General features: G+C 39.8%; 1 protein-coding gene across 4 annotated transcripts; it reads left to right on the plus strand.

Moving 5' to 3' along the window:
• The first annotated feature begins 2,838 nt into the window (after nucleotides 1-2,838).
• On the plus strand, nucleotides 2,839-46,434 carry LOC108708135 (solute carrier family 41 member 1). Of its 4 annotated transcripts, none has more exons than XM_041581974.1 (11): nucleotides 2,839-2,975; nucleotides 7,296-8,032; nucleotides 24,327-24,434; nucleotides 30,251-30,322; nucleotides 31,309-31,453; nucleotides 32,813-32,959; nucleotides 33,602-33,749; nucleotides 37,923-38,002; nucleotides 43,296-43,430; nucleotides 43,769-43,917; nucleotides 44,177-46,434. In XM_041581974.1, exons 2-11 carry the CDS (start codon nucleotides 7,661-7,663, stop codon nucleotides 44,360-44,362), a joined length of 1,542 nt encoding a protein of 513 aa, XP_041437908.1. In that variant the 5' UTR covers nucleotides 2,839-2,975; nucleotides 7,296-7,660; the 3' UTR covers nucleotides 44,363-46,434. The 4 variants fall into 4 exon arrangements, with proteins under 4 accessions (XP_041437908.1, XP_041437909.1, XP_041437910.1 ...); XM_041581975.1 differs by lacking the exon at nucleotides 2,839-2,975 and adding an exon at nucleotides 4,076-6,100; XM_041581976.1 differs by lacking the exon at nucleotides 2,839-2,975 and adding an exon at nucleotides 6,649-6,782.
• Nucleotides 46,435-64,165: the final 17,731 nt, after the last annotated feature.

Here is a 64,165-nt window from a genome sequence, read left to right on the forward strand (position 1 = left end):
TGAGTATCAAGATAAATTACCCCAAATATGAAAGACTGGGGTCTTCTGAACAGTTTGATGCCCAAAATGTATAGGTGTACCTAAGCATGTGGCATATAGGGGCCCCAGAATAAAGACCCCCCCATATGGTCTGTCATTTCAGGTGCTGCAAAATCAACACAGAAAACCATATATTTTTGGAAAGTACACATTTCTCCGAATCCAAATTAGGTACGCATGTCTTTCTACTCCAAAGCACTAAGCTGCAAAACTTTCCTAAGTTTGCCAATTTTAGGGACATTTTCAAAAATAACCTCAAAACTTCCAACCTGCAGCATCGTATTTCCCACATACTTTTAGGTATCAAGACAAATCACCCCAAATATGAAAGCCTGGTGAACATTTTGATGTCCAATATGTATAGGTTTACCTAAGCACGTGGCATATAGGTGCCCCAAAATGGTCTGTCATTTCAGGTACTGCAAAATCAACACATTTACATAGTTTTGGGGGGGCAAAGGTAGAAAAAAGTACGTTGACCCCAGAAAACCATATATTTTCGGAAAGTACACATTCTCCTGAATCCAAATTGGATATACATGTCTTTCTACTCCAAAGCACAAAGCTGCAAAACTTTCCTTAATTTGGCAATAAAGGCAGCGTTTTTTACATTTCTGAAAACCTTGCAAAATTGGCCACATTTATCTCACCCAATTTCTTACATAGAATTGGAAAACACCCTAAATATTGATGCCAAGGGTCTACGGAACAGTTTGATGCCCAATATGCATCTATATACCAAAGCAGGTTGCATGTGCGGACCCCAAATAAAAATAGTACATCTGAATTTTCTCCGCTGCCGATTTGCTTTCTGTGAACAAAGACATGTGACTGCATATCATTTGCCACAAGACCCTCCTAACAGCAGAAAGACCCCCAAAACCATATATTTTTGGAAAGTACACATTCTGCCGAAATTAACAAAGATGGTGACATCTTTCTACACCAAACTGCAAAGCTTTTCTAAACGTAGAGGTTTTTACAACATAAAAATGTTGCAATTTGCCACATTTATCTCACCACAATGTTTTATGTACAAAGAAAAATCACACTAAATATGGACGTCAGAGGTGTACTGAATAGTTTGATGCCCAATATGCATAGATTTACCAAAGTATGTGGTATGTACAGAGCCCAAATGAAAAACATGCATATGAATTTTCACGCTGGCCAACTCAGCTGCTGAAAAGAGAGCCCCGACTGTTCGCTATGTGCGGTAAGACCCCCAAACTTTTAAAAAAAAACTAGAAAGCCATATATTTTTGGAAAGTTCATATTCTGATGGATCAAATAAAGTAAAATATATCTTTCTATACCAAAGCACAAAACAGAAAAACTATACTAAAGAAACATAAGCAAAACAGAACAGAATATTCAATAAAAAAAATCACAGAAAATGCGACAATGATAAAATGACAGCAAATAAATACACTTGCAAAGGTGTGTGTGTATATATGTGAGTATATGTGTGGGTATATGGGTGTACAAATATAGTGGGGGAAAGAAGTGAGAAATTGAAAAAAGTAAAAAAAAAAACAAACGTGCAATAAAGTAAATTTTGTACCTGGGGATAGCAAAGTCTCTCCCTCTCGAACACAACTGGAGGTTGGCAGCAGGAAGGCTCCCAGGAAGATCAGCACCAGCAGAGAAGAAGGGGGCGGTGCTGGGAGGCAGGATCTTTTACCCCAGAAGCAGCCACTTGTCAGCTGACAATGGCGCTGCTTGGGGTCACTTGGGGGGTGATTGGTGGGGCCAGCAGGCGACTGAGGACCCAGAGCTCGTTGCCTAGGGGGTTGCCAAGTGATCTGCGGCTGTTTCCATGCATTGCGAGCTGCAGATCACAGAAGAAACCAGGATATGCCAAACAAGGTACGTATTTGGCAGTCTGAGCCCTTGCCTGCCAGAACGTACAGCGTACCTGCTTGGCAGGCAAAGGGTTAATACAGATGGCTCATTTATTATTTATAAACACTGTGCCAATTCGTACATGGGCAGTAACCCATAGCAAACAATCATTGATTGGCTTTTTTTTCAGCCAGCAGCAGGTTTTTATGTAAGGAAGACATAAAAAACATTATAACAGCTGGCATTACAACCAATAATGCCTCTCTGTTTAAAGTTCTAGCAGAATAAATACAGAGAAGCTCAGACTATGATTTACAGTGTTTCATTGGTGCAGAAGTCACAGGTAGCAATGCCCCTATCCATATTGCACAATAATTTTAGGGCAAACATGCACATGATCCTGTTCAGTCTCTTTCACTCACACTGAAGCAGAACTACTTTCTTATAAACACAATGGGTCATTTACTAATGCTTATGAGGTAGTGCTAGAAGAACGAAGGGGCAAAAAAATGTTTAAACACATTATGGGGACCTTACTCTTGTCTTGCCCCTTACTGAGTGGTAATTACCATATGGTGCACGTGACCCCCCCCCCCCCAACACGAACACACACACCCCCTTTGAAAACATATGGCTAGAATGTTATAACAGATTGGCACCCCTAGTAACTGTGCCAAGTGCCATTCTTTCTCTTTTAAACCAGGGTTGCCTCCCTTTTCAAATGGACGCACATCTAACACGTATAAAGTAATTAAAATGCATTTTGCGCTGCCAAGCTGACCGCATGTGTTGCTAATGAGCCTTTCTAACTGACAACCCATTCAAGGCAAATTCTACAGACCTACTGTGTGGAGAGAAATCTCCGCCTTATATCACAGTAGCCTATTTTGATTGGAACTACTATTAGGTTAACGTGTCATGAAGTCCCGCCTTCTCAAATTCCACTCCAGCCAATAGACGCCATCTGTAATTTCCGGAGCTTGGCGTCCATTGGCTACCGTGGGTATGGGGCTTTGACATCATGGGGAAGTTAAAGTGTTGCTGATGAGAAGAAAGTGTTGCAGTGTGTGTAAGCTGCCGTCTGTAGAGAGGTTAGTGGCTTGGAATGATATGCCATTGATTTGCTGTTCGGGGTTGCTGGGAGTTGTAGTGCTGCATTTTTGGACATTGCTCAGCATAGGTATTCACGGGCAAAGGAAGTAGGAACAATATCCTCATATCTGATTGCGGCAACTGCTGATTCTCCTCTCCTGGTAGCATTGCAGTATGTTGCCTGCAGCTTAAAGAGATACTGACACCAGAAATTAAACAATTTTTACGTCTGTCATAGTATTGGCTTTGTTTGCTACTTATAAGTTTGCCATGAAGTATTTGCTCAAAGCTTTTACATTACCCATCTGACTCCCTGTGCTCGTCTATGAGGGGGCTGCCATTTTTGTGCAGCAGGAGTCTGTTATCGGTAGAAACCTTGACAGGCTGAGATGGGACAGTCAGGTTGGCAAAACAGTCAGGTTGGCAAAACAGTCAGGTTGGCAAAACAGTCCGGTTTAGGAACTTGAACAAAAAAATATTACAAAAACAGACCTCTGCAATAAATATCAACATGCCCTATAGGTAACTTTTAATGTACATTCATATTTTAAAAAGTATTTTTTTAGCATCAGTATAGCTTTAATGCATATTTTATTGTTCATTTTTATCCTAGGAAACCTGAGCTACTGCATGGTCACATGATGCCAGGTGTGAGAGAATGTGTGTTAGAAAGTAGTTCTGCTCCAGTGCTGGGTAGAGGCTCTTCTTGAATTTGAAAGAACTTTAAGAAAGTACTTTTTTATAGATTTTATGTAGTTTCATGTAAAGTCTGTTCTGTTTGGGGTCAGTCTCTCCAGTGATTGGCAGCTTTGTCCATAGATTTGCACTCCTGTTGGCCGCTACCAAACATATATAAAATAGCACTTTTTCGATATACTACAAATAATGGGCTTTATACGAGTTCAGCTATCTGAAAAAGCTCTCCTACTAAGAGCAGTGCTTTAGGGCAGGGGCACACGGGGAGATTTAGTCGCCTGGCGACTAATCACCTGTTCTTCAGGCCGACAATCTCCCCGAACTGCCTTCCGCCTGCTAAAATGAAAAATCGCCTGCAGCAATGCACTGGCGGTCATTCAATTTCCAAAGTCGCCCGAAGTTTTCATCGTGAGGCAACTTCAGGGGACTTCGTAAATCAAGCGACGCGAGTGCCATTGCACTGGCGTTTTCTCATTTATAGTAGGGGGAAGGCAGTTTGGGGCGATTGTCGCCCCAAAGAAGAGGTGATTAGTCGCCACGTTTCGCCCGAATCTGCCCGTGTGCCCCTGCCCTTAGTGCAACAGTGGGTGGATGGATTTATGCTGCATTGGGAGCCTTTTTCTAGATGGTATACTATGGAGGAAATGTTGGGTATACTTGTGCTGCATGCATATTTCATACATTTATTCTGCTTTTTGCCTGATTCCACCTGGAATTCATTCCCTTTCCAGAAGTTGTAGCTTAGTAAGAGGCAGAGTGGAGGCAATGTTCGGAGACCATGTTTCTGTACATTGTATGCTGTAGGTTAAATTTTCTTGCTCATTGAGTAACACCCCTTAGCTCTAACATTAGTGTCCTGGTGCAATAAGATGAGTTCCCAAAGACTTAGTACTGTTGTTGTACCAGGGCCCCCATGAATAACAAAACTGTAGCATAAGGATAGAGCCTTTTTCCCCAAATTATATGGCATAATGTTATAGGCAGTGTCACATGTTGTGGTTTCTCCTGCCAACAGAAATATAAGTGATCAGATGCCGTGGGCAGATCTCCTTGCAAAGATGCATACTTTCAGATAAATATCTTACCTGATTACATTTGTAAAGACAAGGCAGAAAGGAAAAGATCAGCTTGTTTTGTTCTTTTCTAGTCCTACTTGTCATGTAGCTATCTAGTTCTGTAATGTTTTTTTACAGATACTTTTCTTGGTCTGTTTATGTTACCAGATATATAGGTTTACCAGGTATACAGGTAATAGGTTTGAATGTAATATGTAGCATAAGAAAAAGGAACAGTGGTACAGTTTAAAGGGATTAACCTGAAATTTGTGGTTACCAAGGGCCTTCTTTAATATTACTTTTTTTTTGTCTGTAATAGCATGTTCCTATTTAATATGCACACCTTGTTTATTATCCTCATGAGCATATATATTGGACAGGGATTATGTGTATTTTTATGAAAGCATTGTCAATGTTTTTGAGCTAGCAGTTAAACTTTTTTCCCCCTAATATTGTCTTTAATGCTTGGCATGCACACAGATACGAAAATGTTGCAATGCTTTTGATGCTGTGAATGTTGTAACAGAATTCTTTTTCAATGCAGTATTTATGTAGTACATTTGTCATGTTAGCGGTCCATGTTGGTCATCCTTTTTCATATCAGCAGACACTGCAGAGAAGCGTATCAGAAAACTGCTGCTGTGTACTGTTCCTGCTATTACTGGCAAATTGTGTGGCTCATATATTATCATAGTGTGTAAGCAGCTCTAGGAATTCCTGTGGTGCTAGAGTTAACATTGCTTCTGTGCCTTAACACTACTGTCTTTGTGTCCTGTAATCTGTGCATGCGTTGTAGCAGTGACTGCAGTATCTGGCAGTTGTGTTATACTATAGTCCTGTGGCAGTAAATATCTGCAATTACAGACTGTCCATCAAAAGCATTTATAGCCATTGATCTAAGCTGTTAGGAGAGAAACCATCTGCTGTGCTGGATATCAGAATTGCTCCTGCACAGATCCCAGCCCACTTGCTTTTAATTTTATGTCCTGAATTGGTATACCCATAATTAACTCTGCAGAGGACCCTTTTAAAATTAAAAATCTAGGTTCATGTTAGCTTGTACTTTATGCACATGTAATACAGCATCTTTCTAGTCCAGAAGGGTCCTTTCAAATTCCAAATTACGATACTTCCTAAGCAAACGTTGGTGTGGCGGCTAAATGTTGCCACGTGTCACTGGGAGAAGGTTAGATCACCTTATACTGTTTTGTTAAAACTCTCTGAACTTGATCCTAACCCTGGAATGTATCCAAGTGGATTCTATGGTACTTTACTGAGCAGTTGTAGTAGACAAGGGTGCATTTTATTAGAGAAGCCACAACTAAAAGAAAGCACATGGCCCTCTGTAACCAGCTCTGCAGCTCTTTTAAAGGGTAAGTTCAGTTTTCGTATGTTGGCTATGTGTGTTTTAAAGTAAATAGAACCTTAAAAACAATATATATTTCTTATTGCAGATATGGTTGTGTTTTGATAAATCTGTAATGTTTTCCAAATGAAGTGAATACAAATATAGTCCTCATTCAAGATGTTCTTCAAATGTTATATCACTTCAAACCTAATTGGGGTTGGAACAATGAATAAGCTACAGAGCCATGTGCTGCAGGCACAGTGGAAGGGTTATAATTAAAGGAATGTGATTAGCAAGAGGAGGAAAACTGTGTGGAACAAGCAGCAGTTGCAGAAGGTGGGGAGGTTGAGTGAGCAAGGGGAGGTGGTGCTTGGACACCAACTTTTATTCCTACTCTTATTGAGTCCATACACGTAATATATTATCAAATTAAATTTTGTTGAGTTATAGGTACCGTATATACTCGAGTATAAGCCGAGTTTTTCAGCATCCAAAATGTGCTGAAAAACAATCAGAAAAATAGCAAGGTGGCCATGCTGTGTGTGACCCCTCATATTGACTGTTTCCTTTCAGCCCTTTGGCCCGTGTAAACTTCCAGCCAAGGAAAGGCAAGTTTACCAGCAATGTAATTCTGCATTGTTCCACCCCTGGCCTGCCTACTTTTGAACCTGATTGCTCCAATTTCCACTAAACCACCTTATGTCCAGGTTGGAGTTTTTATTTTTATTTTTTTTTAAAAAAGTTGCAAAACTAGTAGTTTTATGCCAAAGAAAATTTAAAAAAAAACCTCAATTTGCAAAATATTTATATATTTATATATAAACTGCAGCTTCATGCTGTTTATGAACATTTCCAAGAACCTCCAACAGCCAAAGCAAGGAGATCCAAGTAGCTGGTATTCAACAACATTTGGAGAGGGGCCGGTTAGCTCCTAAGTAGTAAGAGTTCACAAATGGTATTGTGAGATGAGCCCTGCCTTCCCTAAAAATATCCTTACTGGGGGGCTATTTAGGAAATGTAAACTCTGAGAACTTCCTGTCTCTGTAGTGTAAGAGTGTGCTGCTTAATGACATACCAACAAGAGTCTTATTGCTTTCATTCTCTCAAAATCTTGAAGGATGCCCACCATGACTATTTTTTTTTTCCCTCGTACATTCATTTATCTGTATTTGTACTGTTTGCTTCACTATAAATTCATTATCTTATTTTCTCATTCTAAGGAAGAAGATACCAGGAAGACACAGATGTTTTTGTTTTCTTTTTGGACATTCTTTCCTTTTGGACAGAGCTTCAATCTGTGATGTAATTTAAATCCTCTTCCTTCCTGCTGGTTTTATAGTCCCCAAATAATTACTCACAAGTCATTCATTGCTTGTGATGCCAACAGTTTGGTTTCTTGTATGAAAACCAGACGTGACAGCTTTAAAGATTGTTTTCCTTCCCTTTGGTCCTTAATGGGGAGCACGTTTGTCTCTTCAGTATTTATTTCCAGGTGGGGCACAGTTTTGGAGAGCTCTTCTTGGAGAGCCACAGGGTTCTGCCCTGTATTTACAGATATATTGAGTGTCCTAAGACTTTTTAAAACATGCTACCTGTAACAGAACCTGGGGAGGAATGTGAAGCCAATGGAGCTGGAAACAATTATTTGGAAAGCCAGCAAGAACTGGACGTTAATCGCAATACACGGATGGTGGCTCCTGGCTTCTTAGAGTCGGAGGAAAGTACAGTGGTAGTGATAGGATCTCGTGCCAACACAAAGGGTGTTCAAGAGGAAGATTCTCTGCTGGAAAATGGGAGCCAGAGTACAGAGAGCGATGACCCAAATACTGATGCTTGTCCTGAAGCTGGCATTTCTCTGAAAGAGACTTCCTTCTCTATAGGATTGCAGGTTCTTTTTCCATTCCTTCTGGCAGGGTTTGGCACTGTGGCTGCAGGAATGGTGCTAGATATTGTGCAGGTAAGAATGAACAATCTGTTGTACAATTTATTCCATGTGTCTACAAAGCGAGTCATGTTAGGGATGGTGTTTTAACCTCTCAGCTAATATTTCTTGCCACTTTATACTTCCTCTCTAAAGTGTAATGTTTAATGTCGGCAATTGTGCTTTCTATATAAAATTCATCCATGTTATGAGTGTCTCGTAGTGATACATCTAAAGATTAAGAATGTTATAAATGAATGTAAAGGTTACTATGAAACGGCCTTTTTGCATAATCTTAAAACTTTGCTCGTCTAGTTGCTTTAGACTACTATATTGTAATTGAAGGGATCCTGTAATCGGAAAACATGTTTTTTTCAAAACGCATCAGTTAATAGTGCTACTCCAGCAGACTTCTGCACTGAAATCCATTTCTCAAAAGAGCAAACAGATTTTTTTTTATATTCAATTTTGAAATCTGACATGGGGCTAGACATTTTGTCAATTTCCCAGCTGCCCCTGGTCATGTGACTTGTGCCTGCACTTTAGGAGAGAAATGCTTTCTGGCAGGCTGCTGTTTTTCCTTCTCAATGTAACTGAATGTGTCTCAGTGGGACATGGGTTTTTACTATTGAGTGTTGTTCTTAGATCTACCAGGCAGCTGTTGTCTTGTGTTAGGGAACTGCTATCTGGTTACCTTCCCATTGTTCTGTTGTTAGGCTGCTGGGGGGGAAGGGAAGGGGTGATATTACTCCAACTTGCAGTAAAGAGTGATTGAAGTTTATCATGGGGAAAAAATTTTTTTAATAGTGCTGCTCCAGCAGAATTCTTCACTGAAATCCGTTTCTCAAAAGAGCAAAAGGTTTTTTTATATTTAATTTTGAAATCTGACATAGGGCTAGACATATTGTCAGTTTCCCAGCTTCCCGAGTCATGTGACTGCTGTACTGCAAGTTAGAGTGATATCAACCCAGCTCCCTGACAAAAGATAACCGCTGCCTGGTAAACCTTAGTACAGCACTCAATAGTAAAAGCCAGGTCCCACTGCTTCACATTCAGTTACATTGAGTAGGAGAAACAACAGCCTGCCAGAAAGCAGTTCCATCCTAAAGTGCTGGCTCATTCTGAAAGCACATGACCAGGCAAAATGACCTGAGAGCACTGCCTACACACCAATATTACAACTTAAAAAAAATACACTTGCTGGTTCAGGAATCAAATTTTATATTGTAAAATATAAAAATATAAAATTATTTGCAGTGTAATTTAGAAATAAAAAATATATCCTAAAAATCATGACAGAATCACTTTAAGGCTAGTGCCACACGGAGGCTGAAATGAGCTTGCTGAAAATCAGCCCTCTAAAGCATTATCGTTTCTGTTGCTCATACCAATCAGATCTTTGCTTTTGTTTTTTAACTGTGTAAATCTAATTGCTGATTGGTTGCTGTGGGCAAAATCACCAGTAAGACTTCATTCCACTTTGTTGTAATATTTTTCCACTGCCTTTTAAAGGAGAACTAAAGCTTAACTAAAGATGTAGCTAGAAATAGTTGTGTTGGGCTTCTGTACCAACCCAAGGCAACCATAGCCCTTTAGCAGTAAAGATCTGTGTCTCCAAAGATGCCCCAGTAGCTCCCCCATCTTCTTTTCTACTGATTTGCTGCATATGCGCTGTGCTGCTGTCATTTACTGAGCTTAGGGACCCACTCACAATATTCAGTACACATAGAATAGAAATGTCACAATATAAGGCTGATTAGTAATGAATACAGATAGTTACTACATGGCAGCACAGAAGCCAGCGCAATTCGCATCAGAATAATCGGCCCTGTAGCATCAGCTTATATTACAGACCAACCTCATTTTCTGCTTGATAATTTGTGACGACTCCTAAGCGTAATTTCTCAACAGCTGCTTAGAGTGCACTGATCATGTGAGTGGCACTGACATTTTCCAAGATGGTGACCCCCTGTGACAAGTTTGAAGTCCTGGATCATTGTTGTTATTGAGAAGCTGAACTTTAACCTGGTGCAGTAAGTTCAGTATATACAGTAAAATATGGCATTTTTAGCCATATTCATATTTAGCGTTTAGTTCTCCTTTAAGCAACAGGTGTATGCTAAACACATCATGTCTTAAACCCACAGCTTGGAGTAACCCTGCACAAGGACCTACTGTATGTGAAGGGCTCAGTATTTAAAGGAGAACTAACACACCTACTCGGCTAGATTGTTAACTATTTGGGAGTCTGTACAGACCCCAAGCCCCAACCTGAATCACACCAAAACACTCCCATAGACAGCACTACTTCTTGTACCAGAGAGACCAGAACCTGTGTATCAGAGTTCTCTGGCTCTGATCACAAAGTAGGAGTGTGTACAATGGAAGCAGATCTCATTCTGGCTTCCACTGCCCAATTGGTGATCTGGGAGCCAGAAATAGCAACTGATGTAGGTAAAAATGGCAGTTGTCACCACCTAGCTGGTCATTTGTTAGTACAGTATGGGGGAGCAAGATTTTGTGATTTTGTTGCTGGTCCAGAAGTAGCAATGTGGGTGTGGATTTGCTCTTGGGTTGTCTTTTCCATGAGATTGACTCGGGGTGTTTATGCATTTTATAGGTAAATTTGCTGGAAAAACGCAGTAACACAGAAAAACATTATTAAGCAGGGGAGAGAAAAGGACTGAGCAGATGTAGGGCAGAAATAGGGGGAGGCAGAAGAGGAAAGCACCTGGAGCACAATGGTGGTGGTGGTGGGGCCTGGGCCTAAGCCACAAAGTTGGGGAAGAAAGCAGAAGATCCATATTGTATGTCCTTGGCCTTAAAGCTTGTGTGTTCCTGTTAACAGTGGCTTAACTATAGGGGAAGCAGACTTGGCCACCGCAGTGGGACCTGGTAAGCACCTGTGACCCTCCACGGCCCCTTCTCTGGCATGCATATCGCTCTATCCTTGTTTCAAAGTCTTTCCCACATTTACATCTAGTAGTGGAGCAAAGGGAATGTTTTGCCAAAAAAAAAAAAAAGTAAATAAACATAAGCTGCTTCAGGTGGAGCAGCTGAGAATATTTTTGATATATTTACGTTTTCAGTTAAGGCTTTTTTTGTTAGCAGAAATAAAGCAGCCTCCCCCTTTGCTTATAACAATGTCACAGTTACAATGTTCACCTATAGTTTTATCAAAGACCGCAAATAAATGCACATGCTAAACAACCTTCAGACAAGGCTTCAAGTTGAAGAGCAAATTCTTCAAGTAGCTATCAGCCATTCTCTCTTCTGCCACTGTTCTTTCGGAAACCATTGCTTTTAACACTGTTTAGCTGGAGTTAGTAAGTTTTTTCACAGTAAGGAGTGCCATAGGTAACCCATTGTTGGGCTGCCGTAGAGAAGACTAGTAAAACACGATCTCTGCATTTCCCGATATTCGTTCCGGGATGTTGTAGAGCATGTCCATGGATTTGTATTGCAAACCATTCAGAAATATCTGCTTAGACTATAGTATTAGCGTCTTCCTGTATCTCTATATTGCTTGTGAAAAAGAGTACATCTTGTATGCCTTAAAGGTGTGAAAGGGGATGCCCACGACCTGCCCAGAATTCAAAGTTGGCATAACCCTTTACACTCCATTCCAGAGGTACAATCTGTTCTTTTCTAGTGGAAATTCACAGCAACTAAACTCCACTGTTAAATTTCCTGGTATGACTAGCACAAGTGCCCAAAAGGTATATCACAATCTACTACAGGTATGGGATCCGTTATCCAGAAACTCGTTATGCAGACCGTTCCAAATTACAGAAAGGCCACCTCCCATAGACTGCATTTTCTTCAAATAAAGAAAATTTAAAAAAAATTGACTCCTTATTGGAAATGAAACCGGTCTATTGGGGTTATTTAATGTTTACATGATTTTTTAGTATGGAAAGATCTGTTATCTGTAAAACCCCAGGTCCTGAGCATTATGGATAACGGTCCCATACCAGTAGTGTAGTAGGTCCTAACTTGGTGACTAGTTCTCAGCAACCCATTACTGTACATAAACATCTCCACTCTTGGGCTACTTTAGACATTCAAGCATTCAAATTGGTTATTTAACCCAATGAAGCTATTTTTTATATCAGTCTCTTAACACTTAAAGTTTTAGACCCTTATTGTGCTACATTTACTAGAAATAGTTCCCATTTCCGTAAAGGCCAGGGTACCCGTGCTTTATTACCCTCCTGCCTACACCTGCACCCGCCAATCCAAGCAGGAATGGGTGGGCAAGAGATTTTAAATGGACATGCAGGCCATGGGGGGGGGGGTGCCACCACAGTAACATAGCTGCATGGCTTGTAAGGGGCACCTTCTTATTAATCCTTTTACTACGAAGGTGCTATGTTATTGGTTTCGGCTAATCTGATTTATCTTGCATGCCTTTCTGATCTTGGTCGTGGTCTTTTAATCTGTTTTTATTTCTGTAAGAATGTGGGAGGTTTTGCACTCTATTTAAGAGCACTATCTGTGACCCCTCATAAGTTTTCTATCCGTTTGGCCCCCGGACTGATCAGGCAGAGAGGGTATATGGTCAGCCCACTTGAGGTTTTAAGACCCTGCTAGTATTCTAGTCTGGATACAATTTCTTAGGCCTGAGCCAGTGGACCTAAATAACACAAGTATTATACTTTGCAAACCACAAAAAATTGTTTTAGGATTAATTAAGCCTCTTATTTTTCTTAACTATATGCATTGCACTGTAAGGCGTTTCTCCTATAAATAGTATATAGGCACAATTTTGGGTTCTAACTTATAGGTTATGAATCATTGTTATATATACTGTAATTCTTTTCCCCTGGTCACTATGGCAGCCTTCACACTAAGGGTATTCCCCACCTCTCAAGCCGATAGGACAGGTTAACATAAACTCTTCCCTACAAAAAACATACCGTAACCCTATATACACCCCTACTCCCCTCCCACTCTTGTCATTTTTCCTGTCCTCGAAGCAGATAGGATTTTTTTTTTTCTTTTGGGCTTTGGATGCTCTAGAAAAAAAAATATTTTATGGCTCCCCAGCAGGGCCGGACTGGGGGTAAAAAGCAGCCCGGGCAAAAAAATCAAAGCAGCCCACGTGAACACGCAATGTTCTTGTACTTATCCACTCATATATTGGGGTAAAACTGCAAACAATTATGTGCATAAAGAGCTGCCTTTCTCAAAGAGTAACAAATAAAAAAAAACAAATACAAAAAGTATTGTAGATATTATACCTATATTGTCTAACAATAAAAATACATTGCAAGCTTTTGGAGCACCAAGGCCTTGTTTTTTTATTTTGTTATTTTTGCTACTGCCTAGGCTAGAGAGCAGGGAGGGGGTCTATGTAGGGTAGGGGATTTTACTAAAAAGGGGTTGGTTCTCCTTTAAAGAATAAGTAATAAAAAAAATGAGTAACAAGTTTAAAGGACCAGTAATGCAAAAATAAAATTATGTAAAAAATCCCTTCTACCCACCTCCAATAACTCATTTGACCTTGACAGGGTTAGCAATCTTTAATTTTTTCCACCTAAATAATGACCGAAAATCCCTCTTTTGGTTGTACTGCTGAAGTTAGTTTCTCTGGCTTCACGGAGCCTGCACTGTTCTCCTTCCTTGCATTCCTGCCAGTTTGGGTTTGGAGAGTGTGTGGGTAGTTATATTTGCTCAGCCATGATTTATATGCAACAGTACAGGCTCAGTGAAGCTAGAGAAACTAACTTCAGCAGTAAGGGCAGCAGCCAGGCCAGCCATAAATCTTTCAAGGACTGCAGAAAGCCCCGAACAAAGTCAGTGCAAATGTACTCACTCCCTCACAGCTCGCAGAGTATTAGATACAGCAGCCTGTGCAGAAAGAAAAAAAGGCAGTTATCTCTGAGCAGCAGGTCTCCTACACGGTTTGCGCGTCTTTTACAGTGTCTGCGCGCTCCCAGGGAGAGAATGAATCCTCGCGCCTGCTTCCTCCTACACATTGTGATGTAGCTGTGTGAGGAGGCAACGCTGGGCTAAGGTGAGTGCAGAGCAGTTTCTAATTTGAATTATTGATAAGGAGCGGCCCAATTGAATAAAATAAAGAGCGGCCCGTCGGGCAAATGCCCGCACAGACAGATTGCCAGTCCGGGCCTGCTCCCCAGGACCCCACTAAGGGATCCCTTATCCTAGGGAGTTCTATGCCTCTCTCTCCCTAGAAAGGTTATGCAAGATGCTGCCTCACAGAGGAGCAAGCTAACCACAGCCCCATTATTAGGCAGCCCAGGGTTGTTTGCTGAAATAAAAGGTTTTACCTCCATGCTAAGTCAAAGAAAGTTTGCAAAAAGCACAAATCAAGGATTGCGAGCGGAAAATACCTGCGTTACACCAGGATGTGGGCAGCACCAGGGAACTCTCTCTCTCTCTATGCGGTAGAATAGGGAAAGCATTTCCAAATCACATGCCTGCCATTTGGATTAGCGACATCTCCTTGAGTATTCACAAAGATTTTGCAAGCTCTGATAGCAGAAATCAAAAGAAGAGACATTTTAATATACCATTATTTAGACGATATTTTATTGAATGCAAAAGATTCGAAGACCCTAGAAAATCATTTAAACATAGTGAGATTCTTCAGAGGGAGTCATGGATGGAAACTAAATATGGAGAAGAGTCAGCTTTTGCCTTTACAGGACCTGGTATATCTAGGGTTAAGGTTTTTGACAAATAAAGCTAGTAAAATTCCCAGAAGACAAAAAGATCAAGGTAAAGATGGTAATGACGCAATTCCTTTAGATGACAATTTGGTCAGCAAGGAAAATAGCCATTGTCTTAGGACTATTGAACTCAACAGTTCCGATGGTCAAGTGGGCAAAATGGCATATAAGACCACTGCAACAAAGTTTTATTCAGCAATGGAGAGGATCAAATCAGTTATGGAATCAAAATTTAGTGATTTCGGATCAAGTGTGGGAAGAGATGAAATGGTGGTTGTGCAGTGGCGGAACTACCGGTGGAGCAGGGGGTGCGAGCGGGCCAGGGCCCGCACCCCCTTTAGGGCCCCCCCGGCAGCTGGCGCACCACTAAAATGCAGTCTGAAAATTGCGTACGGTGGGGGGCCCGGGTGTGCGTCACATACCAGGGCCCGCCCCCTCTAGTTACGTTACTGGTGGTTGTCACAGGAATATCTGGTCAGAGGGAAATCGCTAGATGAGGTATTAACAATAAACTCAAGCCTGTGGGGCTGGGGAGCACACCTGAATTTATGTTCATTGTAGATGAAAGACAGAAGAGGTGCACCTATCGTCCAATATTTTGGAACTAAGAGCAGTTTGGAAGGCAATTTAAAGTCTAAATTAGCACGTGAAGGGAACTTCCTTAATGGTGAAAATAGATAATCTGGCGGCAGTGGCTGGAGGAGCTGGGCCTCATTATGAGATGGGCAGAGAGATACCTGCAGGATCTGTCAGCGTGCATATCCCAGGAAAACAGCCGCACAACAATCAACAAACACGAATGGAAACTAAATCAGGAAATATTCCTGAAAACAGTACAAAGATGGGGTTAACCAGTAGAAGATTTAATGGCAACTGTGAAGAATTGTAAGGTGAAACAGTTTTATGTGAGAACCCATTGTTACCAAGCACTAGCGACGGATGCTCTAACGCAAGATTGGAGTCAAGGACTGTTATACATCTTTCCCCCGTACCCCTTTAAAGGGGAACTGTCACCCAAAAATATTATTCAAAATCATATTTTGACATTAGTCAAGCAAAATGAACTTTAATTAGACTACATAAATTATTTGAATCTTGTTTCCTTCAGTCTGGGAATTCATAATTATAGCAAGCAGGCAGGAGCCATTTTGTGGACACTGTTATTAATTCAAGCCTTGCTTCATTTCAGAATCTTGTTAGTGTACCAGAATGGGGGACCCGATGTCCATCCCCATGCACTGGCTACACAATTAAATGGTGAAGAGAACGGGGGAATGTGTGCTGAGCAGTGACATCTAGGAAGTGCTGAATGGAAAGTGAAAGTAATTGTGTCCCCTGCCTCTATGCCTAATGCATAGAGATGGGGCAGACAATATTTGATTGACAGTTGAGATTTTTAAATGTGCTTACAACAGCTATGAATGCTTTAATAAAAAAATATAAATTAGATTTCATGTTTTAACTCGAAAAGGACTTTTATTATACAGATTTTTGTGTCTGGGTGACAGGTCCACTTTAATTGTGAGGGTGCTCAGGAAAATAAAGAGGAAGAAAGCCAATGTGATAGCAATTCTCCCAGACTGGTATGCGTTGTTAATATCCCGCAATCCATGGGCACTTCCGAAGAGAGCAGACCTTCTTCTACAAGGTCCAATAATATACCCAGGCCCACAGGAATTATGTCTGAAGGCTTGAAGATTGAAAGGAATAGGCTAAAAAAAGGATTTTCAAGTGCGGTAATTGAGACAGTGTTGGCTCAGAGAAAACCTTCAACAAATAAAATGTATCAGAGAGTATGGTAGGCAAAATTCCGGTAAGTGTGAAGTTAAATTTTCTTTTTTCCATCTCAACTGAACGAATTAGCTGAAAAAACACAGGGATATTTTGACTGTTTTAGTGTGTTAAAAAAGAAAAGACAACACTATTTCTCAACTCCCCATTTTTCCCCCTCACATTTTAGTATTTACCAACTGAAAACTGATTGTGTTTATACGTGATATAGGACTTTATAATTACAGTGGTGTGAAAAACTATTTGCCCTCTTCCTGATTTCTTATTCTTTTGCATGTTTGTCACACTTAAATGTTTCTGATCATCAAACACATTTAACTATTAGTCAAAGATAACACAAGTAAACACAAAATGCAGTTTTTAAATGAGTGTTTTAAATGGGTTTTTATTATTTAGGGAGAAAAGAAATCCAAACCTGTGTGAAAAAGTAATTGCCCCCTGAACCTAATAACTGGTTGGGCCACCCTTAGCAGCAATAACTGCAATCAAGTGTTTGCGATAACTTGCAACGAGTCTTTTACAGCGCTCTGGAGGAATTTTGGCCCACTCATCTTTGCAGAATTGTTGTAATTCAGCTTTATTTGAGGGTTTTCTAGCATGAACCGCCTTTTTAAGGTCATGCCACAACATCTCAATTGGATTCAGGTCAGGACTTTGACTAGGCCACTCCAAAGTCTTCATTTTGTTTTTCTTCAGCCATTCAGAGGTGGATTTGCTGGTGTGTTTTGGGTCATTGTCCTGCTGCAGCACCCAAGATCGCTTCAGCTTGAGTTGACGAACAGATGGCCGGACATTCTCCTTCAGGATTTTTTGGTAGACAGTAGAATTCATGGCTCCATCTATCACAGCAAGTCTTCCAGGTCCTGAAGCAGCAAAACAAGCCCAGACCATCACACTACCACCACCATATTTTACTGTTGGTATGATGTTCTTTTTCTGAAATGCTGTGTTACTTTTACGCCAGATGTAACTGGACGCGCACCTTCCAAAAAGTTCAACTTTTGTCTCGTCGATCCACAAGGTATTTTTCCAAAAGTCTTGGCAATCATTGAGATGTTTTTTAGCAAAATTGAGACAAGCCTTAATGTTCTTTTTGCTTAAAAGTGGTTTGCGCCTTGGAAATGTGCCATGCAGGCCGTTTTTGCCCAGTCTCTTTCTTATGGTGGAGTCGTGAACACTGACCTTAATTGAGGCAAGTGAGGCCTGCAGTTCTTTAGATGTTGTCCTGGGCTCTTTTGTGGCCTCTCGGATGAGTTGTCTCTGCGCTCTTGGGGTCATTTTGGTCGGCCGGCCACTCCTGGGAAGGTTCACCACTGTTCCATGTTTTTGCCATTTGTGGATAATGGCTCTCACTGTGGTTCGCTGGAGTCCCAAAGCTTTAGAAATGGCTTTATAACCTTTGAAATTGAACTCAGGTGTGATAAACCACAGTTAAGTTATTTTTTAACAAGGGGGGCAATCACTTTTTCACACAGGCCCATGTAGATTTGGAGTTTTTTTTCTCCCTTAATAACGTAAACCTTCATTTAAAAACTGCATTGTGTTCAATTATGTTATCTTTGACTAATAGTTAACGGTTTTTGATGAGCAGAAACATTTAAGTGTGACAAACATGCAAAAGAATAAGAAATCAGGAAGGGGGCAAATAGTTTTTCACACCACTGTATTTCTACCGGTTTCCCTCTGTGTTAGTGAAGCTGTACAGTTATTGGAATATTATTGGAACTTGTCCTGGCTTTCATGGCCTCTCACATTTGCGTCTGATGTAGGTGCTTTCTCCTCCTCCCACTCTCCTCTTCTCTAATAACCTCCTCTCCTTGGGATCTACCAAAGCATGAAATCCAAAACTTCCTTACAAATTTATGTGAAATGACAGACAGTTGGCTTGCTGTGATTTTGGAGACCCATGTAACTTTGAATTATTTAAAGGGGAAGTAGCCTAGTTTTGATGTATTTTCAAAGAGCTACATTTATGCAGATGTTTGTTTTTGTTTTTTTTTTAAAAGCTTCATAAAATTGTGAGCTGTCATTTTGCTTCTATTGCTGACCAGAAAGTGGTACTGCGATAAGATATATATGTAGTCTTCTTTAGCTGAGAAGTTTTTTGAGATTTACTACTGTGAATGCAAATCTGCCCTGAGAGAATTTTCTATGTGCTAAGAGAACACTGTGCCATATTGTATTTAAGGTAAATATCTAGAAGATAATATCTGCAATGTTTTATCTTCAATACATACAATACAAGTACCACTGACCTAAAAGAGTTTACTATAGATGTTAAAGGCCAAAATAGGTTAACAGGTTGCAGGCAGTGGTCCAAATAATAAGCCCTGCGGGTTTGTCTGTTTGTTTTGTTGATTGGACTTTGCAAATGTTCCACAACGTGGGGTGGGTTATGAACTATATACCAGAGTTTCTTGTGAAGAGCTAGGGGCTTCCAGGTCACGTCATTAATGACACGTGTTCGGCTTCCCTTGGGTAATATTATCCTAAAATATGCCAGAGCAGTTTGGACTGGTAGTCTGAGTCAACCTCCGTGCTGACCTTTTCCATTACATGTGTCCTGTCCTCTTCACTCATTTGTCATGTAAAGTTAAATGCAAGGAAGTTTTAAAGCCATTATCTACTGTCCTTTATGAAATCATTAGGAAACATCTGTAAATAATATGAACTCAAGTTCTCAATGAATTATGAACACTATGTACCTCATGGATTGCAGGCATCTAAAGGAAAAGTCTAATGCAGTAGATTAAAGTCGAACTCCACTTAATGAAAAAAAATTTAATTTTAAGCACCCTTTCATTAATTTAAATGTGTTGAATGGTTGCAAATATACTTTTTCTAGATTTGCCTATGTGTGCAGCAACTGGCTTGAATGTGCGTTTTTTAGTTCTTAAAGGGGATGTAATACCTAATGAAAAATACATTTATTAAAATGTTCCAGTACTTTAAAAGATTTGTAAAACAAAAAAATATTACTCTTTATTGTAATTAATGTCCCTTTCAGCACTGTTTGTGTTCTTGAAACAATGTAGCAGAAGTCCACTCTGCTGATTCTTCGCTGGTCTGGTGTCTGCTGCAGTGGATCAAAAGTCAGTCCCGGTAGCACAAAATAGGGTAAGGCAGATACTGCTTTTGATAGCAGTAATAAATACAAATTACTTTACAATCTGTAATTAAAGGGGTCCTCCACTGAATAGATGGTTTTGCATCATTAAAGGGTCATGGTATGCAGGCAGATTCAGGGAGATGAGTTGCCCGGCAACAAATCTCCTCTTCGGGGCGGCTAATCTCCCCAAACTGCCTCCCCTGCCTTCCCACCTGCTAAAATACAAATCGCCAGCGGGATGGCACTGGGCACGATTCTTTTTCTAAAGTGCCTGAAGTTGCCTCACGAGAAAATTTCGGAAAACGAATCACGCCAAGTGCCGTCCTGCCGGCGATTTACATTTTTAGCGGGCGGGAAGAAAAGGAAATTTGTCACCGGGCATCTAATCTCCCTGAATCTGCCTGTGTACTCTGACCCTAAGGAAAAAAAGTTTGTAGTTGTAGTTGAGAGCAGTGTTTGTTTATCCCTTTCTGTTCTCTGGATCTCTATTAAATATACCCACTTCAATGAATAAGATCTGATCATACACTTTATGTATTATGCAGGGGGATTATCTATTGTAAATATTTTCCCATTCTATTTATCTAGCTTGCAAGGACCAAATTTGAGAAGCATCATTTTGCTTGTTTGCCTGTTTACCTAAAGAATGAACAAAAACTGTTAATCTTTATTGATTCAAAACAATGGGCAAAAGGTGTGTTTGTCACAAGCCCTCTTCGTTGGATACATGTTCAAAAGGAAGTATACTGCCTTGTTGAAATTCCTAGAGGAGACCCATGAGTCTGGGGTTTTTATTTTTTATTAAATGGCTTAAATTGGTTTGTTTGCTACATTGTTTCAGAAATCAGAGCCAGGAGTGCAGAGAATTTAAGCAGATATATTGTTTTTAACATCAGTAACATTTAGGCTGACATGGGGGCCAAAACCACTAGCTGAAATCCACTAGATAATTTCTGCCCTACCACATGCGGTAGCCTCTTCTCTCTTCTGCATTGAATCGGCTCGGCGCAAACAAACTCTGTGGGTTTTAGTGGAGAATGGTGAGTCACTGCATTTTGAGCCCAAATCCACCAAAGTTTGTCTATGCCAATTCATTCCGGACAAGAGAGGGCTGGTAGGGCAGACAGCCAGCGGATTTCAGCTAGCGGTTTTTGGCCCCCATGTGGCTCTAGCCTTAGTGCTCTTAAACATGGGTGTTTTCTTGCTGCATTGCACTGCAGGGGAACGCAGGAAGAAACACAGCCTATCAGTCATAAGGTTGTGCTCAGGCACATGTAAGCTTTGCAATCCAACACATTGCACAGCTCCGCCTGTTACCTGGTTACCAATGAATTCATATGTGGGTTTGTTCTTGAGTGACCATGGCGGTAGCAGTATTGCAGGTCACAGCGAGCCCCCCATGCACATTTCAAAGGGGGCCGGGAAATTTTTTTTCATGTGGGGGCTGGCGCCTAAAAGTTAATGTTACGTGTTTCTGGACAAATGTATACTGTTTACGCTTTATCTGCCCTAACCATAAGAACCTAAAGTTATCCAGCTCATCTATGCTTTTCACTGCATTCTCATGACCAGTAGTGATGTGTAGGCTGGCAGGTTCGGGCTGCCTGCCACACATATTTCGCTGGTCAGGGGTGGGTTTAGATTGAGCTCTTTTTCTGCTTTCCCTACCTGTGACCTTACTCTGCCAGCTTTCTGCTCCGGCAACCTCCATTAATTGGCTAACTCGTGCCCCACCCCCTTACATGACATCTGAAAGGGTCGGTGTGGGTGTATACATGGAGTTGTTGGGAGAGGGTGGGTGTGGGTCGTATTTTTGTTGACCCGCACATCACTTATGGCCAGCATATGGCCTCATCCATTTTGACCCATAACTGTCATGAACACTTCCTCTCAGGAAGTCACTTTACACCTAATCAGGAATATTCAACCCCTCCAAACCAGCTTTGCTTTACTGTCTGCAAAAAATGCTCCACAGACACGATATTTCTGTACAGTCTGGCATAGATACATTTCATATAATATATATATATATATATATTACCCAGTACTGTTCTGGAATCTCATTCTGCCTAATGCTAAAAATCTTGAAGGGTCGGAGTTGTCTCTGATCACTCAAAGAAACTGTGAATATAAGTCATTTAAAGTTCATTTTACAATCACTTTTTTTCAGTTCAGTTGTTCTCCGATAATTCCCCAGAATTTTTCAATTACTTTCCAATATTTAATTTTTTTACTGTTTTTTCAAAATCTTAAGATTAAAGTTTGATGTTCCTGTCTCTTGTGTTTGAGTCTGTCGGCTCATTTCAGGTGCGGAATCTAAATTGTTACAGTTTTGCAACATTTAGTTGATACATTTTTCAGCAGCATCTCTGGAGCGTTAGCAACTATTGTATCAATTCCAACAGCTGCCTTTAATGAAACCCAGCGATTCTGCTGAGCAGCTACAAAGATAAGAAATGTATTAACTAAATTTATCAATTTAGAACAGTTCACAGGGTCCTCTTGACCTGTTTCTTTGTCCCAGCTATCATCTGTTGGGGTCAGCCTTTGGGGTCCCTACCAGTCAAACTCAGCCCAAAGTCAGCCCAAACAATGGCACAAAGAGAGAAATAATGAATGCTGTGTTTTTTCTGCTTATTAGCCAGGATAAAGGCCCTAATGTGGGCCGAAACATGATTCAATAAACCTACATCCTATTCCCATGCCACTTTCACACAATTCCTTCCGACACCCACATAACATGAATAACATGTATTTTCTTCACTATACTGCATACACTGCATTGACCACAACCTGTCATCAGCCCCTCGATGCTCCCATTTACCTTTCTGTCCGGGACTCCTGTATCCTGCACCCTGCTGCTCCCTGAAGAAAGCTGATTGGCTTTATCCACATCTGTGTGTTATGGCACTGACAGGCACAGCGTTGGCCTGAGTGCGGCTACACAGAATGGAGTGGAGAATCACCTAAAAAATTAGAGTATGCCTTTTCAGACCATTCGACCCCTGATGTAGCTGAGCTCATGCTGATGTTGTTTCAGTGCAGCTGCAGATAAAGTGGATTTTCTTTCCTCAGCCTGCTCCTTACCAAATGCGTGATGATAAAGGGGCCAGAAAATAGTCTGGCCCTTTAGATAGTAGTATATCTTCAGAATTTGTGTGTCCAATATAAAGACCTATCCCATGCATATTCACCTGTTGCCAAGGCAGCTGAATGTTAAAATAAAACTGAATATTGTAAGGGTGCACATTTAAACACATTCTGGCTGAGCAAGAGAAAAAGTAGTGCTTTACAGCTTAATAAGGACTCCCAATATTCTTTTCTTGCACAGAGGCAGGCCCTTAGAGCCATTATACCCCTATGCAGCTTAGCATACTGGCGACGTGTGCAATGCATAGAAAGATGAAAATATAGGGAGGCTGGGAATACACATCAGCAGAGAGGGGTTGCCACTAAATAGGAGTAGGTAAATTTAAAACAATGTGATATATGTGTAAGAGTTTCACTGGGAGCTTCACCATTTTAAATGGCATAAAAAATGTGTTTTGAATTTCCCATTCTTTACAATTTATTTTTCAAAATTACCCTGTATTGCCCTTTTATATTGCAAGTGAGACAGACGTGCCACTGTAAAGGTTGGCCTCTGGTGCGGTGATCCTCTTTATGGGTAAAAAGGTCCCCTGCTATTTGTCTATAATGTGCTCTAATATACTTGTAATATGTAATCATGTCCCCTCGCAAGCGCCTTATTTTCCTTATGACCCCAACCTTGACAGTCTACCCTCATAATTAAAGTCTTCCATCCTTCTAACCAGTTTTTTGCACTGCTCTGCACTCTCTCCAGCTCATTTATATCCCTCTTGGGGCAGAGACACACGTGGAGATTTGGGGAGATTAGTCGCCAGGCAACAAATTACCTCTTCTTCTGGTGACTAATCTCTGCGAAATGCCTTCTCGCCGGTTAGAATCTAAATTGCTGGCAGGATGGCCTGTGGCGTAACTAACGGGGGAGCAGGGGGTGCGATTGGGCCAGGGCCTGCACCCCCTCAGGGCCCATGGCAGGTCGTGCGCCACCGACTCTGCCGGACGTATGTAGGGGGGCAGGGGCCCGGCTGCACATCACGCACCAGGGCCCGCCCCCCTCTAGTTACATTACTGAGGATGGCACTCAGACCGGTTCACTTTCCGAAGCCGGCCGAAGTTGCCTCACGAGGAAAGAGTTTTTTCACCCGAAGAAGAGACGATTTGTCGCCCGGGGAATCTCCCCAAATCTCCACATGTGTCTCTGCCCCTAAGGACTGGAGTCCAAAACTGCACTGCATTCTCCAGGTGTGGCCTTACCAGGGACCTATAAAGAGGCAAAATTTATGTTTTCATCCCTTGAGTTAATGCCCTTTTTTTATGCAAGATGCGCGCTGGCACGTACTTTCGCGCATGCGTGATTGAGCACACACTAAGCCGGCGCCGTGGCTGGCCAGGTTGCCTAGGGCGCCTGGCCGGGTTGGCCCAGCTCTGCAGCTGCATGTGCCTTTCGAGAACTGGGCACTGGAGATTTTCACCACTTCTTTATCTCCCACGCAACCAGTTGCAGGTATAAGGTGGGTTTTCCCGTAGAATTTTTTTATTCATGATGCCTGGAGCTGTAAAGTTATGCCACCTGACTGTCCAAAATGTAATTACAGTTTCTTTTCATCAGGAGGTGTTGACTAATTTTCTTATTTTTTGCCATTTGCAGCACTGGCAGGTCTTTACAGAAGTCACAGAGGTCTTTATCTTGGTGCCTGCTCTACTGGGGTTGAAGGGGAACTTAGAAATGACATTAGCTTCTCGACTGTCAACTGCTGTAAGTAAATTACAGAATTTGTTTTTGTATATGTTTACCAGAAATAAAGACTTTTTCCAATTACTTTCCATTTTTTACTTTTTACCATTTTTCCAAAATCTAAGTTTAAAGGTGAATGTCTCTGGTGTTAAAGTTTGTCAAATCGGTAATTCAGGCGCAGGCTCTAAACTATTACAATTTTGCAACATTTAGTTGATACATTTCTCAGCAACATCTCTGGAGTATTAGCAACTATTGTATCAAGTCTTAACAGCTGCCCTGTAATGAAACCCAAAGATTCTGATCAGCAGGGACAAAGATAAGAAATGTATCAACTAAATGTATCCATTTAGAAAAGTTTACACGGTCGGCGACCCCCCCCCCCTCCCAGAGCTGCTTCAGAAGGTGAAGAATTACACTTTAATATTAGAAAAACAGTCACACATAGAAAATATACAGTCATTGGAAAAAGTCGTTATTTCTGGAGATCTACCTGAAAACAACTAGTTGTTTGAAGGTGAACCACCCCTTTAATGAAACTCATGGATTCTGCTCAGCAGTGACAAAGATAAGAAATATACCAAGCCACTTTACACTTCAATATTAGAAAATAGAAAGTAGTTAGAAAAAGTCTTTATTTCTTGTGAATTATCTGAAACCAACTGAACTGAAAAAATTGTTGGAAGGTGAACAACCCCTTTAAATTAAGTGTGTATATTGTCTAATCCATCACCATTATCAGTGGAAACATGCAAAGATGTTGTTGCCAGCTATTCCATGTTTTCCAAAGTACAGTTTGTGGTGCAACAGAGAGTGAAGTGAATTCCAGCATTGATTTTTAGAGTTAAAAAGTTATTGCAAAAGACACAGCTAATAAGTAATTTCTATGAATTATCAATTAGCTGTATTAATAAACCATATATCATTGTATTGTGAAATGAAGTATGGTCAATTGATGAGTTATATTTAATGTCCATTTTATGTTATTGGCAGTTAATTCACTAATATACTTTCATTCTCCTCCTTTGAGGCTCACTGCATGAGGCTCTTTTCTCCTGTTTCACTTTGCAACCGCACAATTTCTGGACAACTTTGCTGCCTGGCTTCCTTACTTTCTTTTATCTAACACCCCATCCATCATATTAGGTGACTTTAATATACCCGTTAACAACCCTTCTGTCTCTAAACTTCTTTCGCCAACATCCTTCCTAGGCTTATCTCTGTGCTCTGACTCCCCCTTACACTTCAATGCTAAAGCTCTGGATCTCATATTTACCAGACTCTGTTCAACCACCAAATTTACAAACTCACCATTTCCTCTCTCTGATCACAATATGCTCACATTTCAACTCTCACTAACTTCCCTCCTCACCCCCTGTTATTCCCCAAACACATACCTACCATGACTTGCAAGCTGTAGATGTCACATCTCTCTTCTCTCTCTCTCCTTTGACTCTCTTCACTCTAATATCTCGACCATCTCTTGTCCTAATGTGGCTACCTCTGTCTTAAACAGCACACTCACCACTACCCTTAATGAGCTTGCTCCTGCAAAAACTAAATGTGCTAGACCCAAACCACTTCAACCTTGGCATATTGCTCATACAAAAGTGTTTCAAAGACACTCAAGTGCACTTGAGCATCGCTGGTGCAAATCCCGCTTAGAATCAGACTTTTGAAGCTACAAATCTGCCTTACACTCCAATAACACCAGCCTTTCCCAAGCCAAACAAACATACTTCACTTCACTCTTTAACTCCCTTTCTAAAAAAAATCTGCACAACTTTTCTCCAACTTCTTTCCCCTTCTCCACCCCCTCCATGCCCATCTGTCTCTGCTCAAGATATTGCCGAGCACTTCAAAAACAAAATTGACTCTATCTGAAGTGACATTACACTACTCAACCCCCTTAGACTTTCAGCACCCTCCCTCCACACTCCTCAGTCTCTCCTGTGCTCCTTCACACCTGTGACTGATGAGGAAGTCTCAAAACTGTTGGCCTCTTCTCACCTTACCACCTGCCCGCTTGATCCTATTCCTTTAAAACTTCTCCACAATGCCAATTCCTGTCTAATCAAAGCCTTAACGCATCTATTTAATCTCTCGCTCTCAACTGCAATCTTTTCTTCTCTACTAAAACATGATCTTGTCACCCCCATCCTGAAAAAAACCCTCTCTTGATCCCTCCAATCTTGATAACATCCGACCTTTCTGCTACCTTTCATCTCTAAACTACTTGAGCGCCTAGTCTACAACAGACAATAACCCGCTGGACCCCCTACAATCTGGTTTTAAGCAACAACACTCCACTGAAACTGCCCTAACCCGACTAACGACCTTTTAACAGCTAAAGCCAACAATCACTTCTCACTACTTATACTGCATGATCTCTCCGCTGCATTTGACACTGTGGGCCATCCTCTTCTTCGTCAGTCCCTCTGTTCACTTGGCCTTTGTGACACGGCCCTGTCCTGGTTCTCTTCTTATCTCACTAATCCATTCCTTTGGTGTCTCCTACAATGGAGTAGCATATTTTCCTTTTTCTGTTGGGGTTCCTCAAGACCCTGTCCTGGGCCCCTTATTATTCTCCCTCTATACTTCCTCCCTCGGCAAACTAATCAACTCGTATGGTTTTCAATACCACCTCTATGGTGATGACACTCAGATCTATCTCTCCTCTCCTGATCTCAACCCAGAACTCCTAACTTGGTTCTCGTCCTGCCTGTCCACTATCTCTACTTGGATGTCGCAACCCTACCTTAAATTAAACCTTTCTAAAGCTGAAATGGTTCTCTTCCCTCCAACTAACACTATTAACATCCCAGAAGTATCCATCATAGCTAGCAATTCCACCATCTCCCAAGGCCCGGTGCCTTGGGGTTATCCTAGATTCTGCCCTGTCCTTCACTCCTCATGTCCAGTCACTTATTAAATCATTTCACTTCCACTTAAGGAACAAATACAAAATACGATCATTTATCACCCAAGATGCTGCCAAAATTCTTATTCTCTCTCTCGTCATATCACGTCTAAACTACTGTAATTGGCCTTCCCCTCCAGAGACTGTCATTCACCCAACAGCTTCCTCTACTGACCTGCTACTCAACTCTTCTCTCATTACCTCTTCACATGCTCGCATCCAAGACTTTGCAAGGGCTGCACCCCTCCTCTGGAATTCGCTCCCACGGTCTGTCCGACTTTCTCCCAACCTGTCTCCTTTCAAAAGAGACAGGTAAAACGCACTTCTTTAGAGAAGCCTACCCTCACTCTGCTTAACTACCAAATGCAATACCACATACAGTACTACATCTCTCACTCACTTAATTCTGAACCTGCCCACTCCCACAGCTTGTGTCTTATTTCCTTCCCTTTAGATTGTAAGCTCCTTTGCACGGGCCTTCCTCTCCTTTTGTACCAGTATTGGTTGTGATGTATGTAACACCATATGTTCTATGTATGTAATTAATATGATTTAGTTGTATAAACACATTTACTTTACAGCGCTGCAAAATATGCTGGCGCTATATAAATAAATGTTGATAATAATATATATCATTCCTCCCCAATTAGAATCACTAATAGACTATAGTCTTAGAGGCCTATTTATCAAAGGTTGGAGTTTAGTGGTTTTTGAAACCACTACTAAACTCGCTTTTTCTAAAACCACAAATGTCATGACATTTATTAAAACATCTGATGAAAAAAAGTACGAATGGAAAACAAAGCTGAACATTGTGCTAAAAAATACAATTACTTCTAAAACCTCTAAAAAACTACTAGCGAAAAAAATCTGTAACTGTAAGGGCCTATTTATTAAAGGACAATTTTTTTCTGGTTGAGTTTTCAAATGGGAAATCTAACCATTTATTATGCCCGAAAGCTGCTCCAAATCCAAAAATACTCCATCTAAAACCTGTCGAGGTCATGTAGAAGTCAATAGCAGATGTCCCCGAAGATGTTTCCTGACATTGTGATCTGCGCTAGTTTTTGTCTGATAATCAGGGCCGCTCCGGCCATGAGGCAAGGTGAGAATCTTGCCTCAGACGGCACGGAGCGGCCAGTTACCAGGGGCGGCAAAAAGCCGCCTCTGGTAACTTTAAGAGCCGAATTTCCGTTTTTTAAAACGGAAATTCGGCTCTTCTAGCGCAGCGAGCGCAATAGCGCTCACTGTACTAGCGATGCGGCCCCTCCTCCACCCGCTCCGACGCTGGTAGTTAGAAGAGCGGAGCAGGAGGAGGGGCGGCATTGGGGCTGCTGCCTCAGGCGGCAGCAGCCCCTGAAACGTGCCTGCTGATAATTGTGGCAACAATCCGACAAGTCAAAGTTTTCGGCGCATCAATTCAAAAAAGTTGTACGATTCAAACTGACGCACGATTTTGTCGCTAAGTTTTTTTGCACTGACTTTTTCTAGAAGAATTATTGATAAAGGAGTTACATTTGTGGATGAGAGTTAGGTCAACTCTTTTTTTTTTTAATAAAAACAAACCGCGAGTTTTAGTAAATACCCCTCTAAAAGTCTGACTTGATTTAAAACTGTCCAATAGGATCAGCAGCTACATTGACTTCTTTAGGACCTTGACAACATCTTCCTGGCAAATTTTGTAATCGTGGTTTTCGCACTTAATAAATCTCGAGGTTTTTTTTTGTTTTTTTTAAATAGGAAAACCACAAATTTGTAGAGATTCAGAATGAATTTTGATTGTTAATAAATGGATCTCATATTTAAAAATTTACCTCACCTCTCGGACTATTTTTGTTAGTCCTTTCACCTAACACAATTCACTAGGAGGTAATAAAAATTGTTGTCAATATTTTGACATATATACACTGTATATATATGTGTGTGTGTGTGTGTGTGTATATATATATATATATATATATATATATATATATATATGTATGTATGTATGTGTATGTATATATATATATATATATATATATATATATATATATATATATATATATATATATATATATTCATACCATACTGTTAAATCCCTCTGTTTGATGACGCTAGCTCTGGCTACTTTATTCTGTAAGTACATGCTGTATTTACTTGTGTAATCTTCTATGATTGATCAGAGTGACCTGGTGATTCGACCCAAACAAGAACAAGGTGACATAAAATCATTTAATGGCACACAAATTAAACTAGTCATGGGATAATGCTGCTGTGTAGATTGTCAAAGAAAAGGAACATGTTCTGTTATGTACAATGTATCAAGTAAATGGATAATATTACTATCACTATGTAGTGTACAGTGATTTGTCAGTGTGTGATTATTTGTTATCCTAGCAAAACGTGATAGTATGATGTGTGCCAAGCATGAGCAAGGGGAGTTATTGAGAAAGATAAGGCTAGTCCATAGGTGTATAATCTCTGCCTGTGGAGGAACACAGGCCAAGAATCTGCTCCTCTGTTGCTGACCATCTGCATAATGCGCATACACCCAGAAACATTACCTCCACTCAGGTGCATGCAGACACAGCGGATTTCAGTATGAAACGCAAAATCTCTTGTTTCGTTGCTGCAATCCATCACTTCTGGCTGCACCTGAATGGAGGTCATGTTTCCAGGTGCTGGCGCGTCAGGCAGAAGGGCAGCAGTGGAGGAGCGCATTCTCGGCCTACATACGAGTAGTCTGGCGCTACTCCAAGTGTGTAGAGATGTTACCAAGGAAAAAAGGATGGTCCACATTAGATCACTATAGTTCATAATTAAACATTATCGCTTAGCCCTTTGTTGAGAATTCCCATTTATTTACATATTTCTTTATAAGCACACTTACTGGATGTATCACTTGTGTAGGAAGGAGCTAATATGTCTTGTCTTGCAGGCAAACATTGGACAAATGGAAACTGCCAAGGAGAAGTGGTCAATGATCACTGGAAACATAGCTCTGATACAGGTAGGTACAGATCCTGGGGTATAGCATAGATGTTTCTACACATTGGAAACAAGAATGTTTTAGAAAAGTTCTGTTATTGATTCTGTGGCCTTGTTTGTTTTTTAGGAGAGAGGGGTTAGAATACCCCAGTATCATGTATTGTGAGAAAGTGTACTGACCAGCATATTCTAGATATAGTGAATAAAGTACCCCCTATTGTAAAATATAAGGATATTATAAGTTACTGAGGAGTTCCATGACCATATAAAAGGGTGAGTGTTTTTATACAAGTCATGAAACTCCAAGGTGACTTCTAATATACTCATATTTTGCAACATGTGACAGAAATTACATCACTAACCTTCGATTATAACCAATGATCTGACTAAGCACGGTTTATGAGGATATATTACACATATATTCATGGCGCGCGTGTGTGTATGTATGTATGTGTGTGTGTGTATATGTGTGTGTATATATATATATATATATATATATATATATATATATATATATATATATATATATATATATATATATATATATATATATATATATATATATATATATATATATATATATATATATATAGTGAATAAAGTACCCCCTCTTGTAAAATATAAGGATATTATTAGTTACCGAGGAGTTTCATGACCATATAAAAACACGAGGCCGAAGGCCGAGTGTTTTTATACAGGTCATGGAACTCCGAGGTAACTTATAATATCCTCATATTTTGCAACTGGGGGTACTTTATTTATTATAATACACAAATTTCAATGAGTCATGTGACAGAAATGACATCAGAACTCACCGTTTATAACTGATGACATCAGAACTCACCGTTTATAAGGATATAATTTACAGGATATTCATGGCTTTTGTGTATTATATATATATATAGTGTGTGGAAGGGAATAGCATAATATAAGGCGCAAGGGTTTAGTTCACTGTAAGCTCAAGTATAGTATTCAGATCTGAAAGCTTTATTATTAATGTTCCACCAGGTTCAGGCTACCGTTGTGGGTTTCTTGGCTTCCATGGCAGCTGTAATTTTTGGCTGGATCCCTGATGGCCACTTCCTCATGGACCATGCAGTCTTGTTGTGTGCAAGCAGTGTCTCCACAGCTTTTATCGCCTCCATGGTGCTGGGTGAGAACACATCAAAAGCATAATTGTAAACTTGAAATAGGTTTACAACAATTGGCTTATGCCTGTGTCACTTACAAAAGCATTTAACTGCGCATTTTTCCTTTTCTGGAAACAAAAAACCTGAAATCTTCCCATATTGTTGTCAAACAGTGGTGGGTATTGAGCTAGCAGGGTTTGAATTTGTGCCATGTTTGTAGGCGAAAAATTAAAAGCATTCTTAGAAATGCATTCTCTGCAATTATTATATAATGGAAATGCTCTTTGGCTCTTTTTAGCCCTACTTATGCTAAATTCTCTGGTCCTGAGTTGGCAGAATATTACAGGCAAACTGTCAAAGACAATCTCCCAGTATACCACAGGACTTAAATTTTAGTTCTTGTCTAATTTTTGTCTGCAATTCTTCTTAACTCACTGGCGTAAATAATACAATGTCATTTGTCTATAAAGACACTTTAAGGGGCCCATTTATTAAACCTCAAATTTATCTTGTCGAGGTTTTAAAGGTGAAAACCCAAGTTTTTTGTGTGGGGAAAAAAACCTAGAATTTTTAGAGATTTATTATATCTCAGAGATGCTAATATCTGAATCTGAAAATACTCCATCTCAAGCCTGTCGAGGTCATGTAGAAGTCAATGGCAGATGTACCTGAAGTTGTTTCTTGAAATCATGATCTGCGCTAGATAATCCGATAGTCTTGGTTTTCATCCAATAATCCAAAGGAAGTCGAGTTTTCGGAGCGTCAATCGTACAATATGAATTCACGCTCGATTTTGTCATGACATTTTGTAGCTACAACTTTTTTGAGACATTTTTTTTATAAATGAGTTAAATTTGTGGAAGGGAGTTTGTTCGACTGTTTTAAATAAAACATTTTTAATTAATTTTTAGTTTTAGTAAACAAACCCCCTAAAATGCAGTCTCTATAATAAATGCTCAGCCAGAGCATGAAAGTATGCAATTTTATTTTTGAAATTGTACCTCTTGTCACATAATTTCACGGTCACTTTAGGTAACTTGGCAGAAAAAAAAATAAAACACAAAAATAAAGCAATAAATTAAGGGGCAGATTTATCAAAATGTGAGTTTAGGGCTTAATAAATAAAAACTCACCCACGTTCTATTCATTCCTATGGGATTTTTGAGAGTTGTATTTATTAATGGGTGAAGTTGGAACTTGCCATTTGATAAATATGGTTCTAAAAATCCCACAGGAATTTTTATTTATTAAACTCTAAACTTACATTTTGATAAATCTGCCCCTAGGTCATTCTTAAACTACATGTGCATATTTAGAGTATGTCTTTATAAATATCTGCAGGTGTTAAAAAGAGGCTCAACTCTTGTATTTCCTTCTCTTAGGTCTTATAATGATTGGGGTAATTTTTGGCTCCAAAAAGCTGGGCATTAATCCTGATAATGTGGCAACCCCCATTGCTGCTAGTCTAGGGGACCTTGTTACATTGGCACTTCTTTCCGGCATCAGCCATGGACTTTACAAGGAGATGAGTAAGCAATCTGAAAGTTTGTAAATGGCATTAATCTGGGGACGTTAACTACTCATTTTAAGTGGTCTGGAAGTCTACTATGGCAAACTTGTTAAACGCGAAACAAACCCTTAATAAAAAAAAAAAAAAAACCTACCCCCCTACCCTACATAGGCCCCCCAGCCTAGCTGCTACCCCAGGCACCTAACTCTTTACTTACCCCTCTGTCCAGATTCTGTCCAGCGGAGTTCATGGCAGCCATCTTCAGCCGCTTTGGTTATCTTCAGAATTAAACCTGCGCTTCGGCAATTTTCGTGAGTATAGGCGCATGCGCAGTTGTCGCAACACAGAAAATTGCTCCAACTGCGCATGCGCCACTACTCTGTTCTCATTCAGAAGATTACCGAAGAGAAGAAGATGGTTGCCGTGAATTCCACTGGACAGAATCTGCACGGAGGGGTAAGTAAAGAGTTAGGGGCATTGGCCCAGGGTAGCAGCTAGGCTGGAGGGAGGGGGGTTTATGTAGGGTAAGGGGGTTAGGGTTTTTCTTATTAAGGGTTTGTGTCCTTTAAGGACTGTATGTTTTTAGAAGTAACTGATTATTATAGTTGATGCATTGCTAAACCTTGTTAAGAAATAACAAGCTTTCTATATTCTATATCAGAAAATAATGTCTATGTTAATCCAGTCGTGTGCATACTATTTCTGGCTCTGCTGCCCATCTGGTTTGTTATTGCAAGGAGGAACCCTGCAACTCGAGAGGTGTTGTCATCTGGATGGGAGCCAGTCATAATTGCTATGGCTATTAGCAGGTGTGTATTTGCAGTGTCTGTAAAGGGCCGTTATACCCCTTGTTTAATATGAGTTAATTGAATATTAAATAACTGAACATACCTTTTTCCCATTTGTTTTAATCATGAAAAGTCTTTTTTTTTTTTTTTTTTTTTAATATTTCTTGTGCAAAACAGGGAAACTAAAGCTTGGTTTATGTTGAACATGGGCATATACTGCCCCTTGAAACACATTACAGTTATATAGAATAAAGCACATTAGAAGTCACTGTGACTTTCTTTAATGATCCTGTTGATGTATAATCGGTAAGCAAAATTCTAAAAAAGGTTCCTCCTAGTATTTTTTTTAGTTTTTACAGCTATGCGTAAAATGTACAATATACATTGTACAGCAAATGACAAATGACATGCTATTTCCACTGAAGCGCTTAAACTATACCACAACCAGTATTTACTCAATAACACTGCATGTGTAAATGACGCACCATTTATAGGAAGCACTTAAATTGTATTCATTTCCCTTGGCTTGTTAATGGTATTCATCAAAAAATTTGCCTTTTCTTGAAATAAAGAAGTCTTTTGTTCCCCTATTAATATACACCCTAGGTCAGGGGTGTCCAAACTTTTTACAACGAGGGCCAGATTTGGTGAGGTGAAAATGTGTGGGGGCCGACCATTCTAATTGTTCCATTATCTGGGAGCACAAAAGAAAGGGAGGCCCCAAAATGGACAGGGCAACTCTAATGTACAATAGTTTGTTTCAGCTTATACTTGAGGGGATAATAAATAATTATTTACCACACAAATCAGCCCTGACAAGCTTCCTGCATCTGCACCAGAACGATTACATAACACTGTGCCTAACCATAATGCTCATACAGGCCTGGACTGGCAATCTGTGTACAGGCTACTTGCCTGGGACTGGCAACCTTCCCCCCTTTCTCCTCCACCCCTCTGTAGCTCACTCTGACAGCCAGAGAGAGAAGTTGTGGAGGAGTGTGCTGTGTGAGTGCAGAAGAACAGAAGTCTCCTGCACAGACTGACTCTGACTGAGGTTTACCTCATAGTCATGGTGAATGGCAGCACACTGCAGCAGGCAGCCTCTCTCAGAGTCTCCTGAGACGTCCACACGCTGTCTCCCCAGTCCCCACCCAGTTTCCACAGAGGGCAGGCTCACAGTCTGACTCCAGCCAGTCAGAGTGAAGCCGTGGGAAGGGGGGCGTGTCTGGGTAGCACAGCTCTAGTGAAGTCCACACTCTCACACACCCAGTCTCCTCACAGGCCAGCCAGCGAAGCGGGGGGCGGGGCATGCCGGCACAGCAGCAGCAGCAGCAGCAGCAGTCTCTCTCCTCTCCAGGGAGCTGCACTGTAATCAGAGGGAATGAGGTGCCTGCCGTGCAGGACGTGGTGACGTTTACAGCGCTGCGCCGCCTCCCAGTTAGTTAGTTGGTCTGTGGCCGCTGGGAGATTAGGTCTTGGCTTGCTTCCTGTTCTTCTTAAAGTATCTTTTAGGAATTTGATGCGGGCCAATTTAAAATGGATCGCGGGCCGCAGTTGGCCCGCGGGCCGTAGTTTGGACACCCCTGCCCTAGGTGAAAACGGCTTTCCTATAAAACTGTTTTTTGTGATATTCACAAAATATATTTGGCACACAGTAATATCCGATCTTCCTGGGTACGGTAAGCTTCACAAAAGTGCTAAATGGTGTGTAACGGGGGAAAATACCTATTGTTAACCCCTGATGTGGGGAAACCCTTGAAGCACACCAGGCAGAGAGTTGTAGTTTAATCACATTCTCTTTATTTGTCACGGCCTTCAGTGGAACAGCAGCACATTTACAGGGCTCAGTCTCCCAGCCTTTTGCAGACCATTGCCTGTAACCACACACTGCCAGAGTGGACACACGCTCGCAGGCAGCATTCTTGGGCCCTGGCCAGTTCAATTTGGATCTAGCCTTTCCTCTTAAGCCCTGGCTGGTTGGATTCCTGCTGGGAACACAATGCCCACTAATTCCTAGTTGGGGCCATAGCTTCCCATGCTAGTTACCTCTCTATAACTTACACTCCCTAGAGTGTACTATTACACCACTAAGCCTCACACTACCTAGGCTCAGTACCTCTTCCAGGAGATTACTCTACTGCTGCAGTAACAGGTTCCAAGTAGGGAAGAAGCACACCAGTTCAGCCAGGCAATGACACACATTTATTTGCAGAAGTATTAGAAGAACTAGTGTTAAAGGCATTGCCTGGCTGAGCTGGTGTGCTTCTTCCCTACTTGGAACCTGTTACTGTGTTGGGCTTGGAAGCAGCCTGGGATATGGATGCACCCAGCAACAAGAAGTAAGTGGTGTGCTGCAAATCAAAAGGTGTAGTTGAACTTTAATCTACTGCTGCAGTGCCCTCTGCTCATCTTTCTTCCCATTACACATGTCTAAAATCACTTGAACCTTCCTTTATATAACCTCCTATTCTCCACCTACTAGGGCCTTTCCCTTACAACAATGTATTAACCATTACTTAAACATTTATATTTAACCATTAACATTTTACCCTATTACATCTCACCATCCTGAAAACCAGACACATCCTTGTGTCTGCCAATTTAACTATTACTCTACATCTTCACAGCTGTGTTGGGGTTATTATATTTAATTTCAGAAATACTGGATTTCAGGTTCTTTGAGGCTTAGCGTATTGCTATGAAGCACCCCAAAAAAGTTGTCATGGGCATAACCAGGGTCGGACTAGGTAGGAAGTACACTGGGGAAAAAAACCCGGTGGAATGCTAGGAAAAAACCTGGTGAGCCCCATCGTCCCAGACCCAATCCCCCACGCTTTGCTGTTGCCATCACCCTTCCTGTATTTTTGCTTCCCCGCAGCCCTGCCTCCCCCGACCGTTACAAAAACAGTATAACAGGAAGGGGCAGGGACTGGCAGTGGGTGTGCAAGCAGGCCCCTGGGGTAACGGCCCTGGTGGGCCTCTCACACCCCAGTCCAACCCTGTGTATAACTCAGTATAACTAAATTAAATTGTATACTGTAACTAAATCAATTGGATAAAAAAGTAATTATATACTGTGAAATCTGGTCAAAATACCCAATCCACTAGTTACATATATTTGATATAGATCAAATTATTAGCAAAGTTTGTGTGTATGTGTAGTAAAATATGTATTAGCCTCTACTGGTATGCATCTAAAATGTATGTAATATAGTAAATGATTTTGGATAAAATCTTTTCTGTTGATATATATTGTAAAACATCAAAGCTTTTAAACATTTGTTACAGACACTAACATTTTCCCCAGGAAACTGAATAAAAGGATCTCCATTTCTGTACCTAGAAGCTTTATATCCACCATTATGTAACCCTATGTCTATCACGGTAAAAATAGTGGCACACTAGTTCAGAGAAAAAGTTAAATTTTTGGCTTTTGGATCGGTGCTCTTAGCAGGCAGATATTTGTATGAAAATGTATATTTTTGCATTAGTGTGCCAAAACCCTACCCACATGAGCGTTGACCAATGACTTATGCATATAGAACATGGAGTGGAAAAAAATACTTTTCTAGGCAGGCAGAATGTCAAATGTTCCTAACCTGAACATATACGTTCCTTCTGTGTTGTATCCTGTCCCTGGAACAGAACAATTAATATATACTTTATTTTTTCTATAAAACATAGCAGGTCTGAATATTAACAATACACCAAATTATGACATGACGGGGAAAAGTATAAGAAAGCATAAAATAAATAGCAACAGCATAAAACTGGAGACTGGAAAAGCCCTGAACCCACTTATGGCAGCTTTTTATATGTATTGGCTGCTTCAATAGATTCATGCAACAATCCCATCACATGAGATCTAAAAACCTGGCTCTTAAATGTTGTCTAGGTAGGGCATGAATCCAAAAGTAAAACACGTAGTGCTTACTGCATAATACATGATATACAGAGGCACTGTTAAACTTGTTTCAGGAATTTTTCATGCATGTTCAAAAATAGTATAAGCTTTAGTTACCCCTTTAGGGTAACCTATATCCATAAAGGTTATATATCTTACACTGGGGGCCACAGCACACATGGCATTATGATTTTGGCATCACTTGTTAATTTATAGAAGACAAATATACATTAAAATGCCCCACCATTACACAGTTAACAATTTTTTTCTTTGTATGTTTTCTTTGTCAGTGTGGGCGGACTTATATTGGATAAAACTGTCTCAAATCCAAACTTTGCAGGAATTGCTGTCTTTACACCAGTTATAAATGGTAAGAACAGAAATCTGTTTTGCCCAATTATTTCTCTTTTAGGGAATGTATATACAGGCTTTTGGACCAATTATCTGTCAGATGGGTCTGGATATAAGCTACCACTACTGGTTCCAGATACATGAATCACAAGTTCAAAGTTAATTTGGAATAATGGGAAGTGATGTTTAGAATATGGCCAAAATGCACTCACCCAAAGGCACAAAACCTAATCCAATTCTAATGGTCATTTATGTAAGTAACTACTTTATTGGACTACAGCATGTAAGGAATTAAAAGCTAAATTTTTGTGGGCTTCCCATAGGGCTTTCTGACAGATGTTTGTTCAAAAAATCGTTTGAATATTGATCAGGCAGGTTTGCAAATTCAAAATGGGCGAAGATGGCAATGACATGTTGATGTTTTTCTGCTCAACGGGTAACCATAGGCCACAGCTTTTGCATAGTAATGTAGAATGATCAGATCGTTACAATTTGGCCACTTGTATGTTTATGGCCACTTGGTCAGCTTTAATCTCTATGGAAAATATGTAGAATTTTGTTGTTGATTAGGTGTGATAAGGGAGACGTGACCTTTACTATGCAAAAATAAATATAGGCCTATGAAAATATGTTGTGAAATCCATGAAAATGTAACACCAGGGAAGTTCAAAAAAAAAGTGGGGAAATTAAGGGTATTCACTATAGTTTTCCAATTGAGGCTTTTGACACTTTGCCTCAAAGGAAAAAAAAGCAATATCACCAAAATATGTTTTGTTCTTCCATCAAAAGGACCGTACACTGCCTTTTATATATAGGAAGATGCAGCCCAAGCTTAGTGAATCAAGTGGCATCACTAATAGAAAAGGAAATAACAACATTAATTAAAAACACAGGGAGCATTAATGGAAGTTTGTGGTTTTACCTAAATATGCTCTTGTCTATGATGGATTTCATACTGCCTGGTAATCTCCTAATAACAGTCTGTGCAGCAAGGCTGAATTATATGGAGGCTACTAATATAGTTGTGCATTAGCACTGGATTTCATACTGCCTGGTAATTGTTCTTAAGTGAGGAATTTTATAAAGGCAAATTGTGGGATTTAATAGTGATGCGTAACAAATCTGTACATTTTGTGTCAACAGCCTGGTTATGTAAAGCATTGCATAAGTCTTTCATTTAATAAAACATGGTAACATTAAAAAACACAATAGATTTCTCATTTTAACACATGCAGCAAATTTACTTACCTCCGAAGTTGTGCCAGCGTTGGCTTCGCCGCACTTCGCCAGGTGTAGATTCGCCAGGGATGCGCAAATTCACAAAGATCCGAAGTTGTGCACAAGTTACCGATCGTTTGCAAAGGCAAATTTGCATACGGCGTGCAGTTAAAGTACAATGGTATGATATGCAGCAGCAAATACATTACACTACACAAGGCCAGGGAACCTTAATAAATGTATTCTAATGCCCTACACATGTGCCCAAAGTATAGTTTAGGTGCCATATGTTATCAAATGTAGGGGGGAAGGAGGGTACCCTAAAAAAAAATTTGATCTTTTTCACCTTATCACCCTATAAAATGTAAAAGACGCCAGCGTTTTTTTGGGACTTAAATTTAAACTTTTTTTTGAACCATCCCTATCTACTCTATTGCACTTCGCCTGTTCTGAGGTCTGGCGCAAGCAGTAACCTTGACAAAAATCCACAAGTTAGTGAATTAGCGCAGTTACGTCCCTTCAAGATAGGGTGTGAAGTAGCACTAGAGTAGGTCCACTTCGCTAGCGAATTTAGGCCAGCGCCCTTTAGTAAATCAGTGAAGTGGCAAAATGCCGTCACGCTGGCGAATTTTTGCTAGTGTTAGCCACTTCGCCCTTTAGTAAATTTGCCCCAATGGTTATTATAGAGGCCACATCTGAAAAAAACCTACATAAAAAGCTTTAGAAAAGCAATATTAATATTAAGACATATTCATCGGGATGCCTGCATATAATCAGTTTGTGTTTGCAATCATCTTTAGTTTTCCTTAAAGCTATTTGAGAATACTGTAATGTTTTTTTTTTTTATGGAAACCAAAATGTACTAGTCCTACCCTGGACCAGTGTCATGTGGGAATTGAAATGGTGTGATTGAATGTGATTGAAATGGGATGGGTACTCCACACAAAATGTTTCCACTGGAAACATAGTAACATAGTAAGTTAGGTTGAAAAAAGACCAACAAATCCATCAAGTTCAACCATTTAAGTCTATAAACCTGTATAACGTGCCTAATTGCTAGTTGATCAAGATGAAGGCAAGCCCTTCAACAATTTGCCTCAGAGGGGGGAAAAAATTCCTTCCTGATTCCAAAATGGCAATTGGAGCAGTCCCTGGATCAACTTGTACTATGAGCTATCTTCCATAACTCTGTATTCCCTTGCTTGCTAAAAAGCCTTCCAACCCCTTCTTAAAGCTATCTAATGTATCAGCCTGTACCACTGATTCAGGGAGAGAATTCCACATCTTCACAGCTGTCATTGTAAAAAAAACCCTTCCGAATATTTAGGCGGAACCTCTTTTCTTCTAATCGGAATGGGTGACCTTGTGTCAGCTGGAAAGACCTACTGGTAAATAAAGCATTAGAGAGATTATTATATGATCCCCTTATATATTTATACATAGTTATCATATCATCCCTCATGTGCCTCTTCTCCAGCGTGAACAACCCAAACTTGGCCAGTCTTTCCTCATAGCTGAAATTTTTCATACCTTTTACCAGCTTAGTTGCCCTTCTCTGTACCCTCTATAATTCAATAATGTCCTGTTTGAGCGCAGGAGACCAAAACTGTACGGCATATTCTAGATAGGGCCTTACCAGCACTCTATACAGTGCTGCTGCAAGCATGCAGCATTAAACCCTAGTTAAAGGAACAGTTCAGTGTGAAAATAAAAACTGGGTAAATAGGCTGTGCAGAAAAAAAAAATGTTTCTAATATAGTTAGTTAGCCAAAAATGTAATGTATAAAGTCTGGAGTGATTGGATGTCTAACATAATAGTCAGAACACTACTTCCTGCTTTTCATCTCTCTAACTCTGAGCTAGTCAGCGATTTGAAGGGGAGTTTGCAATTAATCCTCAGCATTCAGCTCAGATTCAAAAGCAACAGTTATGACCAATGTGGCCCCCCTCAAGTCTCTGGTTACTGCCTGGTAACCAGTCAGTGTGAACCAAGAGATCTGAAAAGCAGGAAGTAGTGTTCTGGCTATTATGTTAGACAATCAGTCACTCCAGCCTTTATACATTACATTTTGCCTAACTAACTATATTAGAAACAGTCTTTATTTTGCACAGCCTATTTACCCAGTTTTTATTTTTACACTGAACAATTCCTTTAAGTAACCCTGACCCCAGCAAACCTTATCAAGTGCAGTTTTTCTTTGTACAGCTGTCTACATGATAATAAAAGTTATGTTCAACTGGCCTTTTAAGATTTCTGCATTACATTTAAAAATGTTTAATGGCATTAAACATTACATTATTACATTATTTATGAAGTGTTAACATATTCCACAGAGCTGTACAATAAAATGGTGGTGCATAATAATGTAACATAACATAGGCTTTGCTTCAGAATTAAGATTATAGGTCAGTTGTTCATCCAAACAATCTTATTTGGGCCTCAAGGAAATTTGTGAAATGCTATTTTATGCATGAGCTCCGGATAGGTGGTGGGGTAGAAAGGTCTGGAATCCTTTCCTGATATTGACTTAAAGGGCACAACTGTTAAAGGTCATGGACAACTTATGTTAGCCATAAAATGAGCATCAACTCAAAGGAAAAAAACCTAGAGATTCTAATCACTCTGGTGAATTGGAGATTCCTTGTCCTTTAAATTAGTCAATGATACATTTTATTTGATACAGATTGTAGATTTGCAGCATATTTTTAATATAGTTAGGGAAAAGATATTTTTTTTTTAAAAACCTATTATTCTGTATTCATCCACAAGGGTTTTAAAGGAATGACCATATAATATACTGTTTCTCTGCATTGGTAAAACTGGTGTGTAATAAGCTGTGTAGAATCCTACTGTATGCTACAGCGCTTCTTGCCTATCTGCTGTGTAACATGTGCCTTTTCTTCTTTTTCAGCACTGAATGGCTGCCCCCATGGCTACACAGCAGCTTGTTTCTATAAACTGTAGTAGAATTTCTGAACCAAATAAACCAGTTTACCAGTGAAGGAACATTATATTTCTAATACTTTAAAACACTTGTTTTAAAGTGTTACTGTTAAAGGAGAACTAAACCCTAAAAATGAATAGGGTTAAAAATGCAATGTTTTATATACTGAACTTATTGCACTGGCCTAAAGTTTCAGCTTGTCAATAGCAGCAATGATCCAGAACTTCAAACTTGTAACAGTGGGTCACCATCTTGGAAAGTGTCTGTGACACTCACATGCTCAGTGGGCTCTGAGCAGCTGTTGAGAAGCTAAGCTTAGGGGATGTCACAAATTATCAAGCAGAAAATAAGGTTAGCCTTAATAGCCTGTAATATAAGGTGATGCTACAGGGCTGATTTAGATGTTGATGCTAGTTTCACTGGTTTCTGTACTGCCATGTAGTAATTACCCATATTAATTACTAATCAGCCTTATACTGTGACATTTCAAAGATGGTGAGCTACTGGGGCATCTTTGGAGGCACAAATCTTCCCTGCTAAAGGATTTTGGTTGTCTGGGGCTGGCACAGAAGCGCAAAACATAATATACAACATTTATAACCTACTTTTTTTAGTTTAACTTCCCTTGTCCTTTAAGGTGGCTGTACACAGGCTGATAAAAACTGCTGATTTATCTCTTCCAGACCAGCTTATAGGCCTGTGTACAGTGCCCTTCAACAACCCTGCCAGACTGATCTTGATTGGGCAGATTTAAGAATCCTGTTGGGGTGAGGACCACATCCCGTCTTTCGACGAACAGATCAGCCTGATGTCACCCACCTTGAGGTGGTCATATCGGGGAAAGATCCACTCATTTGGGGACCTAGCCAAATGAGTAAATCTTTTAATTTATGGCCAGCTTTTGTTCTTTCCGCGATCTGCAAACAGTCGATTATTATTTGTGCAGAATCTGGAGCTCTTCAATTGCTGTTCACTATATTACACAGCATCTCTCGCTCTTCAGCACTAATGGGGTTACATAAAATAGGATGCAAGGTTTTTTTTACAGCTCTGGTTATTCGTAACAAATCAGCAGGTAGCATTTACTGGTTACCTGTTATAAAGCAACTATCTTATTGGTCTCTTTACTTAATTGTATTGTTTTTTTAGGTGTTGGCGGAAACCTTGTTGCTGTCCAGGCAAGTAGGATATCCACTTACCTTCATATAATGGGACCCCCAGGAGAAGAAACAGAACTCATTCCACGTAAATGTCCAAGTCCATGTAGGACCTTCTTTAGCTCAGGTGAATAAAAACTGCAACTAAGAGGAAGGAATGAGGTGGTTTTTGTGTAAAGTGTAACCTTTAAACCTGCAATTATAAATAATCTGTACATTTGTTTTTTAGAGAGAGAGAGATTATAAACACACTCGCAAATATTCCATACCTGTATAATAGATGTACATGTGTGCATATAGTGTGTAGTAAATTGTTTTCCTTTGGCTTTTTGTTTATTCTTAAAATAGTGGGTGTTTTCTTTTCTGAAATTTGTTTTTGAGAGGGGGGGTAGAAGGAGCCATGTATAAAATTATATTTTGATCCAATACCATTACAGTTTGATTTATCAGCTTCTCTTTCTGCAGATATGAACTCTCACTCTGCAAGGGTCCTCTTCATTTTTGTCATACCAGGTCATTTGATTTTCCTGTACACAATCAGTTCTATGCAGGGTGGACATACAACTCTTACACTCATCTTTGTGGTTTTCTACATGATGGCTGCACTTCTTCAGGTAAAATGGCAACATGTTGAATCTTTGCATCTTTTCTTTCTAGATATGCGTTCAGAATTAGAGCTAGTGTATTGCAAGGTACCTGACACCAAAACTGGAACTGTGGCTCTATGAAATAGGAGATCCAGCAAACACATTCTCATTGGTTCACTTTTGTAGAAATAAAATAGTTGGTCTTATACATAAATGCATAAATGATAGTTCCATACATATGCCTATTAAGTTTCTGATTGTGACACTGCTGCTCTTTGTGTTACAGGTCCTAGTTCTTCTATACATTGCAGACTGGATGGTTCATTGGATGTGGGCTAGAGGGATGGATCCTGATAACTTCTCAATTCCATATCTTACTGCCTTGGGAGACCTTCTTGGCACTGGGCTGCTAGCACTCAGCTTTCACATTCTATGGCTTATTGGAGACCGTGACACTGATGTTGGGGACTGAGCTACCTACTATTCTATAAGCATTTTGCACTTTGTTTACTGGTTTAGCAAACTGGAAAAGTTAAACAGCAATTGGATTCCAATGCAGAAAAGTGCAATTTTCTTTCAAGGGCTGGCTTTTTTTATGTGGGGAATATGTACAGTTTTTCACAGAAAAACCAATGCACACTATATGAAACTTTCAGCAGGAACTGCTTCTGAGCATCATTCAGTAACCTGCTGGCAGAAGATTGGCGTTTTTCCTAGGGCATATAGTAAAGACTGTGTGCCTGTCTTGTTCCATAAGGGAACTGCAGTATTGGCTGTTCTATATAAATTGCTTTTTAAGTATTAAGCAGTTAGCCAAGGTCCAGTTTGGAGCAGCATACATAAGTGCTAAAAATTGCACATTTCCGCCAGTGTTCGTTTTTCAATAGAAATAGAAGTATACTGAATTTCAAAGTGTCTGCAGGCCCAGTTCAACAGTAATGTACAAACAGGGCAGACTCGAATTGCTGCTGGTATCTTTGAAAATAGTCATAGCAGGGCTAGCAGCCTCCAGCCCTCTCTGGTGTCACTTTAAATACATTTTGTTCTTTGAGTTGTTAAAGAAATTTGGAGTCTTTAATTTCTAAGTGGACAAGTATTTGTATTTTGTTGAGATTCTTGACAAATTTATCTTCTTGAGCACTGCAATGTTCACACTACAGATTGTCTTTACACTGGCTGACACTGAGTATTCATTTTATTCCAAGATCCACTTTTAAAGGGGATGTAAAGCCAAAAAATAAAATATTCCCTAATAAAAGAAAGTGTTATAAGCAATTTTCCCATATACATTACTTTTTTTTTTTTTTTTTTTTTTTACTGATTTTAAAGTTGTTTATAATTAAGCACTATTTATTTGTCACATTCTCCATATTCTGGTTTTTTTTTAACAATGTAGCAAAAATCTGCTTTCTTCATAGGTCTGTTGATCAGCTGGATTCTGCTACATTGTTCTAAAAGTGAGACTGCATGGCAGCGATAAGAAAGAAACAGATTCTGCTTTCAGTAGCAATTACTTTTTTACACATTCTTTAAAACCGCTGAAAACTTGAAATTAATGTATATTGTAAAGTTGTTTAAAATAACAATTTATTAAATCAGACATTTTGTTTTGGGTTTACATTCCTTTTAAGATGCTATGCCCTTTTCTATACTGAATCACATATTTAATAAGGAATAGTATAATATTCTTGGATATAATTTAAGAAATAATGTAATATACCTGAATATAATTTCCCCTATTAGTCAGTCTGTTAATGTGACACAAATCTCTTTGTACTAAGGAATCCTGAAAAGCCACACTCAGGGAATGGCTGGAGAACTTACATTCAGAACAGTACACGTGTTTTGAACAGCAAAGCATCAAGTAGATATTTGTATTTGGGTCTAGAGTTTATTACGCACGGGGCTTGTTAGGTCTTTGTGACATCTTAAGATGTACACAAGTGTGTAATGTCTGAAATGTTTGAATTGCTCTGGTTAGGGCACACATGCTTTATTGCTTTAGAATACATACAGCTGTGATATACACATGGATCTACTATCGCTACAGAGATTTTCATTAAAATTTCAGAGACAATTTTCAGTCTTTTCTCTCAGTAGCTTTGTACAGGGAACTGTTGTTTAGAAAACTCCTTAGTACAAGTGCCGTTTTCCATAGCAACAATCTGCAATTTATCTTTGATCAGTCTGTTGCCAGTTTAAAAACCTAAAGCAAAGGTCTGCCATAGGCACCTGCACTGGTTAAGTGTAGCACCTATCCTATTAAATCACAATTCTTGTGTCTCACTACTTTCAAGGTGCTACATTGGCCCCTGTGTCTCACTTAAAGTACTTCTTTAAAGCAGCACACACTTGGTAGGTGAAAGGTAAAGATATCCTCATAAAAAGGAACAGCCTCTGGTTGCAGCATTGCATCTTCTGAGTCCAAAACAGTTGCAGAATAGATGAACACTTGGTTAAGCTAGTAATGTTCTTAAAGTAATTGTTCAGTGTAAAAATAAAAACTGGGTAAACAGGCTGTGCAAAATAGAAAATGTTTATAATATAGTTAGTTAGCCAAAAATGTAATGTATAAAGGCTGGAGTGATTTGATGTATAACATGTCAGTCAGAACACTACTTCCTGCTTTTCAGCTCTCTTGGTTTACACTGACTGGTTACCAGGCAGTAACCAATCAGAGACTTGAGGGGGGGCCACATGGGTCATATTTGTTGCTTTTGAATCTGAGCTGAATGCTGAGGATCAATTGTAAACTCACTGAACAGAAATGTACCATGTGGCCCCCCTTCAAGTCAACTGACTAGCTCAGAGTTATAGAGCTGAAAAGCAGGAAGTTGGATTCTGGCTGTTTTATTAGACATCTGTTCATTCCAGCCTTTATATATTACATTTTTGGCAAACTAACTATATTTGAAACATTTTTTATTTTGCATGGACTATTTACACAGTTTTTATTTTCACACTTAACTATTCCTTTAAAGATGTGGAGCATGTGCATTTTCCTCCCCACCCCAAGCTTTTGACTCTTTCTTTTTTCCCTTATGATAAGTTCGTATTTTTTTTAGTTAAAATGGAACCAAGGTCATGCGGGGACCAATGAGGGGGAGAAAGACTGTAATTACTACAGCAGAAACAAGTGTGTCCAGAAATCAGAATCTCTGTATTGACTGAATTTATGAAATGGGAATACAATGTTCCAAAGAATATTTCTACTCCAATTACAAAAAAAGTCTGCTTTTAGGTCAAATGTAATTGATGTATTGCTTTGAAACTGTAAAACAACCATCTTGCAACAATAATGTGTCATTCAGGTATAATGACAGTCTTAGTTCTTGAAGATTTATTCAGGCAGTGAAATAAATTATTTGTTTATGAAATTAAAGATATGTAATAAAGATATTTAAAAATGAAGTGAGTGGTCTTGTTCTTTAGGTAAACCGTTTTTCCTATTCAAATGGAGAAAGGGGGACAAGTAATGAGACAATTTATTCAGTTTCTATAGGTGATGCACTGTCAGAACTTTAAGATTTGCTCCAAACATTTGCACTAAATGCTTGGATGATGTACAATCACCTACAGAAGGTAGGATATGCCAGCAGGAACTGTTGCAGAGTAATTACTGTCAATGAGTGACTTCTGTTTTTGGTTCAAAGTCTTTTGAAAATCTACATTTATCACACTTCCCTCTTGTTGCTTGGTAAATAATTGATACCACATCATACAAGTAGATACGAAATACAAGGTGTAATGGGAATAAACCAGAGAAGTTCTATCTGAGATCATTTATGTGAGAAGAATATCAGTCTATGTGGTATTGTCTATATATAGGGGCCCCAAAATGAAGAACCCCCCCCCCCATATGGTCTGTCCGTTCAGGTACTGCAAAATCAACACATTTACATGGTTTTGGGGCGGAAAAGATAGAAAAAAATACTTTCACCCCAGAAAACCATATGTTTTCGGAAAGTACACATTCCCCCAAATCCAAACTGGGTATGCATGTCTTTCTACTCCAAAGCACCAAGCCACAAACCTTTCCTAAATCTGGTGATTTTGGTGACATTTCCAAAAATCACCTCAAATTTCTAACTTGCGATATTTCATTTCCCACATACTATTATGTATCAAGATAAAACACCCCAAATATGAATGCCTGGGGTATGCTGAACAGTTTGATGCCCAATGTACATAGGTTTAACGAAGTACATGGCATGTAAGGACATTTACACTAATTTATAAACATTGCCAGTTTTATGTGGGATAAAAGCTACAAAAAGTTATGGTGACCCCTAAAACCCATATATTTTTGGAAAGTACACATTCTGACAAATCCAAAATGGTTAATTATGCCCTACGCTTACAGTCTGGTGGATTTGTTTTTCCGAACATAATACCAAATGGGGGATATAGTTGCCTATGAACCTAACACAGTTAGGGAGGCTCTAAACTCTGTGGCAATGGCATCGAAGAGTCACGGGGGAACCTAAGGTAGGGAAGACCTAGTATCGGGCCATAGGGGAACAAGGGGTCATACAATTCTCTGCATCTCCTTCAAGTGTGGAAGGAAGTTTGGGTGTACAGAAGGCTCACACTCAGCAACCATTCCAGTATTTGTATGCACAAGTTCAGTAAGCTGGTAACATAGTCCGATGGCATGGTGTTTTACTTAAGTTTGTTTGGAGCGTAGCTAGATCTCTGAGCCAATGAGATGTTGCTGGTGCGACATGTTATGGCACTATGCCATTCAAGGCCAGCAGAATTGAGAATTGCTGCTGACACTAGTGCAGCAATAGTCATGCGAGGATGGAGGATTGAGAGCCTTAACCTTGTGTCGTATTAAGTAGCCCAGGGGTGCCCAAAAGGTAGATCGGGATCTACCAGTAGACCTTTAAGGTCCCCATAGACGTTGGTGAACGATCGATTTCAGTGCAATTCGACCAATCCGTCAAATTATTGCAAGGTTAGTGGGAATCGAACGATCGTGCATCTTACGATTTTTCGTCCGACATCTGTCAGAAAATTGATTGGTCAGGTTAAAAAACAATTTATCAGCCCCAGTGCAATCTATCTATGTTTGCAGGGCCAAACAGGCAGCTACCCTCAGTTGTCCTGGCAATATTGCTTGAAATGGTCTTTTTAGTTGATGGACAAATCGTACATTTAAACAATCGTTTCGAGATAATTGTGGTCTCACGATAACAAAAAGATCTTTTAAAAATCTTTACATCTATGGCCAGCTTTAGCTGGTGATCTCAAGACTGTCAACAAACAGCTTGACTAAATTACCTTGGTTACATAAGAAATAGCTGTTTGTTAAATGTACATTTTCTCATAAATCAATATTTAAGTAATATTTTCCATTTAAAAAGATGCTAATGATTTTATGGATGTAGATCCTAATGGGACAACATCACTAAAAGTAGACCTCGCATTAGTAAAGTATGGGCACTCCTGAGCTAGTCCATTTAGAGGTGCAGGAGGTAATCTATTAGCCGCTTAGCTGTAGCCATGCATCAGAGACTGGAGAGCTAGCCTAGGGCTCCTCATTGGCATTGCCTCAATCCGGTATGATGCTTCTTCCGGTATTACAAAAAGTGGGCCCTGTTTGAGTCAATGACTTTAAGCTTGGCAGGGTAAATTGTAGCGTAGGCCATGTTTAGGTTTTGAGCTTCCTTTTCATGCCATCAAAGGTACTGCGTCGTTTTTGTAAGTAAGCAAAATAGTCAGGGTACAATGACACCGCTACCCCTTCATTTTCCAGGCGTCCCACCGCCCTTGCTTCCGAGAAAGCTGTGTTTCTGTCATGGAAATGGAGATGTTGTATTAAGAATGGGTGTGGGAGGGCTCCTGGGGGACCAAGTCGGCCTGGGATGTGGTATGGCCTTTCCACTGTGTAGTGGGCAGTAATGGGTACTTTGGGCAAAAGTAGCTTGAGCCACCGCTCTGCAAAGTCGGTCGGGGAGTTACCTTCTGAGCCCTTCGGGAGTCCTACCACCCGACTGTTGTTGCAGTGCTGTTTATTTTCATAGTCATCTAGCAGGTAGGCTTGCTGCTTTAGCCCGATAAGCTGTGCTGGTAGCAGAGTGCACGTGTAACTAAACCCCCCCCCCCTAACAGTGCATCAAAATATAAACAGTGCATACCAAATTTGAGTACCCAAAATACAATATAAAAGTGCATTATATTTTTCAATTTATATTTTCAATACAAAAACAGACAGACTATGTTTATTTGTTTTAAACACTCTGAACATTAAAGAAGAACTAAACACCCCTAGTAAAAAAGCCCCCTTAACTGCCTGCCATCGCCCCCCTCTCCGCACTGTGCATTAGTCAAAAAGGTGCCCCTGAAAAAAAAAAACTTACCCTAAAATACAGAGCAGCACAGCAGAGTTCCCCAGGGCCATCTTATGCCTGTTCGCATTCTTTCAGGTCCCTTCGCAGACATGAAGCCTGCACCGTTGGGCCTAGTCTATACTAATGCACAGTCCGGGGAGGGGGCAATGGCAGGCAGTTAAGGGGGGCTTTTGTTACTGGGGGGTTTAGTTCTCCTTTAAGGTAACCCAAAAACGATAATGAAAATTACTGAAGAATTCAAAATGTAAATAATGTCTTGCTGTTTTTATGCTAATGTATGTGTTTTTCAGGAATTTCTGATAATCGGCTCTAAAATGTTTGCTTTTCATCAGCTTATCACTCACATGTTGTTAGACACAAAGATAGTTTGCAAACACAACACATTGATTGCATTTTAAACATTAACACAAGAAATAATGTATTTTTGAGAACTGCACATGTAAAGACCATAATATATAAATAGTGTATTACAGTTTTCATGAAAACTGTTTGTACCCCTAATAACGAAACTACATGGAGTTTTTTGATGCATCCCAAAAGCAAGGTAATTTATGGATAGGGTATCTACTGTATTTGTAAAAATGGATATCATGAAGAACAAATTACCTTCTGATCATATATTAAATGGGCAAAATACAAGCTGAGATGTTTTAGGGAGTGTTCGCCTTCCAAAAACATTTTTCAACAATAAAAATGATAAAATCTCCAAAGTAATCATTCCTACGCCCTGCTGAGGGCCCAGGCAGTGAATGGGGGGGGGGGGAGTGAGGTAGTATATATGGATTATAAGAAACACTCTGGTGTCAGCTGAAAGAGATCCATTGTAATTTTTGATACTAGCGGCTATTAAAGTGCAAGTCAAGCCCAATATAAAAATTTGCTTTCCGTAATTTGGATCTTCATATCTAGATAATCATGTAAATATTAAATAAACCCAATAGGCTTGTTTTGCTTCCAATAAGAATTAATTATATCTTAGTTTGGAACAAGTAAAAGGTAGTGTTTTTTTAACAGCGAAGCACAGAGAAATCTTAATATATATTGGAAAGTTGCTTAGAATTGTGTCTTTTTGATTGTACAGGTATATTTTAGTTTAAAAGTATACCACCAGTCTCTCTTCGTGTTTTTTTAGTGTGATCTCTCTACATGGGCTGTCAGCAGAGAACAGATTGGTCAGTTTAGTAAAGAGAACAATTTTATTGGATGGACTGAGACATCTGTCAAAGAAAACATAAATATAAATAAATCCATGAGGTAAGTCAAACCAACATTTTAGATTCTTGCATTTTATATTTGTCTGTATTCATGTTATTTTTTTGCAGTCCCCTCTTATTCTAATTCATTTCACGGTGTCCATTTTCCAGATTTTAAATTGTGTTTTCATTCATTTCCTTAAAAATACTCATTTGTCCTGTTAACTTCTAATGAAACGTTTTAAGTTTTCCTGCAATTTGAGTTTTTTTTTTTTTTTTTTTTAATAAAAGCTGGCGGCTTGAACACGTAACTTTTAGGGGGAATTAAGTCAATGGTGAGCAGGCAGCATAGGAAAAAGAAGCATAAAGACAGGGACACACAGCTTCTTCAAGGAAAACACAGGTTTATTTTCCCGCTTTGCACAGTCAATAATCCACATACACAGGGGTGACCATTTTCAGGATACAAAACAAATCATAAAAATAAAACCTAGCCCACTGGGCACTACCTTCACACTTTGAAGCAGTCCCTGACTAGACTGGGCCCCTTGTGGATAACCAGCACAACCAAATAGTTTGGCTCACCCCTGTACTCACAGGACTTTCTCCCAGGTAATATTCAGCCTCCTGGCTTCCTCACTCTCTTCACAATACTCTTTGTGAGAGTCACAGGATCCCTCTGCTTCTTGCAGTAACAGGCAGCACTCCCAGCTCCTCTGGGAGTTCCTCACACAGCCAGGTCTCCTACCTGCTGTGCCTGTTGAGAGACACCCTCTCCCATTCTAATTAACTTTAAATAGTCTTTCCACAGGACAGCTTTCCTGTGGAAGATGAACTCCAATCACTGGACTGGATCTGCAGAATGGAGTCCCTGGCTACCAAAGTATTTAAACAGAGCTCTGATTCTCTGTTTAATAACTCCATTCCTGGAGCCTATCTCAGTACCTGGGGCGAAATTAAAGGCTAGAGTGACCTTTTTCCACCTTTTCCTAGTCACTCTACCACATAGTCCACACCAATTTTACAGCCAAACCTCGATTTTATATCCCCTCATTTTCCCATATTTTGTGCTCTCCTGAAAATATACAATGGGCATTTTACTGTAGAAGGATTTATTTTGTGTGTATGAGTGCTGTATCAAGGAAAAACTGAATTACAGAATGTTTTTCTTTTACAATGTTACTTATACAAGGTCTGGTTTTAAAAAGTTTGCTCTAGTGCAGGGGTCCCCAACCTTTTTCACCCGTGAGCCACATTCAGTAGTAAAAAAGAGTTGGGGAGCAACACAAGCAGTGTCGGACTGGCCCGGCGGGACACCGGGAAAATACCCGGTGGGCCCCGACCCTAGTGGGCCCCCGCCGGGCCAGACCCCCTCTCCCAAACAGTTTTTCGGAAAAAAACTATTTCGGCACATTGCAGCGCCATTTGCGCACCCGCGCCTAGCGCCTTTTGCGCATGCGCGCTTAGTGATTTTTGCGCATGCGCAATGCGCCGCCTGACGGAGTATGCTGAACGGCGCTTCGGCTCAAAGTAGGTAGCGGGGGCCAGAGGGGGGCCCTGGACAGCGGTCCCGGTGGGCCCCGGGCCCCCCAGTCCGACCCTGAACACAAGCATGAAACAAGTTCCTGGTGGTGACAAAAAAGGGCTGTGATTGGCTTTTTGGTAGCCCTTGTGTGAACTGGCAGCTACAGGAGGCTCTTTTTGGCAGTACATCTGGTTTTAATGCAGCCAAAACTTGCCTTCAAGCCAGGAATTCGAAAATAAGCTCCTGCTTGGTGGCCACTGGGAGCAACAGCCAAGGGGTCGGGGAGCAACATGTTGCTCACGAGCTACTGGTTGGGGATCACTGCTCTAGTGCAACTGCATGCACTGGCACAAGGGAGCCCTGGAATAACCAACAGTCTAGACATGGTGGTATTTCCAGGGTTTCCCTAGTTGGTTATGGTAATAGGTAGTATTGACTTGTGCTAGGCCATTCCAATACTAATGCTATTAGCGCTGAATATTGAGAATGATGCCATTCTAACACAAATACAGGAGAGATTGGGTTCATTGCAATTTGCCATGATTTAGAATACATATTGGTGCATTTTACACATGTTGTGGTGGACACAAGTACGTTGGACCTCTAGGAATGTGTGTGTGGATCCATAAAAATCTTGCTGTTGCTAAGGGACCTAGCCGGAGGGTAAGCACCAAGGGATCTAGCCGGAGGGTCAGCACCACCAGTGCAGTAGATGTGAATTGCAGGAGTGTGGTGGATTTGTTACATTAACCTCTAGGAAATACACTACACAATGTGTAAAAACTATGGCAATTTAAAGCCAATAACAATGCCCAATAACAGTATTGCCTTGGTTGTGGGAATCTGACAGATGCAGCAATCAATCATTCCCACTAATTCTTCACTCACTACTACTTTTGGGAAAAATTTATAGCAACTCACTCTCTATCCCTTAAATTTGGACCAATGACCCACCTTCCTTCACCCCTTGAATTCTTAGTAAGGGGTTCCTCTCTGAACACAAAATTGAAAACTAACGTTTTGTGCAAGTGAGAACACCCAGAAGTGTAGCTCTGCTCAAGAATCCTAGTAGGTGAAAAGGCAGATTCCTTTCACTACAAATTTATGCATCATCAACTAGTACATTGGTTTCAAACCCATCTTGAAAAAAGTAAGCTACTTACAGACACAGCTGCTGTTAATCATCTCTGCTTATCCAAAGAACAACCAACATGTGTTATATCCCAGATTTATTTTACCCCACAAAGCCTCAAACAGCTACACATTCTCAGTTTTACAGGAAAGTGGGAGAAATATCAGACACAGATTGGTCCATGAACTTCTTATTGACACACAAACCATGGCAAAAGCTTGCGAAGTGCAAGAAACCAACTATAACGTACTCTAATGTTGGTACAGATGCCACACAGTACTTCACAAAATATTCCCCTCTGCATCGATCGTACGATGATTTGTGCGATCGGGTCTTTGCGTCTATGGCCAGCTTTAGAGGCAGCGCCTTCGATTTTACAATGCACAGACTGACAATAAGTACCTAAATTATGATACACATTTCATGAAAGTACAATGGAACAGTGGAGTTTTTTTTGATTTGATTCATTCATCCAGGTCATGCTACACAGTATCTAGCAGATATAAGTCTAACGCAACTGGAATTTTCTGAGCTTTCTTAAAAACATTTTTCCAGTCATTCAAGTGGCTTCTTTAGGTCAACAGAATGATCAGGAATTTCCTGTGAATATTCAGGCTTCCATTTAAAAAAAATAACGTTTTGCACAACATATACAATGTATTGTTAAAAACAAGTACAGGTATGGGACCGGTTATCCAGAATGCTTGAGACCTGGAGTTTTTCAGATAACGGTTCCCATACCTGTATCAAAAACACAAAGGCTTTGTTTCAAGCCACAACTGTTAAAATATATTACCACACTTTTAAATGCCTAAATCAATCCCAGCCCTTAAAGGGGTGGTTCACCTTTTAATTCACTTTTCGTATGTTATAGAATGGCTAATTCTAAGCAACTTTTCAATTGGCTATCATTATTTATTTTTATAGTTTTTGAACTATTTTCCTTCTTCTTCTGACTCTTTCCAGCTTTCAAAAAGGGGTCACTGGCCCCATTTAAAAACAAATACTCTTGCAACTTTTTCTTACTTATCTTTTTATTCAGGCTCTCTCCTATTCATATAACAGTCTCTTGTCCAGGTTAATGCATGGTTGCTGGGGTTTGGATACTAGCAACCCCAACTGCTAAATATCTCAAAAACCACAAATAATGAAAACCAATTGTAAATTGTCTGATAATATGCTCTACATCATACTAAAAGTTGATTTAAAGGTGAACAACCCCGTTAATTAGAGACAATGTTAACTCCTGCCTTAAAATATTCTCATATACCCTATATTTCTAAGTTCTCATAGCAAATGTATTCCACATATAATTTCACATTTCTAAAAATAATACACACCAGAGTCAATACTACCATCTAATACATATAAAGACAAGTGCCTTACACAGACCAAGTCTAGATTGACATGTTTCATTCCCTTATGCTCAATTGTATGTAGAGTGTGTATCCAATATTTTAAATTTAAATATGTGTATCCAATATTTTAAATTTAAAGGGAGGTAAGGTCTTGGCTATTAGGGAACATGCAGGGTTCATGAATTTTTGAAAAGTTATATCTATCAGGTTTTTTTATTTTCATGATTCCATTTAATTGAATTTTAAGATGGAAAACAGGCATAGTTGACTACCTTATAACGGGTTACCAGCAATTAAATGTTAATTGAGCTGTGATATTTAAGGGCATATTTACGAAAGAGTGAAATTAGAGGTCACCACAGGGGGTCACCATTTGAAAAATACTTTAAAAATATGCCTTTAAAAATCCTATAGAAATTAAGAGAGAGGCAGAATTGCACTATGGCAGACTGTGCCAAGCTCTGGTTTCACTCACCTTAAAAATATGCCCCCACTGTCTCATATTTACATATGGTTATGACTTCTCTGCATTTATTTTCAAGGAACTATTGATATGTATTGGCCTCGACCTCTACTTTTTTATGTTTTTTTTTTTTAACTTTGATTGATACAAAAGGTGTGATCCAAGGGCAGTTGCACGCAATTTCAGGAAAGCAAAATAGGTATATATTTTACTTACTATACTCTATAGTCCTTTCTTCAACATATGCTGCTTTCTCTTACTCCAAAAATGATTTGGAGCGGTCCAGAGGTGTAGCTATAGAGGAGGCAGACTCTATGACTACATGGGGGTTGCAGATGATTTTGTGAACGCCACTTTCCTGATAGAGGGGCTGTCATTAGCACACCACACATTCACTTGAACCTTGAGCAGTAAGGACTAACCGGAAATTGAATTATACAATTTTGACTGCATGGTAACATTTCACTAATCTGACCTATCATTGTATAGTTTGATTTGTCAGATATCCTCAGGGTACAGAAAACATAAGAGGACTTCAGTATTTCCCCATTTAACAACAAAATAATTTTTTTTTTGGGGGGTAGCCACCTTTAGTTTTCAGTACATGCTTAAAATTAATGCACTGTGTAAACCTATGTTGTTTGGTTTTAGATAAATGCCAGTTCTGAAGCCCCTATTTATGTTATTTCTTTCTACTTTTTGCTTCACATATCCTGTGTTGATTTGTGAAGCAAAACAACACATATACTACTCCTTCAGCTCTTTGCTCGATCATCTTCATCTATTGTCCAATTTCCATTTACTACATATTTTCATGAACTTTATCACTTTGTTTCATGTTTTGTAATCCTCAATTAGGGATACATACAGTTTGTGAATTCTGGACTGTGAATGCTTTTATTAGTGGGGATATTTTTGTTTTATATATATTTTGGAGCCTCCAGCAACAAATGTTTTCTCCTCATATCACAGTGCTATTTTAGTCATCTTGAGACTAGTAACATTATATACATTCCATACACCACAAAGCACATTTTTCTAAAAGGACTGAGTTTAGTTCCTTTAAAACCAGAGCAAATGTAAATTAACAGCAGGTTAATGCTCAATACAGGAGCCAATTTGTGCAGAGCTGTGAAGTCGGAAACTATTTTGGGTATCTTGAGTACAACTCCTAATAACTTTAAATACAAGCACCAACCAAAAATAATCTTTTATGAAGGATATGGCAGAAGCAGGGTCCGACTGGGCCGGCGGGGCCCGATGGGTTTTTTTCCTGGTGTTCCGCTGGCACAGTCTGCCCTACTTCTGCGCTCCACCAGGCCGCTGATCTCCATCCCCCGACGCACTGATGCACACTCGAGGAAGGGTGGGTGTTCGCAGAGTCCCCTGTAGGGGGTGGCAGTGTCCCCTTGGGGGGTGCGACAGCCCTGGTGGGCCCTGCACCCACCAGTCCAGCCCTGGGCAGAGGCAGTTCTGTTACTAATAACTTTTCTTAATTTTGGATTGTATTTAGTAGCTATTCTACAGCTATATGGCAGGTTCAAATAATATACAAGTTGTTTTAGGCTTTCCAATTGTTAAGTGTATCTCAAAGTAATTAAAATAAATGTACTGGTACAACTGGCATGTTTACTTCATAAAGACTATTAAAGTTTATATAAACAAGCTGCTGTATAGCCATGTGGGCAGCCATTCAAGCTGGAAAAAAGGCACAGGTTAGCATATAACAGATAAGCCCTGTCCAATACAATGGTGTTCTGTCTATTATTTGCTATGTAACCTGTGCCTTTTCTCCTTTTTCAGCTTTGAATGGCTCCCCCATGGCTACACAGCAGCTTGTTTATATAAACTATAGTAGTATTTCTGAAGCAACCACAGCTTTTACCAATGCAGAGAAACAGTACATTATATTTTAATTACTTTGAGATACACTTTCAGTTTTTGGTGTTACTGTTTCTTTAAAAACAGAGAAGTCAGAGGTACCATAAACTTCGGAGTCGAAGGCTACTGTCCTGAATTTGTGTCTATTTATGGCACAGACTCAAATAAACTCAAAATTATTTTAACATCCAGTAAATAAAAAAAACTGTTTTTCCATCTTTTCGTTTACAGCAGCAATAAAAAAGGTTTTTAATATTTCCAAGTAACCTTACACCTGAGCATGTGGCAATATGCTGAGGTTTAAATAGGACGGTTCCTTCTTATGTAGGCCTTGCAACCATATTATATTATACAAGGGCCTATGGTGTCTTGTGGCATGCAAAACCTCAGGGATTGTTTGTCTATAGAGTGTTTGTACTCTGGAAAGAGTTGGACAATGTTTGACATATACATTCTATAAATAAAAGGCTACATTCCTCAGCACTGCAGCTGTGCTGACACACGATTTGCAAATCAGTGGCAGGTTTGGGGGTAAAATCTTAGGATGGCTTGCCAATAAGTTTTATAAGCATTTTAGTAAATCTCATCAACGGCAATACTGGAATGAAATATATGATCTCTTTGCCCATGTTGTCTATTCAATCACAGTGGAGTAAACTGCCATCTTCTGGTCTGGTTTTGATATAGCAATATTATGTCAAGAAAATCTTACAAACTGTAAAACATTCAAGACCTAACACTCCGCTGTGCTTTTGTGTAATATTAGTTAAACTATAGTGCTCTAAGTAAGGAGTTTATATCCACTTGATTTTGTTAGCAGTGGTTGTCACCACATATGCATCATGTGATAGTGGCAAATTTGGGCTGCTACACAATGCATGTTTTACCCCACTGCCCATTTTCTTTCTTTAGGAAGGTAACCGGACATTTTGTTGCCTTTGATGGATAAGATTAAGTGCAAGTGACAAAACATCTGCTATCACCCTTAAAGGATATGTAAACCTTAAATAAAAACTGGATGTAAAATTGCTCATATTAGCAAAAGCAGTCTATCTAGCAATATGCCTTAGGTCTGCAATTTCCTTTACCATTTTCTTTACTTTTTTTTCCATACAGCCTCCCTCTTTGTCTCTGAGTCTATAGTGTTTGAGTTTAAAAAAGAACCCATGACCTGTTCAAAAGTAATTTCTGTAGTTACAGCAGTGTATTAGTGATGCGCGGGTCGGGTTTTTCCCAAACCACACCTGCCCGAGCCCGACTTCCTTTTATAGATCAGCCCCACCAATGACATCACAAAAGGGGCGGGGCGAGCAGGAGCACAGCTATAAAACCAGATGCTGGCAGTATAAGGTGGCAGATGGGGGTGCGAGGTCAGTCCGAACTCGACTGACCCGTGGGTAAACCCGCTGTTATCGGCCCGTCCCGCACATCTCTACAGTGTATGCCTCCCCAGGCTTTCTAACTATTGTGTTAGATTTTGATTTCCATTAACTTTCTCAAAATGTACTTACTCGAATATTCTGTAAGGCTACACACATTTACTGTTATTGCTTCTTTTTATTACTAATACAGTAGAACCCCTATTTTACATCCCCTCATTTTACATTGTTGTTTTGTGGTCCCGCCTGATTTTACACCTTTTTTTTCTGGTCCCCTGAAAAACGTAAAATGGGGGTTCAAGTCCTCTCCTATTCATATCCTAGACTCTAATTCAAATCAGGGCATTGTTGCTAGGGCAATTTGGACTTTGGATTGTTGCAATTGCAAACTGGAAAGCTGCTGAATAAAAAGCAAAATAACAAACCATAAATAAAAAACTAAAACCAATTGCAAATTGTCTCTGAATATCACTCTTTTCATCATACTAAAAGTTAATTCAAAGGTGAACAAAGCATTCAAAGTCATTAGGCACACTACTTATGCTGGGAGATTAAGAATGGTACAGAGTGAAAAGGAGTTGCCACAGAAAAATCAACCATCAGTATACACGTAGAAACACCTTTGATAAAAATGAGCACAGTAAGGCTAGTGCCAGACTAGGCGCATCTCGACCTGCGGAGAAAAGCAGGCCGAGATCCGCCTAATCTGGCACTATCCTAAATAGAATTATGTTGAAACTACACTCTCACTCTTCTCAAGAGACACAGTATTTGTTCAGAGTTCCTTGTCTCCCTATCCTATGGTGCAGCCCAGTATTAGAGGGCTTCCCACTGGACATGATCATTTGTTTTATCAGTTTCCCCTCTGCTCAGCAAAACCAGGAAGTGCTTAAGTGAAAATTGTTTTATTTTAGTTTAGTACTAGACAAACCAAAACCCCATATATTTCTTAAAGAGATAAACCTTTTCTTCTCAAATATCTATGTTTTTTGTTATTATCCAGTGACTGAAATTACATCTGAAAACTGCACAGACCTGGGTTCTACTGCAGTAGTGACACGGCACCATCTTATTTTACTTTGTAAATCTTCTTTCCGTCATGGGTGCAAATTTACAGCAGAAAGAAGTGCCAAACTTAGCACGAAAAAGCTAACTTTACAAGTTATTGCAATTGCACCCTTGGCGTATGGCCACAAAAAAAGAATTTGGTGTAGAGATACCATAATTAAGGTAATTTGGCTCTCCAATTTAAAGCCTCTATATTTATCAGCATTTCATTCAAGTATTGACTTGTTTGCCTTTTAAATTGTTCTGTATACAGACAAGAATGATTGACTTGTCAATCCAGTGGATACTGAATCAAAGATACATATTCAAAGGGCACCTGTTGGGTAAAAATGTTATCCCCAACCAAAGGTGCGGGATAACTCCTGAGCTCCCAGTGCAAGCAGCAATGTCCGGTCCCTCCCATGCGCATAATGAAAATGTGCCGCAAATTGCTCATTACTAAATGCATTGGCCCTTATGTGCTGCAGGTTGTAGTATCTAAATTTTTTAGGATAAAAGGTCTATAGACCCACAAGTCCAACCAATGTAGTGTGGATTCGCACACCCTCCTTTACGATAGATAAAGATTTGCCTGGTGCACGTGGGTGGAGGCTCGGCAACCTCCCAATGCAACAGTGTAGAAAAACCTCACGGCACACAGGTTTGCCTGAAAATTTCAATGATTTATTGAAGCGGAGTGCAATGCAACGTTTCGGGGTTACCCCCTTTGTCCGCTTCAATAAATAATTGAAATTTTCACGCAGACCTGTATGAGGTTTTTCTACACTATAGACCCACAAAACACACGTTTTATGATTTGTGTGGAGGGTGCCTCTGTGAACATAGTTACCTTAAATATGAAGTATTGCTTAGTGTGCTTTAACAGTATTCACACTACATAATTCATTTTTATTTAATTTCAATTAGTTTAATTTGTGTTCAGTTCTGCATTGCTGTTGATATATTGTACCTATAAAACATGAAAGGAGCATCTGACCTTTACCCTTTAGTATGCTGTACACCGGGGCTATTAGGAGACATTTTGAAATGTCTCAAATTCACATTTATGTTGTTTTGTCCTTGTACCTACAGATAAGATTTTGCTAATTACAAGGTTTGAGACAAATTTCAAAAATGTTATAAAAAAATACAGTGGTGTAAAAAACTATTTGCCCCCTTCCTGATTTCTTATTCTTTTGCATGTTTGTCACACTTAAATGTTTCTGCTCATCAAAAACCGTTAACTATTAGTCAAAGATAACATAATTGAACACAAAATGCAGTTTTTAAATGAAGGTTTACGTTATTAAGGGAGAAAAAAAACTCCAAATCTACATGGGCCTGTGTGAAAAAGTGATTGCCCCCCTTGTTAAAAAATAACTTAACTGTGGTTTATCACACCTGAGTTCAATTTCAAAGGTTATAAAGCCATTTCTAAAGCTTTGGGACTCCAGTGAACCACAGTGAGAGCCATTATCCACAAATGGCAAAAACATGGAACAGTGGTGAACCTTCCCAGGAGTGGCCGGCCGACCAAAATTACCCCAAGAGCGCAGAGACAACTCATCCGAGAGGCCACAAAAGACCACAGGACAACATCTAAAGAACTGCAGGCCTCACTTGCCTCAATTAAGGTCAGTGTTCAAGACTCCACCATAAGAAAGAGACTGGTCAAAAACGGCCTGCATGGCAGATTTCCAAGGCGCAAACCACTTTTAAGCAAAAAGAACATTAAGGCTCGTCTCAATTTTGCTAAAAAACATCTCAATGATTGCCAAGACTTTTGGGAAAATACCTTGTGGACCGACGAGACAAAAGTTGAACTTTTTGGAAGGTGCGCGTCCTGTTACATCTGGCGTAAAAGTAACACAGCATTTCAGAAAAAGAACATCATAACAACAGTAAAATATGGTGGTGGTAGTGTGATGGTCTGGGGTTGTTTTGCTGCTTCAGGACCTGGAAGACTTGCTGTGATAGATGGAACCATGAATTCTACTGTCTACCAAAAAATCCTGAAGGATTCATGCTAGAAACCCCTCAAATAAAGCTGAATTACAACAATTCTGCAAAGATGAGTGGGCCAAAATTCCTCCAGAGCGCTGTAAAAGACTCGTTGCAAGTTATCGCAAACGCTTGATTGCAGTTATTGCTGCTAAGGGTGGCCCAACCAGTTATTAGGTTCAGGGGGCAATTACTTTTTCACACAGGTTTGGATTTCTTTTCTCCCTAAATAATAAAAACCCTCATTTAAAAACTGCATTTTGTGTTTACTTGTGTTATCTTTGACTAATAGTTAAATGTGTTTGATGATCAGAAACATTTTGTGTGACAAACATGCAAAAGAATAAGAAATCAGGAAGGGGGCAAATAGTTTTTCACACCACTGTATATCCATTTAGCTTTCTGCAGTTTGACATAGAATAAATTTATCATTTTGAATTTAGCAGAATTTGTACATTCCAAAAGTATAAGGGTCAGCTTACTTTAAGCAAGTATGGTTGAGAACTTAAAGGGCCTAGAGAGAAAAAAGAAGATGGAGTCTGCGCCAATGAGTCACAATAGGTAGATTTGATACACATGAAGGTTGAATTCTCTTACAATGCAAAAAAAGATGCAGTGGGCATGTACTGATATAGCCAAATTGTCAGCAATTTTCATTTTGGTGTCAATACATGAGTCATTGATAACCAAATACATATTGAGCATAAACCTGTAAAGAAGATAACTGCCATGTATGTACAGTATGTGATGCTTAGATAGTACTAGGATTGTGACCTTGTCTGCAGAAAAATAATTAAGAATCTTATCAAACTGGATATATATTTAAGCAAATATGCCTTGAACCACAATTTCATGATGGTCTGTGTGTTGTCTCAGAGATCACCTGACCAGAAATACTACAACTCTAACAGGAAGTAGTGTGGAAGCAAAAGACAGAACTCTGTTAATTGGCTCATGTGACCTAACAAGTATAATTTGTTTCTGTGCACTGTGAATAATACGATCCTAGCGGGCTGCCCTTATTTTTTAAAGTGTCAGTTTTCTTTTATGATTACCCAATGGCACATACTACTAGAAAAGTATATTTTTATGAAATTGGTTTATTTACATGAAGCAGGGTTTTACATATGATCTGTTTCATACAATATATTTTACAGAGGCCTACATTGTTTGAGGGGTATAATTTTCCTTTAAGCAAGGTTTGTCAGTGGGTACTTTCCAAAAATATGATTTCTGCGTAAACTTGTTGTTTTGGGGTTTAGCGCCACAGTTTAAGCAGATAGTGCATAAAATGCATATATAATCTATATACATACATGTATGTTAATTTTCTAGATGGACTAAAAGCCCCCTCCCCTCCAACTGAAATAAAATTGATCAAAAAAGTTCCACGTGTGCGCATCCATATATTTTATAAATCTAAGCCCGCTAATTTGAAACTGTAAATTGTAAAAGGCTTTGTCTCACATGACATACATTCGTCTCACTGAGAAAAATGTTGAGTCCCTAGTGGCGAATCTGCACCTGCACGCCTGACTCGCTCATGAGAAAACAAACAAGTCAGATGTATTTGATATAGAAGGCTGCGCATCCTTAACCAGTTTCATAACGCTTTAAACAATGCTTTTTTTAGTAACCGTTAAGAACTAAACCTTCGCGTGTATCGAATCTACCGATTGTGACGCGCCGACTCCATCTTCTCTTTTCTCTCTAGGGCCTAAGTTCTCAACCATACTTGACTCTCCTCCTCCTGATGCCGCGCCACCTACCTATTCGCAAGTCGACCAATGGCCAGATACCATGATGATTTGAAATAGCCAATTAGTAAGGAGGGTGGACTAAACTATCCAATCAAGAATCTAGGTGGGTGACCACTGGGGTAGGCTGCGGCCTTGGCTCAGGGGCTTGAGGCGTCGGTTGGGGAGGGGATAGGCTAAGTG

Source organism: Xenopus laevis, chromosome 2L (genome assembly GCF_017654675.1).
Source record: "Xenopus laevis strain J_2021 chromosome 2L, Xenopus_laevis_v10.1, whole genome shotgun sequence".
Taxonomy (NCBI): Eukaryota; Metazoa; Chordata; class Amphibia; order Anura; family Pipidae; genus Xenopus; species Xenopus laevis.

Excerpts from the sequence above, each read along its gene's own strand:
- LOC108708135 (XM_041581974.1), top strand. The coding sequence starts at position 7,661 with ATGCTACCTGTAACAGAACCTGGGGAGGAATGTGAAGCCAATGGAGCT. Across the intron at positions 8,033-24,326 it reads TGGTGCTAGATATTGTGCAG|CACTGGCAGGTCTTTACAGA; the intron begins GTAAGAATGAAC and ends TGCCATTTGCAG. Across the intron at positions 38,003-43,295 it reads CTTTACACCAGTTATAAATG|GTGTTGGCGGAAACCTTGTT; the intron begins GTAAGAACAGAA and ends TTGTTTTTTTAG.